This window comes from Phascolarctos cinereus, unplaced genomic scaffold, assembly GCF_003287225.1.
Source record: "Phascolarctos cinereus isolate Bilbo 61053 unplaced genomic scaffold, phaCin_HiC Scaffold_4;HRSCAF=312, whole genome shotgun sequence".
NCBI classification, from domain to species: domain Eukaryota; kingdom Metazoa; phylum Chordata; class Mammalia; order Diprotodontia; family Phascolarctidae; genus Phascolarctos; species Phascolarctos cinereus.
In genome coordinates, this window is record NW_027555847.1 from 682,540,331 (window position 1) to 682,608,084 (window position 67,754).

At 45.5% G+C, this 67,754-nt stretch overlaps 1 protein-coding gene across 3 annotated transcripts; it reads left to right on the plus strand.

Annotated features, from left to right (window-relative positions):
- The first annotated feature begins 6,899 nt into the window (after positions 1-6,899).
- Positions 6,900-57,275, plus strand: LOC110202101 (ceramide synthase 4-like). Of its 3 annotated transcripts, none has more exons than XM_020978121.2 (11): positions 6,900-6,951; positions 40,536-40,709; positions 43,933-44,050; positions 44,901-45,019; positions 45,240-45,297; positions 47,071-47,121; positions 48,383-48,475; positions 49,067-49,195; positions 55,288-55,394; positions 55,739-55,895; positions 56,441-57,275. In XM_020978121.2, the coding sequence occupies exons 2-11, from the start codon at positions 40,537-40,539 to the stop codon at positions 56,627-56,629; spliced, it is 1,194 nt and encodes a 397-aa protein (XP_020833780.1). In that variant the 5' UTR covers positions 6,900-6,951; position 40,536; the 3' UTR covers positions 56,630-57,275. The 3 variants fall into 3 exon arrangements, with proteins under 3 accessions (XP_020833780.1, XP_020833778.1, XP_020833779.1); XM_020978119.2 differs by lacking the exon at positions 6,900-6,951 and adding an exon at positions 7,350-8,124; XM_020978120.2 differs by lacking the exon at positions 6,900-6,951 and adding an exon at positions 38,362-38,467.
- Positions 57,276-67,754: the final 10,479 nt, after the last annotated feature.

Sequence of the window (67,754 nt, forward strand, 5' to 3'; positions counted from 1 at the left end):
ATAGTGACCCTCACTCTATGCTAATTCTAGCTCTGAGTCAGAGCTAGAACACAGTCCAAAGCATTTTCCATACTATCATACTTCTTCTTTCTAGAAGTATCCCAGACTTCCTGATTTAGGGGTGGAGTCCCCACTTTAAGTAGAAGAGTTGCCACAGAGAAATACAGCCCAGTCTTTCTTCAGAAACCCTTGATTCACTTGAAGATGTTGACCTCAGTCAATAACAATTTTGGATCCATCTATGACATCTCCTACAAATCAGAACCTCTACCATTTTGCCTCCCCAGGAAGGGAAAGCCTCTCAGTAATGGGACAGGTCTACCATTCTTATGATTCCCAAATCTCAAACTGAGAGAGAGAGAGAGAGAGAGAGAGAGAGAGAGAGAGAGAGAGAGAGAGAGAGAGAGAGACCATTTCAGAGGTGAAAACAAAGGTGCCCTGACCTGCTGTCACTGTGCTGGGTCTGGAACCCAAATCATAAACCAAGAAGAAAAGGACCCTGACCTGGGAGTCTGGATACCTAGATTCTTTCACTGGCATTGCCACTCAAAAGCTAACCTCAGGAAATCACTTGAACTTTCTGAACCTGTTCTTTCATCCATAAAATGGGGGATTATAATCCCTGCCCTTGTCTCAGAGGTTTGTTGAGAGAATCAAATGTGGGAATGGAATTGAAAATGTTGTTATAAGTGAAAGAAGGAGCATGAATGGCTCTATTACCATCATCATTATTTTATTATCAGTCTTGGGTTGAGAGACACTGAGAGTAGGAAGAAAAAACTCCTACAAAGAGGGCCTGGCTTTGATCTCAAGCGTAGCCTAGTCCATCTTGCGAAGCCTGATCCCTGCGATAGGAGATCAAGCCTTCCTCCACACACATATTCTCTGGCTCATTAGGTCCCAACCAGAGAGTTGGGGAAGGGGGGCAGAAAGCTGCGATATGACTACTCTCTAGGGTCTCCCCAAAAGGATTCTGACACATCATTCAACTGAAGCTGCCATTTCCAAAGTTACCAATTATCTCTTAATTGCCCAACCTAGTGGCCTCCTCCCAATTCTGATCCTCCTTGAACTCTGCTGCATTTGACACTACTCAATCACTTTCTCCTTCTAGATACTCCCTTCTCTAGGTTTTTGTGACCTGCCCTGGGGCTCTTCCTAGCTGTCTACCTGATCCTTCTCAGTCTCCTTTGCTGGGTCTTCATCTAAGTCAAATCTTTCATCATAGGTGAATCCCAAGACACTTACTATGCTGAGCCCTGTTTTCTTTTCACTCAGCTACTTTGTACAGTTTGGATCCACAGATGTAGAAAACTGCATATGTCAGGTTTGGTGTTTTTTTTTCCAATGTGTTGATTGGTTTTTCTAAATCATTTTCTCTTTTTCCTCTTTTTCTTTTTAAACCTTATTATGGCTCTCAAAGAGGGGGAAGGAAAGAATAAAAAGATAAATCTAAGTGATATAAGAACAAAATATATTCATCAAGACTTTTTCATAAAACAGGGTCCATTCTAGAAAAGTTTCTCAATCTTTCAAGGAGTAGTCAAGTATAGGACAGCTATTTACTTACTCCACTACAAAAGAAATGTGTAAGGCATAAAAGACTCATAAACAAGTATAAAAGGATGTTCTATACCATTCAACCTCAATTAACGAAACAAACAGGATGCTCTGGCCCTGATAATTTTATTAGGTAAGAGTACTTCTTTGTTTGAGTTCATCAATAGATCAGTCAAAAGCGTACTGGGATAAACAATTCCTAGGCCCACGTATTGAATCACTCAATTAATCCAAAGTGTAAACTAAGTACATACTGAACAAAAGCAGGTGATGCCATGTGATAAATGTTTCATGGTTGGTTGAAAAGCATCAGCTGTACCCTATGGAGCTACCCTCTACTTCTTAGAATCATATCACATCAGGTCTACAAAGGGATGTTGGAAAGCTAACTCCTTTATTTTATAGGTGCGGAAGTTGGGACTCAAACAGTTAGGAGGAAATCTGGGATTAGAGACCAGGTCAGCTGTCTTCCAGTCTTTCTCTTTTTGTCTCTCACTAAGCTCCCTTAGGGCAGGAAGAATGCCAGGCCTAGAGTCAGGAAGATGTCTTCCTGAGTTCAAATCTGACCTCAGACACTAGCTGTGTGACCCTGGGCAAGTCATTTAACCCTGTGTGCCTCAGTTTCCTCATCTGTAAAATGATCTGGAGAAGGAAATGGCAAACCCCTCTAGTAACTTTGCCAAGAAAACCCCAAATGGGGTCACAAAGAGTCAGACAGGACTGAACAACAACAAAGATCCTTTTGTGCACATGAGCAACCCCTGAGCTTCTTCACCAGTACCAGAAGGCTCTCTTCCAGCTTAAGGCTCAGACCTCAAACCTGGGACCAGGAACCTCTGGGACACTACAGCCATTCCCAACAGCCTCAAAATCCTCAGAGTCCGTCCTGTACTATAAGTCAGTTTTTCAGGCCTCCCCTCCCCTCCCCCCCAGTTCAATTCCACAATTCAACAAATATTTGTAGAAGGTTACCTTGTACAAGCCACAGTGCCAACTGGTCATGTGACCTTGAACAAGTCATTCTCCCTTTGCAGGCATCAGTCTCCCCAACTATTAAGTATGTGAGGCTAGATTTGAACTCATGTCTTCCTGACTCCAGGTCAAGCTGTCCATCCAATGCATCCCTTCGATGCCTTAAGTAGCTTACATGCTACTAGGGGATTACAAAGATAACATAGGTAACTATAATACAAAGTACAGAGAGGGACGAGGTAAAGGAGTGAGTCAATTTCACAAACATTTAAGTCCTCGCTACGTGCAAAGCTTGTTTGTCCTTCTTTTTTGAGTGATATCACAGGGTGTCTTGACTCAACACGAATTGGATCTAATTGAGGCAGAGTTGCCTCACTCTCTTTTCCAATCATCAAAGTCCAGTGGTAGGACAAAAGTCAAGACAACTGGCTATGACCCAAGATGCAGTGGATGACCTTGGCATCTTCAGTGTGTGACCAAACTCCACAATGCCTGCTTCAGCTGCCTTCATGGCCATTAGAACAAATTGTTCTCATCTGCTCATTCCACCAGAGGAAGTCTTCACATACTTGGGGCAGACATCCCCCTCACCAACAGGTTTGAGGCATGTCAGTTACCCTCAACCTGTTTTAGCCCTTCTGCCAAGGTTTTGCCAAGGTGTGGCCATTGTGCATGCTGTATGTTCTTGGAGCCAGAGGTCAGAGTTAAGTGAAGGTGGACACCAAAGGTAGAATGGCAGCCCTGAAAAATGTGCAAGGGAATTGGAGCTACAAGGATAAAAATAGCTAAGGGAGACCTCGGTTCAAATCTTATCTCAGACACTTACTAGCTGTGTGATGCTGGACAAGTCACTTAACCTCTGTTTGCCTTAATCCTTTGGAGAAGGAGATGGCAAATCACTCCAGTATCTTTGCCAAGAAAACCCCAAGGACAGTATAGTACACCAGGTCCCAAAGAGTGGGATACAGGGCAACTCGGTGAGACAGTGGATAGAGCACCAGCTCTGGAGTCAGGAGGACCGGAGTTCAAATCCGGCCTCAGACATTTGACACTTACTAGCTGTGTACCTCTGGGCAAGTCACTTAACCCCAATTCACACACACACACACACACACACACACACACACACACACACACACTGTAAGAGTTGGACAAGGTGAAACAACAAACAACTGCCCTCAGGGATCTTATATTCTAGGGGAACTGGAAGTGACATATGTCCAGAAATAGATACAATAAAAGGTACAGAGTGTTGGGGGCAGCTCTACCATAGAACTGCAAATCCACCTCTCCTCCCTGAACTGTTCAATAAGAAGATTAAACTGGATGATCTGCTGGATTCAGTTCTTGAATTGAGTTCAAATGAATTGTCTTAAAAAAACAACATGGTTGGGGCAGCTAGGTAAAGCAGTAGATAGAGCACCAGCACTGGAGTCAGGAGGACCTGAGTTCAAATCCAGCCTCAGACACACAACACTCACTAGCTGTGTGACCCTGAGCAAGTCACTTAACCCCTTTCAAAAAAAAAGAAAAAGAAAAAAAGAAAAACAAATGGTAGAGGTAGAAAGGGTACACTAGCTCTGGAGTGAGGAATGGGCTCAATATCCTTGCTCTGTTACTTACTTCCTATGTCACCCCCATCCCAGGCAGTAAAATCTATTTAGGAGCCTCAGTTTCCTCATCTGTAAATTGAGAATGTTGGACTCTTAAGGTACTTTCCAAGTTGAAATCTATGAACCTGTTGTCTCTGAAGTTCTCCTCAGCTCTGACATTCTATGTTCTATGGCTAATGCAGAAACGTTTTGTATCTCATCATATGTTTAATGGATATTGTTGTTTCCAGCCTTCAGGTGGGAGAGAGGCTGAAGGGAGGGAGAGAATTTAGAACTGAAAAGAAAAATTAACTTAAAAAAATCACATGTTCTAAGGGCCGTCTGGCTCTAACATTCTGTGTTCCAAGGTTTTTCCTAGCTCTGGCCTCCTATGTTTGGGAGGCCATCCTCATCCCATGTTGAGGTTTAGGGGTGCTGGGACCCCAAAATCCTGCCCAAAGAATTCAACCCAAGCCTTCTTTCAGTCAAAGACAAGGTTTATTAGAACATTTGTTTGTATCGCTAATGCAATCAGGCCAGATCTTAGAATCTGAGCACCTTAAGGGGACAAGATGGACCTTATATACAGAAAGACTGTGGGAGGGATCTAGGAGTGGCCTAGTCTTTGGGTCGAACAGAACTCCAGGGACATGGACCATGTGGCCAAGGGAGAATGGAGTCTAGATAGGATTAAGGGTGGGAAGCAGCCAGGGGCAATTGGGAGATAACAGAACAGAATTGGGAGATTGGGCCATAGGCCAGTTGATAGGATTATAGCCTCAGGCGATCACTAGAGATTTGGCCAGATGGGAAAATCCAGGGTTTTTCCTTTTGGGGTCTAAATCCCAGAGACATGATCTTTTCCTTTCAGGGGTTCAGATCCCATCCCCATCCCCAGCACTTAGCATAGTGCCTGGCACATAGTAGGTGCTTAATGTTTATTGATTGACTGTATTCTGAGAGCTCTCCTAGAGCTATTCTAAATCTGTTCTAAGAATTCTCCCAGTTCTGGCATTCTATGCTCTAAGGCAAGGATGTCAAACAAGCAATCCTCAATTCAGCCCACAACACTCCTAGGGGCTGCCTAGATCAGATTAAAATGTAATTGGGAAATATTTAACAAAAGAAATAAAAATATAATAAAATGTAGATATTACATTTTAAAACTAAGCTAATATGTGGTCCACAAGGATACTTATATACAGATTAGGGGACCTCATTTCTATTTGAGTTTGACATCACTGTTCTAAGGGCCCTCCTAGCTCTGACATTCTGGGTTCTAAGATCCCCCCCTAGCTCTGACATTCTGGGTTCTAAAGACCCTCACAGCTCTGACATTCCAAGCTCTACAAACACCATTTCAATCCTTATCATCCTTCTCCTGTCTTGCCAGTACTGAGGTAGAAATTTTAACTCTGAGAGGAAGTACCTTTCCCCCAGACCACACAGCCTCAGTGGCCAAGCCAAATTAGAACCTCCTGCCTCCTGGGTTAGGGGTCACTTTCTCTTCTGCTGCCACTATCTCTGACTGACCGAGTTAAATAAATAATCACAAGGTCAGGAACAGATTATTAAACCAGTGGCAATGCCCTCTCTGGTCTCTGGGGACAGCAGTGACTGACTGGTCAAAACAGTTACCTCCTCTCTCTGATCTCCAGCCTCTGGTCTTCATACGTACAGGGGACAGTCTAAAGTGCAAGACACTTCACCTATGCTTTAACAACACATAGAAACTTCCTGGTAAGGTGGGAGAGAAGAAAAAGAGGGGAGGCTGAGAAAAAAAAAAGAGGCTGAGATTCATGTCCACCATAGAAACACTGCTCTTCCCCCACTATCCTTCTACCAACTAACTCTAAGGATTATCAGGATTTAGAGCTGGAAAGGACCATAGGTATCAACTCATCCAACTCTTTGAGAAAGATTGAATTGATTGAGGGGGAAAACTAAGGATGGGAGAAGGAAGGTGACTTGGCCAAGGTCAAACAGCTAGTAAATGGCAGGACTTAAATTCTTCTGACTAACCGTGTTGTCATCTCCACTGAAGCCGGAGATGAATGGGAACCCAATAAGTAAGAGTTGAAACTCAAACCCAGATCTTATTTTAATTTAGATGCTCTTTCCACTATTAATTGCCTAGTGGCTGTCCACCCTCCTCTCCAAAACTGACCCCATGGCAAAAAGACCCAAGGAGATTGAAACCTCTAGAGGTTTTCCAGTCTGACCCCATTATCTATGTAATCTGTTCTCTCCCAGGTGTGTTGGGCACTCCTCCCTTCTCTGCAATCTGTATGGTCTGTGAGCACATCTCTGGACCCTGCCCAACTCGGATTTATTGAAAGTCAGGTGGCATAACTGAAAGACATCTGAGTCCAACCTTTCACAGTACCGAGGAAATTATCTTTTAATGATTCTTTTACCTCCACCTGTGGGCTCTCTTTTTTTTTTTTTTCAATGAAGGCCTACAAGTCAGGGACAGGTCTCCTTTGGCCCTATTGACACAGAGACCCGAAGTTGGGGCAGGCAGAAGCCAAATTTCAGAATCATGGCCCTGCCAGAAATGGGGGTGGGGAGAAGGATTTATACACCGACCAGGCAGCGTTTCTGTGTCTGTATGTCTGATTTGTAAACAACGGAGGCAGACAACGGTTTGCTGGCTTCAGATGCTCACTCCAAAGTTCAAAGAACGATAAGAAAGGAAAAGGTAGGAGAGATCGGGCCTGGGCCAAACAGATTGTCAATATAAGGGTGTGCGCGTGGACGCATCTAGCTGTAGCCGGGAAGATTATGAGAGGGGCCTCGAGCCTGTGTCTGGAACGGCTTTGCACAGGTGGGAGGGCGATGGAGCATATAGGGCTTTGTCTGTGGACCAGAGTTCAGGAGCCTGGGGCCCACCGGTGTCTCTTGTCTCTAAAAAGAGCCAAGGCCAAGGGAGGTTGGCAGTGTGTCCCCACGTTTCTTTTCATGTGTATAGGGATGGAGGAGAGGGGATCTGATGTAGAAGTGGGGGGACGGAGGTGGCTTCGGGGGGGCCAGGTTGGTGGAGGAGGGGTGAAGCAGGCTCCAGGCTCTCGGAAGCTTCAGGAGCAGCCCTGGAAGCCAGAGAGGGCGGGCAAAGAATGGGGGGCCTCGGGGCAGGGCTTTCCGCCAGCGGCCCGCCCAGCGATGTGAGTGGAGGCGGCCCCGAGGCCGGGCCAGACGGAAAGGGACTGGGCGGGACGGGGCGGGGCCAAGGTTTGTTCGCAGCGAAGCTCCAGCCCCAAGCTCCGGGAGGCTCCAGCGCCATCTCCTACGGACCCCCGAACAGGCTCCCCCTCCCCATTACCCCCTCCCCGCCTCCTTCCTCCTCCAGCACCTGCGCGGGCTGCCTCAGCTTCGCGTGCCTCTCCCACTCCCAGCCACCGCCCGAGCCCCCATTGCCCTTAGCTCCCCCCTATTCCAGGCTCTATCACACCCTGAACCCCATCTAGTTTCTTCCTTACCCCCCCATCGGCACCTCCAGACCCTCCACCCCAAAGCCCGCTCCCTGCGCCTCCGCCTTCCCAAACTGCCCCCTGCCAACTCCTTTGAGCCTCTTCCTCTGTCATCCAGGGCCCTGCTACCTCCAGAACCCCCTCTGGGTCCCCCTCAGCGCTCCCTGGGTCCAAGACTCGGTTGCTCTGAGCCCCCAGCCCCATCGCGGATTTTCCAGCCCTTCCCCCGCCTTCCAGTAACACCGCTTCTCGCCCCCCTCCCTTTCCTCCAAGCTCCCCCTCCACCTCCCCAGCCCAGGTCCCGCCCTAGCCCCTCCTTCTCTCTCTTGGAACCGAGTCCTGGCTGCCGGGGGTGGGAGGGGAAGGGAGACACGTGTCCGATGACCCGTCCGGTCGCTGCCTCGGCTAGGGAGCATCCAGGGCAGCCACGTCTGCCTGGGCGGCAGGGACTCGGAAACCACCTAAGTCCGGCTGCCCGCGGGGAACATCTGTCCTAACAGCTGTCTTGTCTGTCTGTGCCGCAGCTGCAGGTAAGCACGGTCTTCCCGGGTCCCTCTAACCCCTGCCCACTGGGATAACCAACCCCGATCCTTGAGGGGCTGTTGCGACTCACACCCACACAGTCGGCCCTTTCGCTCTCCAGACCCAGCGCCTAGTGCCTACGCTGCCGCTGCCCCTAGCCACAGAGGGTTTTAAGGGCCCTTAAAGGCCTCTCCTCACAATGGAAAACACACAAACACACACCCTTTTCGTTGTTCTATTCTTGTGGCTCCCAGATGACCCTTATTCCCATCATGTAACTCCTCATCTGTGCCTCATACACCCACCCTTCTGTCACATTCACCCTCGTGTAAATTGTACATACACTTCTCTCTCACCCTTGTGCATGCATGTCAGGTATCCCATAGAGCTCCAGTACCCTTAGATCACACACACACACACACACACACAAACACACACACACATATATACACATACACATACACATACACATACACCCTTCCTCCCTATATCACCCACCACTCTGCTTCTCAGGCACACAGGCTCCTAGGACCATTAACTGGCCTAGGTTTGTTCCCAGTTCACAAACCTAACCTGAATCTGGCAAAATTCCTGGAGAATTTCCCACTTGTGGAAGGAATAAGGGAGGTGCATGGGACTCAGCTCCCCACCTAGGTTGGGTTCTGAGGCAGGAGAGTGTTCATTTGGAGGGGAAATTGGGCACATTGATGCCAGCATATGCCAGGCAAGTGTGAGCTGCTGCCGCCTTGGGGGTGAGAGAGTTGAGGAAGCCTGGGAAAAGAGCCCAAGCTGGGCCAGCCCACTGCACCCTGTGTGAGCATTAAAGGGGGGGCCCTGCACATGGCATTGCTAAAGCCCTGTTTATGCTGAGCTCTCCCTGCACCAGGCCTAGGCTTCAGTTCCTGGCAGGAGAAATCTTACATCTCACTCAGGCCCATAGAAGAGAGTCCAGTCAGTAGTAGATGCCTTCATGTCCATCCAGAATCCCTCCTCCCACCTCAACCTATCTATCCCCAGTGACTCAGGGCAGGATTTCCCTGGGTCCTCCCATTTCTTCACATGATAATTATAATCAGAGTGATTTTTCTAAGGAATACAAAGCACTTTCCTCCCAACAACTCTAAGAGATAGATCATGCAAGTACTCCCATTTTATAGATGGTTACCAAGGCTCAGAAAGTTATTTTTCTTGGGTCATACAGCAATTAAGTGAATGTCAGAATCAAAATTTGAACACAGATCTCCTCTAGTTCCAAAGAGCTGTCCACTACCATACCTAACGGCTAAGATGAAACCAGGTACAACTGCAGGAGTCTGTCATGTTGAATACCTACCCTTCTTCCTTGACCTTGAATAGGACCCTCCTTCCCCAAATTTTCCTAAAATACTTTGTTCACATCTCTTCTTCATTCCCATCATGTTCTACCTTTGTAGAATCATAGATTTACCCCTGAAAGGAACTTTAGGTGTCATCTTCATTTTAATGTGAGCAAACTGAGGCCTAGAGAAGTCAATCAACCTGCCCAAAGTCACACAGGCAGCACAATTGTAGAACCAGGTTTTGAACCCGGGCTTTCTGGCTGTGAAGCCAATATTTTTCCTACTGCGTTGAAGTCACAAGATTCCAAACAGTATCCCTGAGAATGTTGTGGAGTCTAATGACTAGCGAAGGCTGACAAACCTAGAGATAGATAGATATACAACAAAGATTGGCCAAAAGCCCAATTAAGAAGAGCTATCACTTAGGGAAGAGTCAAAAATAGTATCCCCATTAAATTGCAAGAATAGATGTCCTGCAAAAAGGGTCTGAGAGCCTGTGGTCCACCAAAATGCAAAAAAAACAAAGACAGTCCAACCCTTCAAGAATAGCTCAGGTGTTCCCTGTTGGAGCTTTCTGGAATTCTTTTTCTAACTAGGCCCATAATCCATCCAGTTTGTCTTCAGGGGTGAGATTCACCCATCGCTGAAGTCCTAGTTTACCGTTATCGGGAAGAAGCTGCTGACAGAGGAAAAAACCCTACATGTTTGGTGGTAAGAATCAGAAAAACTGGCTAAGCGAGTGACCTGGAAACTGTCAGCTTCAATCCTTTTATCCAAATACAGCCCGAACCAGTGGAGATTAGTGATTAAGTGTGTGGCCATCAGTTTACCACACTTTGAAGGGCTTTGTTGTGAGACAAAGACCAAACTGAAACTATGCCATCCTTTGGGAGTTTCTGTTCTGCTAGAATGAACTTCACCCTAATTTAACTTCTGAATGATTTTGTTGCTCCTGGGCTACCTCTTCAGGTTACTTTCTTACCTTAGATTATTGCTGGAAGGATATTGAAGGCCAACCCTCTAATTTCACTGTTCTCCTTACTAAGCCTCACTGAGGGGCTTAGCCAGGATTGGACTATAAATTCAGAGCCACTGCAGAATCACAGCATCTCTGAAGTTGGAAAGGGTTCTCAGGTAGATGGGTACCCAGATAGGAATTACCTCTACAAACTACAGAGCATTGAGGCATCTGAGTAGGTAGCTAGAGGACTGGACTTGAATTCAGGAAGCTCTGAGTACCTCAGGCATGTACTAGCTGTGTGACCCTGAGTAAGTCATTTAATCTCTCTCAGGCCTCAGTTTCACCCTCTGTGAAAAGGGGATAATCATAGGCACCTATCTCACAGGGCTGTTGTGAGGATTATTTGAGGTAACAAGTAAAGTGCTTTGCAGACCTTAAAGCATTATATAAATGTGACCTTTTATTATTATATGTTGTTATTATATATTATTATTTGGGAGGGCACGTTGTGAGCCACTCCCTCCCAAGACTACCCATTTCCCTTTTGGACAGCTCCGCTGTTTGGCTGGGGCCAGGCAGAACAAGTCTGATCCAACTTCCATATGACAGCCTTTCAAACATTCCTTGCTGGTGGATATCATGCTCTTTCTAGACTATTGTCTAATGTCAGATGACTTCAGTTCTAGTCCAGATTCCATCATCATCTTCTCCTTTCTGAATTCTTTGAATTCTATTCATCTATGTATGAGTCATCCCCCTGGGTGTATATCATTCTCCCCCGCTCCCCCCTCCATGGAATATAAGCTCCTTGAAGGCAGAGATTGTTGGGTTTTTTAATTAGTTTTATATTCCTAGCTGGCACTTAATCAATAATTGAGTAATTAATGTTGAATGAATGGAGCCTGGGTAAAATAGGTAGGGAGTAATAATGACAGCTGCCATTTCTATTTCATTTTTACATTTCAAAAAACAATCCTGTGAGGTAAGGAGCGGTAGTGTGATTATGTCCAGCTTACAGAACAAGGGAACTAGGACCCAGAGAACAGACTCAAGAATAGTCATCCAGTTTAGCAGACCCAGAGCCAGAATTGGAACCCAGGGCTTTTTGCACTATACAGCTTTCCTTCTTGGGGAAGGAAACAATTCCCCATAGTTCATGTCCAGAGGGGAGGTGCCCTGCCCTCCTGACCTCTCCTCTCTCACCACTTGAGCCATGGAAGGTCCCCACAGTCCACTGGTAGGAGTTATTCTGGGTCAGTTCTCGGATTCCCTGTGGCTTCCCCAGGGAGGATGGAGTAAAAGATAAATCACTTCCTGGGAAGAGATAGAGGATAAAAGCAGGAAACTTCTGGGTTCTTGGGGCACTAAAAGAACTAGATGGTGTGGTCACCAAAGCACAGCCAGCTGGTATTTGAAAGAGGAGAATGAGAGCAGTGCCACCCACCAGGCTGGAAAAAGGCAAATGACCCAATTTTTTAAAAAAAAGAAGAGAGTCTGCAAATTATATGTCAGTGAGCTGGACTTCCATTCCTGCGAAAATTCTAGAATGGATCATTAAAGAGCTGGTTAGTAAGCATCTAAGAAAGGAAGCTGTGATTACAAAGGGTTGGTACATCTTTATCAAGAACAAGTCATGCTTGAAATAAAATTATCTATCCACTTAAATCCAGGAAGACCTGCTTTCAAATCTCACTTTTTTTTTTTAGGCAATTGGGGTTAAGTGACTTGCCCAGGGTGACACAGCTAGTAAGTGTCAAATGTTTGGTCCGAGGCCAAATTTGAACTCAGGTCCTCCTGACTTCCGGGCTGGTGCTCTATCCACTGGGCCACCTAGCTGCCCCCTCAGATCCCACTTCTGACATATGCTAGCTGTGTCACCCTGGACAAGTCACTTTCCCTCTCTCTCAGGGCCTGAATGTCCTCACCAGTAAAATGATGGGATTAGACTTAATGGCCTCAAAGTTCCTTCTACCTTTAAATTAGTAATCCTATCATCCTAATTCACTTAACCTCTAGGTGGCCAGACAACTCTCTAGATTATAAGTGTCAGGTATGACCTAGCATGGCGGGGAGGGGGCTGTGTAAGAGTGGAAAAGGATCTATACCAGGACTATTCCTGCACCAAAGATCTGTCCTGTTTACCATTTTTATTAATGACTTGGATAAAAGGAAAGATAGCATGCTTATCAAATCTTCAGATGGCACAAAACCAGGGAGGGATAGCTAACACACTGGATGGCAGCTTTAGGATTCATAAAGATCATGAGAAGTGAGATTATTGAGCTGTATAATTAATAAAATGACATTCAGAATAGATAATTGCAAAATCTTACTCATGATTTCAAAAAAGGAATTTCACAAGTACAAGATAAGGGAGGCATGGCTGGTTTCATGGGAAATATCTGGTAGTCTTGGTGAACTACAAGTTCAATATGAGGGAACTATGTGATGTGATAAGTAGAGCACTGGTCTTGGAGTCAGGAAGACCTGAGTTCAAATTTGGCCCCAGACAATTACTAGCAGTATAACCCAGGTCATGTTACTTAATCTCTGTCTGCTTCAGTTTCTTCTATTGTAAAATGGGGATAATAGTAGCACCTTCCCCCTAGAGCTGTGAGGATCAAATGAGATCATATTTGTAAAGCACTTAGAACAGTGCCTGGCACACAATAAGCACTATATGAATGTTAGCTGTTAGCTGTGATTATTACACGATGTCAGACTTCATTAAGATAGGCATAACTTCCAAGAATCAGGATGTTCTGCTCTTTCTTCTATTCAGATCAGAACTCAGGTGGAGCATTGTTTGGTTTTGGAGGCCACAGTTTAGGAAGGACTTTATGGTCTAGCTAACTTTGGAGGGGGGACAACCAGAATGGTAAAAGACCTTGAGTCCATGTCATATGTTAATGGGTTGAAGGGACTGGGAATATTTAGCCCAGAAAAGAGAAAGCTCAAAGACAGACATTTTGTCAAAGGTATTTAAAATGCTTTCATGTAGGAGACAGCTCCACTTTGTTCTGTTGGGACCTGGGGGCAGAACTAGGAATAATAACTAGTGAGATATTTGGGTGTATAGAGGTATATTTAGGTTTGATATCAGGAAAACTTGACTAATTATGAGATCATCTATAAGTGAATGGGTTCAGGCAGTAGGGGGTGTCACCCAATTTGGCACATCCCAGATGGTCATTTGTAGTGAGCATTGTACCACCTGACCTCTGAGGTTCCTTCCAGCTCTAAAATTCTGGGATTCCTTGAGATTAGTTAGAGGCATCCTGCAGCAGCAGAAAAGTTGGAGCCTCAGGGAAGGGAGGAGACCAGCCTCAGTCTGGTGACTAGATGGAACAGGGCCTAATGCTACCTTCTTGAGTTGATGCCTGGATCCCCACCCTGCCCACCTATAAGAATGAGAACAATAAGGAGCAGCCTAGTACAAACTTGGGCCATAAATAGTAGTAATTGTAACTGAGGCTTTTTTTTAAAGGTTTGTAAAATTGCTTTCCCCACCATTATCTCCTTTGATGTTTAAAACTACCCTGGGAAATAATTGCTGCAGTTACTCCCCATTTTATAGATAAGAAACTGTGGGTGATAGAGGGTATAAAGTACCTATTTAAAAGGCACTGTCTGAGTCCTTGGGGATGCAGACCAAAAAAACAGAACAATTCCGGCCCCCAAGGAGCCTATGTTCTATTGGGGGAGACAATGCATGCACCTATTCACACACATATATGCATGTGTGTATATATACATACATGCATACATGTATATGGGTTGTTCGTTCGTGTCTGTCCTTTGTTCTGGAAGAGGATCATTGGAAGGTGATGCCATGACTTGTGAGTGAGCTGGATGTAAGTGAGGGAGGACTGTGCAAAGTCATCAGTTTCACTTTCTCCTCTGGAACCATCTGGGCAAGATATAGATCAGGACAACTGGAGATGGCCCCCATGTGTACATGTATGTATGTATAGCTTTATACAAAATAGAAACATCCTCCCGCTGGGGGAATCAGGAAAGGCTCCATGTAGAAGGAGACATTTAAGCCAAACTTTTAAGGAAGCTGGGGAGTCTAAGATGTAGTCATGGAGGAAAGTATACATTCCAGGCATGGGGAACAGCCATGGCAGTCACAGAGAAGGGAGATAGAGCACCACCCTGTGTATGAGGAACAGTGTCTTGGACAGAATCTGAAACCAATCTTCCCGACACCAAGCCCAGTACTATATCCAGGCACAGGTGCAGAGTCTGACACAGATCATCAGAGAGGACTGTGGGAGGAAGAGAGGGGACAATAGATTGGCCAAGAAGGGGGATAGGTCGCAGGCCTTGGGATTTAAAGCTGGGAAGGATTTTAAGGTTCATCGAGTCCAATCTCTTCATTTTACAGAGGAGGAAGCTGAAACCCAAAGAGTGTATGCCACTAGGAAGGAACAGAATCTGGTCTCCTTGATTTAAACCTGGGTCCTCTGAATCCAGATCTGGCTCTCTTTCCACACTAACAAGGAGAAAACTGAAGGAGGTGTAGGAGGTTAGAGAATGCAAAATCTGAGTTGAAGCTAATTAGGCACTGGGAAGAATGGTTTCCAGTTGCTTCTGAGAAGCAGTATGATATAGTAAAAAACAGGACTGGAAATGAAATCTGGAGCCTTGAGTTTAATTTCTTCCTGACCATTTGCTAGCTTTGTGCTTGAGAAACTGTTGGAGTGGATAGAGTGCTGGGTCTGGAGTCGGGAACACTTGAGTTCAAATCTGGCCTCGGATACTTCCTACCTGTGTGTCCCTAGGCGAGTCACTTAATCTCAGTCTGCCTCAGTTTTCTCAACTGTAAGATGGAGATATTAATAGCACCTACCTCCCAGGATTGTGTTTGTGAGGATCAAGTGAGATATTTGTAACTTACTTTGCAAACCTTAAAGTGCTATGTGAATGCTAGCTATATAAAGTCATTTCCTTCCTCAGAACCTTATTTTTTTCACCCGTAAAAATGGAGAGAGAAATTGGGACAACCAGAGTTTAGGAGAAGGTGCACTAGATTTGGAGCTGTGGCTGAGACTCCATTTCTCTCATTTGTAAATGGAGAGGGGTTGAACTAGATGAATGCTAAAGTGCTTTCAGACTCTAAATCCCATACCTAATACTGGGATAATCCTTGCCCTAGCTCCTGTACCACCAGAAATGTGAGCTGTTGTTTTTGTTATGTTGTGCCTAACAAGAAAGACCCAGAAGTACTTTGAGATATACCCTGGGGCGGGGGAGCAGATAAGGGGTGGCCCTGGACTTCCCCTGTAGAGTGTGGACAGGCAGAAATGCTAAGCAGCCGCAAGCTTCCCTCTTTTTCGTATGTGGGCCCCACAGGCCTGCTTCCAAGCTCCAGCCTAATCTCCTGAGCTCAGATCAGGATATTCTAGTTTCTAAGCCCCCAAGCTAGGCCCAGACAGGGAGGTGGGAGGGGGTATTGAGGGGATGCTGTGAGAAATGATCTCCTGAATCCCAGGTCCTCCTCAGTTCCCTGGGGGATAACAGCAGAAGGGCCTTGATTTGCTTATGGCCCCTCTCTCCCTTACTCCTGCAAAATCAGGTTCCACCTCTCTTTCCTTGTCCTATCCCCCCCAGCAAGCACGTGCTAGGTGACCAGTGTTGGTAGGTCTGCTTGGGGAGACTGTATAGAAGACATCCACTCAGTCCAGTTCAACAATGAGACCATGCTAGGGACTGGGAAAAGCCAAAAGACATCTGGTCTTATTGTGTTATTGGGGTATACAGCACACAGACAGAAGTAATCAAGATAATTCGAGGAGGGACAGAGCCCAAATAGCCAGGGACCTCTGCCTTCCCATAGCTCCTGGTACCTGACTTGAGCGTTGGAGGATGGTCTTAGAGGCCAAACTAAAGGAAACAGGCTCTTGGTGTGCTGGAAAAGATAAGGAGACCTAGCTGAAGGCCCCCAAAGCAAGGTGGTGCTTGCGCTGAACACTGGAGTATGAGGAGGAGTTGGGAAGGGGAAGCTCAAGGCATTGAGACACCACACACACACACCACAGACACACACACACACACACACACACAAACACACACACACACACACACACACACAACACACACCTGGGAAACAAACAAGTGAGGGGCAGCCAGAAAAGAGTGGGCATGTACATGTCCAACTCAAGACTGACCAAGGAAGAAGAGCAGCAGATCTGACTTCCTCTGACCTAGAATAGTCCATCAGATATTTAAAGGCAGCATCATGTCCCTTCTGAGCCTTCTCTTCTCTAGGCTAAACACCCCAAGTTCTTCCAACTGATCTTTGTATGGCTCAGTCTCCAGGCCCCCTTTATCAACTGAGCTGCCCTCCTCTGGATACATTCCAGCTTATCACTGGCCTTCCTTAAATAAGCCCTTCTGATTCTGATTGCCTTGGTCTACATCAATTCGTTCAAGACTTCTGTGATATATATATATGTCTTCATCCAAGTTATTGATAAGGATATTGACTCATTCAGAGATAAGTCTAGATCTCTGGAACTCTCCACTTGAGACCTTCCTCCTGGCTGACATCAATTCATTCATTATCACTCTTTGGGGCTGGACATTCAGGCAGTTCCAAATCCACCTAATAGTATGGTTTTCTAACCCACATTCCTTTGTCTTGTCTACAAGATATGAAATTTATCAAATCCCTTTCAAGAAATCTAGGCATCCTATAAAGAGCTTTGGTTTATGATTTAAACAGTGTTATCGGGCAGGTAGGGTCAACATTATTATCCTTCATATGAAAAAATGGATTCTGAGAGAGGTCCATAGTATTGTCCTGATATCTACCAGAGTAGAAAACAAATAAACTTGTTTTTGAAAGAAAAAAAATAGTAGTTGAACATTTCCACTTTCACAGGATTTCAGAGTTTGGACTTGAAAACCCATCTAGTATTACATAGGTTTTCTTGAAATGGAAATTTATTGTCTTATATTGAATCTTCTCTTATGTTCTGCTGCATACGTGGAAATGTTCTCATTTTTTTTCCTTTTCTCAGTTTGCATTTAAGTTTATTTATATATATTTGGGGGGGGGGGTTAGGCAGTGGGGTTAAATGACTTGTCCAGGGTCACACAGCTAGTAAGTGTTATGAGTCTGAGGCCATATTTGAACTCAGGTCCTCCTGAATCCAGGGCTGGTGCTCTATCCACTGTGCCACCTAGCTGCCCTTTGTATTTAAATGTATTCATTTAAAATGAATAAAAAATTTACACATACACACACACACACACACACACACACACAAGAAAACCCATCTAGGCCAACCCATACACGAACAACAATCCTCTCTCTGAAATAACTCCTCCAGCCTTTGCTTGGATTGGAGGAACGCTCTATTTCCCCGGGCAACCCATTCCACTTTCCCATAGCTCTGATTATTCAGAGTTTTTTCTGATGTCCTGCCCAACTTTGCTTCTTGTTCTTATTCACCCATTATTCCTGGATCTTGGGACACCAGCAGTATCATCTAATCTCCCTTCAAATACCTGAAGACCTTTATTATCCCCACTCCACAGCCTCCAGGCAAAGCATCTACATTTTCTTCTGCTCCTCCTCTTAGGGCTTAAACTCTAGGCCCTCTATCTACTCTCCCAGTAGTCCTTTTGTCACTTTCCAGTTTATGAATGTGTTTCCTAAAATGTGGTGCCCAGAATGGAACACAATACTTCACTTGTTTCTCCCTGTAGTCAGAAATTTTCATGTCTGTTTTCCTTCTATCCTCCCAAACTGTGGGATAGGCCTGACTTTGCTCTTCTGACTCCCTACATAGCTTTAAAAAGAGACCTTTTTGTCCTCCTGAGCATTTGTTACAAGCCCTAACTCATTCCTGATACTATTCAATCTAGCTGACAAGCCTTTATTGAGTTCCCACTATGGGTGAGCGCTGTGTTAGCCTCTGGGGATAGAAAGACAAAGAAGGGGGAAATCATCTCAGGCTTCCATTATAATGTGAGAGATATATTGATTATACTGGGGTAGCTTGGATGTGGGTGGCTACAACCTCCCACTTTCCAATGGCTTTTTCTCTTCCTGATCTTGGGCAGATTTACTCATCCCACCGGCAAGTTTTATTATATTTAAAAATATAAAAATCATTCTTAGCTCATCAATAGATATAGCCCACAGGCCCTGGGATGCTGACCCCTACTTTAGGAAGGGACTTCCTCTGCTTAGCTATCATAAATCCCAGGAGGACATAGCCATCTCCCTCTAAGGTCCCCATCTCTTCTACTTTACTCTGCAGCCCATCCTTATTGGAGGAGCCACCTCAGTTTCCTCCCCCAGTCTTCATACATTTGTAGGTGCAGCAGCCAGAGATGGTGACTCCCTGGTGGAGCTACCTCCTCTAGGACCCTAGGCCTATGGGGATTGCTTTTGCAGGCTGCTTCCTGGAAACTTTGCACCTAAAAAGGTTACTTCTGTCTTTTTACCTGAGCCCTCAGAGGTCCAGAGTTGATTCCTCTCAATCCCACAACCCCTACCCCAGTCCAGATTTGATCACTTTTCCCTCTCCTAGATTATTTCCAGTCTCCAGTCTGGCTTCTCTGCCTCCTCTTCTCTCCTCCTGGCTATTTTACACAGTCTGCCAGTTCATCTTGCTAAAGTCCAAGTCTAATTATCTTTAGTGGTTCCTTGTGTCCTTTCAGCAAGGCCAAATTTAACCTGGTATTCAAGACTGACTCCCAACCCATTGCTCTTATCTCCTGCATGTGGCTCACTCTTTTGTTCCACTAAGACCCAGACTCTTGAAGTCAGTACCAGGATTCAAACCCAGGTCTTCTGGACTCATAATCTAACATATTTTCCACCAGGCCTCCCACATGGCACACATCAGACTTCATTCCTGCCTCACCACCTTTTTTCTTCTGTTCATCTGGTCTTCCTGCCTATCCAGAGTCTCCCGATCCTTTGGAGAGTATCTCCACCCCTACTTCCTCCATGAAGCTTTCTGTGACTGACTAGGTCCTTAGCCCACTTCCTGAAAGCTCCCCCAACATTCACAGCTGCCTATACTGTGGCCCTCCTTTGTATGCTGCCTTTTATTTTTGCAAGGTCTTGTCTCCCCCAGTTAGGACAGGGAAGTCCTTGCAAGCAGGGAGTGTTCTTCCTTCATCCCTGTCTCCCCTTCCTTAGCCTCCAGTTTGTCCAGCACAGACCTGAGCACACTGTAGGACACACTCTCATTGTACTCAGGATGAGCTCCCTATTTCATCCAAGTCATTTCCAGGTGTCTGTCCATAGGTGAGCCAGACAGACACTAGAAAGGTCTGTGTACGTGCGTCTGAGTGGGATGGAATGGGGCTGAAACATTCCAGGAGTTTTTCTTGGCAAAGGTACTGGAGTGGTTTAACATTTCCTTCTCCAGCTCAAAACAACTGAGGCAAACAGGGTCAAGCAGCTAGTAAGTTTTTGAGGCCAGATTTGGACTCAAGTCTTCCTGACTTCAGGCCTGGCTCTGTATCCACTGCACCACCCAGCTACCCAAAAAGTCCTATTCTATCAGAGCCTGCAATGCACCTGGAATGTTTCAGTTTAAAGAAAATGCTTACCCTCAGGCTCAATTTTTGGGTGTATTAATCTCAGCCCTTCCAACAAATCCAAATAAAATTTATTAGGTAACTGCTGTGTGTCAGGCACTTTGTTGAGCCCTGGGGATACAATTAATGAAAAGACAGCCTGTGCCATCAAAGAGCTTACGATCTAATGGGGAGAGACAAACACACAAAAGGAGGCAGGAGATCAGGTAGGGAACGAGGCACCAAGAGGTACCCTGCATGGAGGGCATCTTGTTCTAAGGAATTGAAACCAGGCAGAGCAACAGATGCAGAATGGAGAGAGCCAAAAAGTCTAGTTTCTGCCTTCTATAAAGGAAGACTTGGGAGTAGTTTGATACTTCACCATCCAGGCAGAGGAGGAGGAGCTGAAGGAAGTAGTGTCAGTCAAAGTCTGAACTGGAAATATGATGATGAGTTTTGGGGCAGCTAGATGGCTCATGAATAGAGTGCCTGGCCTGGAGTCAGGAAGACTCACCTTCTTGAGTTCAAATCTGGCCTCAGACACTTACTAGGAAGGTCTTACAGGGATGAATATCCCCATTCTACAGCTCAGGACACTGAGGCCCAGAGAAGTTGTGGCATGCCTGTGAACATATAAACAGTAAATGTATGACCCTGGGCAAGTCACTTAACCGTGTTTGCCTCAGTTTCCTCATCTGTAAAGTGAGAAGGAAATAGCAAAATACTTCAGGATCTTTGCCAAGAAAATCCGAAAGGGGGCTATGAATTGTTGAGCACAGCTGAAGCAACTGAACAACAATCTTAACATCTCATGATTTGTACAGGCAGCTAGGTGGTACAGTGGATAAAGTACTGGGCTCTGAGTCAGGAAGACTTGAGTTCAAATCCAGCCTCAAACACTTACTAGTTGTATGACCCTGGGCAAGTCACTTAACCTTGTTTGCCTCAGTTTCTGTAAAATGAACTGGAGAGAGGGGCAGCTAAGTGGTACAATGGGTTAGAGTACCAGCCCTGGAGTCAGGAGGACCTGAGTTCAAATTTGGCCTCAGATACTTAGTAGCTGTGTAACCCCAGGGCAAATCACTTAACCTCAACTGCCTCCTCTGAAAAAAAAAATTGGAGAAGGAAATGGCAAACCACTCCAGTGTCTTTGCCAAGAAAGCCCCAAATGAGGTCACAAAGGGTGGACATGCTAATTGACTAAACAACAACAATGATAGAGCTGGTGTGGACATGGATTGGATCAGGAATCTTGTTCCCTAGGCATAGCTGCAGATGCAGAGTGGAGTGAGCCAACCTTTCAAATCATGTGAGAGGATTATGTCCTGTCATAGATGGGGAAATTCTTTGTATAATGATCACACAACGTGATAGCTGAGTGAAACTTCATGAGGCACTTCTTCCAACCTACAGATTGTTTTGTTTTGTTCAGTTGTGTCCAAATCTTCATGACCTCATGGACCATACTGTCCATGGAGTTTTCTGGCAAAGATACCAGAGTGGTTTGCCATTTCCTCTCTAGTGGATTAAGGCAAACAGAGGTGAAGTGACTTGCCCAGGGTCACACAGCTAGTCAGGAAGTTCTAGTTCAGTGCTCTATCCACTCTGCCACCTAGATGCCTTCAAGGAGGAATTCTCTTGACGACATCTCTAATGAATGGTCATCCAGTCTCCACTTGAGGACTTCTGGTGACAAGGAGTCCACTGCCTACCAAGAAAGCTTATTCCAATGTGGGATGGTTCCATTTGTTAGAATATTTTCCCTTATTAAGAGCTGGTGAGCCCTCCCTATGATGAATGTCAGAGGAAAACAAACATGGCTCTTTGGGAACCGACCTATCTAACTGGAGAGCTGAATGGGGAGACAACTACAGGTTCCCTCCGCTCAGAAAGAATTCTGGCCCTGACAGAACACAGGCCTAACCCAGAAGGGTCCTGCTTCTGTCTAGAGCACATCCATAGAATCTGGGGAACTTTTAAGCTTTGTACTAACAACTTCAGAAACCCTCCAGGACCGAGAGATCTCTGTTTGATGTCATAAAAAACAGAGTAGCAATTGGAGCTGTCCAAAAGTGGAGGGCAATCTCCAAAGATTGAAGAGGAAACTGGTGTGATACAGACACCTTCAGTGGTTCCCTATGTCCTTTCAGCAGTAGATAAAATGAGATAATGTTTGTAATGTGCTTTGCTATGTAAATACTAATGATGTTGATAGCTTGGCACAGGCATGCTAGGTCTCTGCCTCTGTGGCCCAGGGCAGGTGTGACTCACCCCAAAATTGATATTGTAATCGAAGGCAAAAAAGTCCTGGATTTTGAGTCTGAGGCTCTAGATTCAAATCCTGACTTCGGTGCTCACAATGTAATGGAGGGCAAATCACTCTCCCTGTCCAAACCTCAGTTTTTCTATTGGTAAGGTTTGGGTTAATTAATGTTATAAGCATATATTTAGTACCTGCAATGGAATGAATAAGGTTCTAGGCTGGGTATTGGAAACACCAAGATGAATAGAAAAACATTTCCGTCAGGGAGCTAACAGTCTACTGGATGATGCAGAAAGGGAGTTAACAATAGGTCTACAGATTTAAAAAAAAAAGGTAATTTGAGGAAGGAGAGACAATTAATGACTGGAGAAAGCAGGAAAGGCTTTATGAGCATATATAACACCTGAGCCTTCAGGAAGAGAAGAATCCTGAGAGGAAGAGATAATGAGTGAGTGCATTCTGAGTGTGAGGTGCCAGTTGTACAGAGGTGGTCAATGGAATGCTGACTTTGGGGAATAGCAGCATTTCATAGTGCAGTTTGGCTGGAATTTAAAGTACAGGAAGAAGTATGATGTGATATACAAGTGGAAAGGCAAGCTGGAGTCAGATTATAGACAGACTTCAATGTCAGGCAGGGGCTTAGGCAATGTTTTCATCACCGCTGTCCATTGAAAGCAAAAGATTTGGAAATGAAATGCATGTTATGACTGGTGAAGAATATGGTTTCTAAGAATGGAGTCTGTCTCAGTTTTCTCATCTATAAAATGAAGAGGTTGGACTTAGTGACCTTAGGGACCTTTCAACTCAAAATCTATAATCCTGTGGCCGTGATTTAAAATATGAAACCAACAGGCTACTGACTAGGCATGAAATATACCTAACAAGGATTAGTAAAACTGTATTTGCCTGATGCTTTGCGAATCTACTCAAAGCGGTTTTAACTGAAAAGGGGAAGGAGGAAACTATTAAGTATGTCTACGTATCCCAGGCTAGATATCATGGAGCGTGGCTACTATAAAGGAAGACTAGCAGTTATGCACAGGAGGCAGACTCTTAAGAAAGTACACAAAGTATGAGTAGCAAGTAAGATGAACTAGAGAGTCTGATGCAAGGAAGCAAATTTGGTCTCATATAGATTTAGTGGGAAAAGAAAAACCCATGACTGAAATAGTGGCTCAGAAAGGTTGTGCTTTATTCAAAAAAAAACCCATTTTTTTTCTTACCCTAGGATGGGTGCTTCTCCACACACAACCTTTAATTTGCCTCCTTCAGGATTCTATGAGGAAGAGAGTTATTGGAAAATGATAGCAATGTTAGGAGGAGAGAAGAGAGCATATCAATAAAGCTTAATAAAATTAAAGGGATGTTGAATAGCCAGGTAACTTAACTTCCATGAGCCTCAGTTTCCCCAGCCATTTCAAAGTGGAATCTGGTGGAATGGCTGGGAGATGCATTCCATGTCCCCTGGTGCCACATAGAACAAGTCTGGTCAGGGGATCTTCATTCAAGTCCCAGTTCTACTCCTAGCCAGGCTGCTGGATTTCCAGGACAGACAGGTTACTTGGGAATTCCAGAGGATCAGGGTGGACTGGAATTAAAACAGCATTGCCAGGATCCTGGACAAGCCAGGAGAAGACTGGGGCTGGCCTTGACATGTTGGATGGGGGTGCAAAGCCCAGAGCCCTTTCTTCCTTTCTTCCCTGCCAGTTTGGGAGAGACAAGGCAGGGCAGGGGAGACAGTTCTGTTAGGTATAGGGGAGGAACCTGGGAAGCAAAAAACCCTGAAGGAAGCTATTGATTTCTAGACTAGGCTTTCAAGCTTCCTAGATTTTCTCTATCATTTGACTGCAAATGATCTGTAGATAGGAGAGTGAAGTGGTGGGCAGTGGGGAGTTGTGGAGGGATACAGGGAAGAAAAGGGGAATGATGGGACAAATAGAGAAGAGGGGTGAAGGTCTTACTAAACATGGCCTATCTTAAAAAGGACAGCGATAGCCCAGTGGGGACCAGCTGATAAACCCACAACCAGCTAGGCTTCCCTTACACTTTAGCTGGGCTAGACTTTAGGAGGCCAGATGGGAGCCCAGGAGCATCTGAGGAGTGAAGAAAGGCTGTGACAGCCTAACCCTTCATTTCTACCCTAAAATCATTCCAGATGAATAAAGGAACTTCTGATTAAGCACCTTGCCCCAAGATCACACAGATAGTCAAGAGCAGAGCCAGGATTTGAATCTAGGTCATAGGATAATGGATTTAGAATTGGAAAGGACCTTAGAGACAAGTAAGTCCACCCAGCTCATTTTACAGATGAGTTAAATAACTTGCCCGGTGTCATTAGATTTATTTGTGTAAAAACTTTTTTTTCTTTTTATCTAATAAAAATTATCTATTTTATTTTTCCTAATGTAAGTACCTATGATCTGCCGGGCACTGGGCTAAATTCTGAGGGCACAGAGAAAGGCAAGAGAGTCCTTACCCTCAGGGAGCTTACAGTCTAATGAAGGAAATGACTAGCAAGCATATATGTACAAACAAGCCATAGAAAGGATAAATAGGAAATAAGAAAGAGAAGCCTTCTTCTAGGAGGTGAGCTTTTACTTGGAAATTGAAAGAAGCCTAGGAAGAAGACGTGAGCATTCTAGATATGGGGACAGCCAATAAAAATGCCCAGGAGGCAAGAGGTCGAGTGTCTTGTGTGAGGAACAGCAAGGAGGCCAGTGTCACTGGTTTGAAGAGTATATGGGTGGGAGGAGGGGAATGAATGTGAGGTACAAGAAAACTGTTATAAAGGGCTTTGATCAATAAACAGTATTCTGTATTTGATCCTGGAGGCAATAATAGGGAGCCAATGCAGTTAATATTCAGTATGGGAGTGACATAATCAGATTAGTACTTTTTTTCTCGGACTACTACTTTAGAAAAATCATGGACAGCAGAGTGGGGAGGATGACTGGAATAGGGAGAGACTTGAGGCAGGCTGACCCACCAGCAGGCTGTTGCAGTAATCCAGGCATGAGGTGATAAGAGCCTATACCAGAGGGGTGATAGTATCAGACAGGAGAAGGGGGTCTTTGAAAGTCTTTAAAAGCCTGGAGAGCACTGTCAGGGCTTCAGGGTAGAGACAAATTTTGGAAGACTGCTGATTGGACATAAAGGAATTGCAGAGCATGAGTTGGCTATCTTACTACTCATCCATCATGCTTTTCAAACTGACTCAGAGAACACCGAAACTGGGAGAGTCTTGAGTTCATCAAGTCCCAGCTCTCTTATTTTATAGAAGAGTAAACCCAGAGTCAGTGAGGAAGGGACTTTTCAAAGGGCAAGAAGTCAGTTGTCAATTGAGTGAGGACTAGAACCCAGGTCTCCCTTGACCATACCATTCTCCCGTCTCTCTAATAGCTCTTTGTCTAGCCTATGTCTGTTTTTTCCTATTTCTCATTCCCTGTCCCCTACCCATTGATCCCATGATTTAAGTATTTTCTAGGGTTCTGTTGCTCTCAGCCTTCTCTGCCCTTCCCCCCCCCTTCATGTCCTTGTAGTAGGAGGAATACTGACTGGCTCTGGCATCTGAGGACCTAGGTTCAAATCCCACTGCTGGTGGTTATTACTTATGTTGCCTCACCACTCTGGGCCTCAATTTCCTCATCTATAAAATGAGGGGATCGGGGTAGCTAGGTGGCACAGTAGATAGAGCACCGGGCCTTGGAGTCAAGAGGACTTCAGTGCAAATCCAGCCTCAGACACTAGCTCTTAGACCCTAGGCAAGTCATTTAATCCTGATTGCCTCACAAAGAATAAAACAAAATGAAGGGATTGAGCCAGAGAGCCTCTGAGGTCCTTTCTAGCACTTACTCTATGACCTCAAAATCCATGGTGATCTCACCCCTTCCCATGGTTTCACTTCTTCCCTCTATAACAATGCCTCTTAAATCTGAAGGCCCATGGCACCCTTAAACTCAACATGTCTAAATCCAGACTCATCATTATCTACTGAAACCTGTCCTCCCCCTCAACAAAGCTTCCTGTTTCTGTTGTTGGCCCCTATTCATCATCCCCATCAGGTTCTAAGACTCCTAGTCATTCCTGACTCTTTCCCCTCCTACAATCAGTCACCAAATCCTAGCCAGGCTACCTTGGCCAGCTCCCTCCAACCTCCCCCTTTCCTCCACTCACAGACCCCACCCCAGGCTGGTTGAGGCCTCTCCACAGGATTGTTGCACCAACCTTAACATTGACCTGCATTCTCTCCCTTTCCCATCCCTCTGTTCCCCAACCCATAGCCCCAATCTGAGCCCTTTGCCCAGCTTCTTTATCTTTTTTAGAGTCCTTCTCCACTTATGTTCTTCTCTATCTTATTTGTCCTAGGTAAACTGTGTACCCCAAGAGGGCAAGGCCCCCATCTTGCACTCTGTCCCACACATCTCTGGTCTTCCTTTAGCTGTGGCAGGAAGGGAAGGAAATAAGCATTTATGAGTGCCTACTATGTGCCAGGCACTGTGCTAAAAGAAAAATTAATAAAGTATATAAAAAGCACTTTTTACAAATATTGTCTTATTTTATATTCACAACAACCCTTAGAGGTACGTGCTATTAGTATCCCCATTTCACAGTTGAAGAAGCAAGCAGACAGAGAAGTTAAGTGACTTGCCTAAGGTTACACAGCTAGTAAAGGTGTAATCCATTTGAACTCAGGTCTTCCTGGCATCAGGCCTAACACTCTTTATCCACCATACTACCTAGCTGCCACTAAGGAAGATGGTAGGAGGTATTTGCTACCTGAAGGAAGAAATAAATGAATCCTCTTCCCAGTCTAGAGTGCTGTCCTGATCTCTATCTGGCCACTGGCTGCAGATGGCTCTGGAGGAGAAAGTGAGGCTGGTGACTTTGCATAGCCCTCCTTACTGAAATCCAATTCACATGTAAGTCACGGCATCACTTCCCTGATGTCATGCTCCTGTTCGAGAACAAAGCACAAACAGCTACCTCTGTGAGTAGTAGTGGGAACTGCTCCACTGGGGACCCGACTGCAACTGGCCAGCTGGACAATACAGCTCACCCCTTCCTTCCTTTCCCTTCCTTCTGTCCACATGAGGTATCATACCCTTACCTTTGGGTGCTCCAACCTAAGGACTGTAAATTTTGATCACTGAAATCTTGCAAGATATCTTGGAGTCTATGGACTAGATATTTTTTTTCTTGAGGACTGTACCTTAATCCCAGATCACTCCGGCTGTCTTTGAGTGGCCAGCAATAGGTCCCAGGCCAAGCCCTACTTGGTCATTGTATGGGTCTGACTGGCTCAGTGTGGATGTAAATAGTAATTATTTCTGTTTGGGCCAGAAATCCCAAAGGGTCTCCCCCTCCCTGATTTTTTTTTCTTACCTAGCCTTAATCACTGAATGGGTGTTGTCTCAGTCAAACTGAGACCTGCAGAAAGACCTTAACTTAAAGAGGCTTACGTCTTCCAGTGCAACCAGGGCCATGTCCAGTCATCCTGATCTATATCTTGCCACTGGACCCAGATGGCTCCAGAGGAGAAATTGAGACTGGTAACTTTGCACAGCCCTCCCTCACTTAAATCCAGTCCACTTGAATGTCATGGCATCACCTCCCTGATGTCATGGTCCTCTTCAAGAATGATGGACAAAAAACACCAACAATCCGGGCTCTGACATCCTATATGCTAGTGTCGCTACCAGCTTTGGCATTCTATATTCTGAAGTCCTTTCCATCTTTGACATTTCCTGTTCTAAGTGTCCTCCCAGCTCTGACATTCCATGTCCTATGGTTAATAATAATCCAAAGCTTTATCCCTCCCCAAGGGACTTGGTACAACTCTAGGGGAAAAAACCCTGGTACTGTAGTCAAGTGTGATCTGGGGTTCAAATCCTGTCTCCGGCACCTTCTAGTTGTGCAACAATGGACAAACCATTTAATCCTTTGGAGCCTCAGTTTCCTCATCTATAAAATGGAGATTATAATAATACCTGTAGCCCTTGCCTTACATGGTTGTGTTGAGAATCCATTGAGATAATGATAAGGTCAGTTATTTGAAGGGAGGGTGAAGGGGTCAGAACCAGCTCTGTAACCATTGGCGTGGGGAACTCCCAGATAGAAAACTCTCTCTACCAATACAGCAGCCTGGCCCCAAGAGTCAAAGTCTTGCCTCAGCCACATACCAGCTGTGTGACCCTAAGTAAATCATTTGGCTTTTCAGTTCTCTGAGTTGCAGAATGAGTGTTGATCTGTGCATAATCATTTTTGGTATCCTAAAGAAGGCCAGTCACTTTGTTTTCTAATGGTGGCATTTGGGGCCTCACCTGGGTTGGGGGTGAGGTTCTCCTCTGGCCCATAAGATTTTTCTACTGGTAAACCACCCATTCCCCTTGCCTTATGAACTTGCCAAAAGATCTGGGCCTTCTCTTCCTCTGCTGCAAGGGAGATGGGTGTCATTCTGGAAGAGGTGACATCCAAAGCTATTACCCACCTTTCCAATGAGAGGAGCAAGATATGGGGCCCCTGTGCCCTGGAGGGTCCTTTTTGTTCTCCTTCCAGAGGACTGTGAGTGCCCTTGGCCTTGGGTCAATTCTTGTTCCAGGTAGCCCTGATCTCTCTGGATTTGACTGAGTGGGGAAAATAACCGTCTCCCTTCCCTCCATGGGCACTCACTCCTTCATTTCTGCCTTCCCCATGTGTCTCCTGACTTACTTCTCTTCTTCCTTGTTTCCTCTACCTCCCCCCACTCCTGCCTGCATTACATGCTGAGGCCAATCAGTCTTGGCAGTCACTACCCCACATAAGGAACAGGGCTATAGGCCAGGCTACCTATCAGCTAGCAATCAGTAGCAGGCTGTGATGGTACCCTGTTTTTGGTTCTACTGCCTGAGTAACTCATGGGTTTCTCCCAGCCTGACCCCTCCTTAGGCGTAGTCTCAATCTTGTATCTGGGGCAGAAGGTTTTTCCTATCTCTTCCTTCTTCCCTCCCATACTGGCCAGACTTTCCATAAGGGCTGTCCTAATGACCAACCAGAAGCTAACAGGGTGAATGGCCCCAAGGTCCTCTGGGCTGGGACACCAGTGAAGTGAGAGTATGAGTTCAATAGACTCTGTGATGAGGAGGTGATGACTCCCAGGGCTGTAGGGAAATGCCTGGTCTAAGGAGAGGAGAAGAGGGGGCCAAATGAAGAATGGAGCCAGCCAGCTCAACTCCAATCTTAATTCAATCCAACAAGCATTTATTGTGTACCCACTATGCATGCACCAGGCACTATGCCAGGTGCTGATGATAAAAGACTAATTCTTCCCCTCAAGGATCTTATACTCTGTATTGCAAAAACTTCCCAGGGATTCCCCAACTTCTGGGCCCTACACCATTTTCTTCCTGCCCCTCTCTCCCACTGACCCAGGAAACCTTCCAAAGATCCTTATCAACCTTATAGCAGAGCTGAATTCCACACCCACTGTGAGCTTTCATCTCTCCAGATATTTTAAGCCATAAAATCACTGAGTGCCAAAAGGTACCTTGAGGATTAAAAACTATTTAGTATAAACCATCTGTTTGCAGGTGGGAAAGTTGGATCCCGGAGATATGAGATAAGAAGTCCAAGGTCACAAAGATAGTAAGAAGCATTGCTGGAAATTGGGTCTTCAGAGTCCATATCTAATGTTCTTTCTATCCAGCTTTCTTCAGTGGCTACTTAGGGCAGCCTAGAACTATAAATAGGGTGTGATGATGATCAGTGCTTTACCTGGGGGCACCAACATTGAGTGCTTTTTGTTGGATAACGGGATTAAGTGACTTGTCCAGGGTCACACAGCTAATAAGTGTCAAGTGTCTGAGGCTGGATTTGAACTCAGGTCCTTCTGACTCCAGAGCAGGTACTCTATCCACTATGCCACCTAGCTGTACCCAGAATCTACTGTTTTTGACAAATAACTCTGCCAGCAAATGGAAACAATCGAATTTGGCACCTGGTGAGCCCAAATGGTGTGAGTCTCCTCCACTGATGAGTTCTTCCTTCACCTGGCTTCTTACAGCCCTCCCCTGGTGGTAACACTGTCAGGTTGTATGATCCTCATCATAGCACTTTAAGGTCTAAGGTATCTCTCTTTCTTCTTCTCCTCCCAAGTGAATTTGTCTTAAAATTGAATTGAGGGTAACTTTTCTTCTGCTTGCCCTAGATTGGTGCATTGGGCACCACTAGTTATATCTTCAATCCAGCCATTTTATTTGGGAGAATCCAAGTGGCAATACCTAGGGGTTACCTATACAAAGGAGCCCTAGCCCAAGGGGTGGTGCCAGCTTTTCTAAAAAAGGAGCTAAGCTCTCCATGGCAGCTCCATGAGAGCCAGGGTCTCATAGTTGGCATTAGTTTTATCAGGCACAGCTTGCTAAGCAGATGGGGAAAAGTAGGTAGCAGAAAACTGATACTTGAATCTGTTGGACCTGGGTGGGGAAGGAAGTGAATATTAAAGTTGTTCTGGCCAATGAGGGGCTTGTAATTGCCTCTGAAGAAGACAGAACTTAGCAAGAAGCCTTCCTGGGATGGAGAGGCTGCATTGGAGGAGCTAAAGAGCTTCGGAGTCAAAGGATTTGGGTTCAACCCCTGCCTCTTCCACTTAGTGTTTTTGTAATCTTGAGTGAGATGCTTAACCTCTGTGGGCCCCCATTTCCTTTTCTCTGAAATGGGATAGAGGCCCTACATGGCTTCTAAGGCCTCTTAACCAATGATCCTCCCAATCTCAGTTTCAGTTAGAAAGAGCATTGGATTTAACATCAGAGAACCTGGGTTTGAGTCCTAACTCTTCTTAATTAGTAATTGTGTACATTGGTAATAGCCAAATGCTTTGGCTAAGTCAGTTAACTCCCTGGGCCTTGGTTTCCTCATCTGTCAAATGATGAGACTTCTAAGCTCTCTTCCAATTCTAAATCCTATGAGTTCTCATGGGGTAGGCCATCCCTGGGACAGCCCGAAGTAACCAGTGATCCTTATCCAGGGAATTCACATGGGATCCTCCTGGTAGAATGGGTTTTTCTTCTCCTCCCACTCTCCCCTCCTTCCCCTGAGAATCACAGGCAGTACGGTGTAGTAGATAGAGAGCTTCCCTTGGAGCTAGGAAGACCTGGGTTTAAATCCTGCCTCTGACATACTAGCTGTGTGACCCTAGGCAAGTCACCTACCCTCAGAGTGTGAAAGCCCCTTAGAGACCATTTTGATACAACCTGGAGCTGACCAGGAGCCCCTTCTCAACATACCCTATAAGTCATCATCAAGCCTGTGCTCAAAGACCTGCAGTGAAATCCTTTTCCCCTCTGGGCTTGGGCTGGCTCTCATTAAGACATTCATCCTTAGTCAAGCCTAAATCTATCACTCTGTGATGTTCACCCCTTGCTTCTTCTTCCCTCTTCTCTTCCATATGACACTTCACTGACTTGAAGAGAGGAAGCCTGTCCCCCTCCCCTCACCCCCAAGTCTTTTCTTCTCCTGGCTAAACATCCCCATTTCTCTCAATGGAGTTTCAGATGGTATGGACTCCAGTCATCTGTCCAGCCATGTTGTTCCCAAAATGTAGCCCCCTGGGAACAAACATAATACTCTAGGTATGATTTGACTGGATCCAAAGAGTATGGAGACTACCACTTCCTTCCTGTAAGCTTCTCTTAATGTATCTTTTTTTTTTTTGGCTAGGCGATGGGGTTAAGTGACTTGCCCAGAGTCACACAGCTAGTAAGTGTTATTATGTGTCTGAAGCCTCATTTGAACTTGTGTCCTCCTGAATCTAGGGCCGGTGCTCTATCCACTGCACCACCTAGCTGCCCCTCTCTTAATGTATCTTAAGATTCCAATCTAGAGCTGGAAGGAGACCCCAGAGACCATCCAGTCCAGCCCCCTATTTGACAGATGAGAAAACTGAGGCTGAGAGAGGGTTAATGACTAGTCCTAGGACTAGTTAGAGCTGGAAAGAGGTCTCAGGGGCCATCTAGTCCAACCTCTTCATTGATGCTTGAGATGCATGGAGGTAAAGCGACTTGGCCAAAGATTTTTGGGGCCACAGTCTCCCCCACCTTGTACTTGATTTTTAAAAAATCTGAGGGTAAGACTTTACATCTCAGGATAGGGCCTGGACCTGTGACTTCCTTGATGTCGGGGGATTCCTCTACTAATTCACCTTCTATTCAACTCAAATTTGGAGAGTTGTCTTAAGCCTAGAAAGGGTAGGTGACTTGCCTAGGGTCACACAGCTAGTACATGTCAGAGGCAGGATTTAAACCCAGGTCTTCCTAACTCCAAGGGAAGCTCTCTATCCACTACACCGTACTGCCTGCCATTTACTTTATACTTGACATTTGTCCCTAAAGCATCCTGTCTGATTTATCCAGCCTGGGGAGCCACAGCAATCTCTAGGCTGTGGATCAGCATTCTCTGAGCCCTGTCCCCCCAGCACTAGTTCTGTTTATCAGTGGTTATCAAAGGCAAAGGACTTGAATGTAAAAGGAAGGCTGCACCGTTTCTGTACTTCCTCTTGGTGGTTGGCAGCAGACAGGACCAAGGGTAGAGGAAGTGAAGCTACCATGGAGATGGGGGGAGGGGCTGTGTGTTTTACTTGGTAAGCCTTACTCTAGTTTATCAACTCAGACCACAGAAGTCAGAAGGGCCCTTAAAGACTGTCAAGTCCTGATCTTCTCAATTTACAGATGGGGAAACTGAGGCCTAGATTGGTGAAGGGACTTATCCGAAATAACATAGCACAAAGCCAGGACCAAGTTCTCTCTTCCCCACCAAACCCTCTGCCCAGGCCAGCTCTTTAGCCCTAGTCTTCATGCTAGAGTTACTGTAAGAAAAATACTGTGTCATCACCATCCCCTTGTCTCAAGATCCCCTCTCCCTTCTTAACAGTCCTACTCCTTTTTTTTTTAAGGCAATTGGGGTTAAGTGACTTGCTCAGGGTCACACAGCTAATAAGTGACAAGTATTTGGTCTGAGGCCAGATTTGAGCTCAGGTCCTCCTGACTTCAGGGCCAGTGCTGTATTCACTGTACCACCCAGCTGCCCCTGTCCTACTCCTTTGTGCCAGTATTTCTCACCCTCATCTTCTACCTTGTGCCCCTCATTGATCCAATCAAGCATTTATTAAGCACCAACCACATGCCAGGTGCTTGGGTTGGTAACAACAAAAATAAAATAGTTTCTGGCCTGAAGCTATGGGGGGGGAGGGTTGGGGGAGCTTGTTCCCTGTGACACTTATTACTTATGTGACATCAAGCCAGTTACTTTGCCTCGGTTTCCTTACTCATAAAATGAGATTAGACCAGGTCGCCTCCAATTCCCCCTTCCAGTTCTGTAGCTATGATCTTAAGTACATATATAAGTGTATTAAAATACACAATCAATATTTTTTGAAAGTGTAAGAAAAATTTTGGAAGAGGGCACCAGGAGGGCCACTTTGTTACTACCTTGTTAAAATTACAGTTTCTTATACAATCCTTGTCAATTCTTTGTATCTTGAAATGTTTGTGCGTGAGAGATGACTTGAGTTTACAATAACAAAGAAAAAATGTAAATAAAAACAAAACAAATACAAAGTAATCTAAGGGAGAGACATTAGTATCAGGGAGGAATCCAGAAAGGCTTCAACTAGGTAATGACTCTTGAGCTTAGCTTTGGAAGAAACAAAAGAATTCTGAGGGGCACTGGTGAGCTGGGAGTGCAATTTAGGCAGAGGAATAGCGAGGACAAAGGCTGGAGATAGAGAAATGAGAGAATGGTGGTACAGTGGATAGGGTGCTGGGCCTGGAGTCAGGAAGACCTGAGTTCAGATCTTACTATGTGATTCGGGGCAAGTCGCTTAACCCTGTTTGCCTCAATTTCATCACCCGTAAGATGAGCTGTAGAAGAAAGTGGCAAACCACTCCAGTATCTTTGCCAAGAAAACCCCAAATGGGGTCATGAAGCATTGGGCATGACTGGAAAATTACAAAACAACAACAAAAGGAGAAATATGCAATAAGGTTGGAAAGGTAGGTAGGTTGGAGTCAGTTTGGGAAGGGCTTTCAAAAGGACCACTGAGTGCCGCTGGAGTTTCTTAAGTAGAGGAGTGAAAGGGTTTCACTGTGGCAATCTCTGGAGCTTGGATTGAAGAGCAGAGAGTTGAGGCAGGAAGATTAGGAAAGGAGTTGTTGCAACAGTCATCCAACCTTTACTATACACGCAGTATCTTACTATATACGCAGGAGCAGAGGATAAAGAAGACTTTGTGATGGCAGTATGAAGGAAGGAAACAAGCATTTATTCAACACCTACTCTATACAAAGCGCTGTGCTAAGGGCTTTGCAAATACTTTCTCTTTTGATCTTCACAACAAACCTGGGTGGTAGGTGCTAGATTATCATCCCCATTTTACACTTGAGGAAACAGGCAAAGAATGGTAAAGTGACTTGCCCAAGGTCATACAGCTAGTGCCTGAGGCGGAATTTGAAGCCAGGTCCTTCTGCTTGAAAATCCAATGCCTTATCCACCCCTGTTTAGAGCCAGGAAATCAATCAATCAACAAGCATTTATTGAGGGACAGCTAGGTGTCGAAGTAGAGCACCAGCCCTGGAGTCAGGAGGACCTAAGTTTAAACTCTGACCTCAGACACTTGACATTTACTAGCTGTGTGACCCTGGGCAAGTCACTTAACCCCATCACCTCGCCAAAAAAAATAGAAAACCCAATCATTTATTAAGCACTTACTTGGTGCCATATGCTATGCTAATATTCTCCAGCACAGTGCCAGGGTTACAAAAAAAAAAGGTAATAGGTTTCCCTGTGCTCATATTCTAGTGGGAGAGACAAAGTATAAATAACTATGTGCCTTCAAGATATACACACAGTGCAAGTGGAAGAGGTAAGGCATTAACAGTGGAGGGAACTGGGAAAGTCTTCCTCCAGAAAGCAGGATTTAATCTGAGTCTTGAAGGCAGCCAGGAAAGCATTCCAGGCCTGGGTGATAGCCAGTGCCAGGATGGAGTCAGGAGATGAAATGTCTTGTGTGAAGACTACCCAAGTAAGCCAGTGTGGCTGGATGAGAGCATGCAGGGAAGGGAGTCAAGGGTCATGGACAGAGGGGCAGTAAAAAGGCAGAAAACAGAGGAAGACCTGGGCTTTGGGGGTATAGTTGGCTAATGTGTCCAAATGGGTGTGGCCAGATTAGAAGTGACCCAAGTTTATTCTTTACCATTTGAAATTCTTACAAGATGGACTGAGTGCTCTAGTAAAATAGTACTTGTCTATTTGTTCCATATAATCTTCTCTGACTGAACCCAACCAAAACAAGGCATCAGCTTAGGCTACATGGGTTTGTATAGTTATCCCTTCCCCATGGAGACTTTCCCCATCTCAATTTCAATATATATCAGGCTGGCATAAGAAATTAAATGGGAATTTTTTGGGAGTTTTGTGGAATTCATGTGAAGGCCAGCAGACCACACATAAAAAGTTTAGAAACTCAAAAGTGCATAAAATATATGTATAGTATTGCATATTATCAACATATTTTATCTTTTAATATAAACACTCCATTAAAGAAAAAATTCAGACTTGTCTGGACAAAGGGAGGGCCAAAAAATTTTACAGGGATTTTCCAGAACAAAGGGGGTGCTTAATCCCTCAATGTGGAAGGGATAACTGTACTGTGGACTAAGAAGGCTGGAAAGGTGGGAAAGGGCTAGCTTATAACCCGCCAGAGGGGTTTTATTTGATCCTAGAGGTAATAGGGAGTCACTGGGTGGGAGTGGGGCAGAACTTCACTTTTAAAAACTCACTGACAGCTGTGTTCCAGATGGAGAGGAGGGGAATCAGAAGTGAGGCAGAGAGCCAGTCAGAAGGTTCTTGGTCCCGGCAAGAGGTGAAGAGGGCTTGTTCTGGGGTGGTGACTGTGTGAATGAAAGAGCTAGAATTACAAGCAAATCACGTACTCAGCAAAGCTGGGTATAATCCTTCAGGGGGGAAAATGGGTATCCAATGAAATAGAGGCCTTTCAAGCATTCCTGATGAAAAGACCATAGCTGAATAGAAATTCTGACTTTTCAAATACGAGACTCAAGAGAAGCCTAAAGAGGTAAACAGGAAAGGGGAATCATAAGGGGTTTAATAAGTTTAAACTGTTTACATTCCTACATGGGAAGATGATGTTTGTAACTCCTAAGAACTTTCTCATTAGGGCAGTTAGAAGGAGTATACACAGACAGAGGGCACTGTCGTGAGTTGAATATGATGGGGTGATCTTTTTTAAAAGGGAAGGGTTAGAGGAATGCCCTGGGAGAAGGGGGAGGGGAGAGGTCGAGTGGGGTAAAATATCCCACATTAAAGAAGGTTGAAAGGGAGCTTTGACACAGGGGAGAAGAAGATGGGGGAGGAGCATTGAATCTTACTCATCAAAAATTGACTCAGAGAGGAAATAACTATAACACACTCTTATCCTAAGTAGGAGGGGAAAGAGATAGGAGAAGGAGGGTGGATTGAGGGAGGTGATGGTCAAGAACAAAACAAACACTTTTGAGGATGGACTGGGTGGAAGGAAAGACAGAGTAGATTGAACAGGGGGAAATGGGGTAGAGGGAAATAAACAGAAACCATAACTGATAAAAGTCTCATTTTTCAAATATGTAGAGTCAAATTGATAAGAATACAAGTCATTCCCCAATTGATAAATGGTCGAAGGATGCGAACAGGCAGTTTTCGATGAAGTAATCAAAGCTATCATCATGAAAAAATGCTCTAAATCACTATTGATCAGAGAAATGCAAATTAAAACAACTCTCAGGAACCACCCCACATCTATGATTGTCTAATATGACAGAAAAGGGAAATACAAATGTTGGAGGGCATGTGGGAAAATTAAAACATTAATGCACCGCTGGTAAAGTTGTATACTGATTCAACCATTCTAGAGAACAATTTGGAACTATGCCCAAAGGGCTATAAAAGCATGCATACCCTTTGGCCCAGCAATATCACTACTGGGTCAGTATTCCAAAGAGATAAAAAAAAAAAACAAAAGGAAAAGGACCTCTATGTACAAAAATGTTTATAGCGACTCTTTTTGTGGGGCCAAAGAATTGGAAGTTGAAGGGATGGCCCATCAGTTGAGGAATGGCTGATTGGTATATGTGGTATATGATTATGATTGAATACTATTGTGCTGTGAGAAATGATGAGCAGGATGCTCTCAGAAAAACCTGGAAAGGCTTAGAAAATGAACTGATGCAAAGTTAAGTGAGCAGAACCAGGAGAACCTTGTAAGCGATAACAACAATATTGTTTAATGATCAACTGTGAATGATTCAGTGATTCTCTGTAATATAGTGATTCAAGATAATTCCAAAGGACTCCTGATGAAAAATGCTATTCATCTCCAGAAAAAGAACCGATAAAAGTGAATGCAGATTGAGGCATGCTATTTTTTAACTTTGTTTTTCTTGGGTGTTTTTTTTTTGGCTTGTGTTTTCTTTCACCACATGACTAAAATGAAAATACGTTTTGCATGACTGCACATGTGTAACCAAATTGCTTCTCAAGGAGGGAGAGAGAATTTGGAACACAATTTTGAGGGGAAAAAAAGAATGTTAAAATTTGTTTTTGCATGTAATTGGGGAAAAATAAAATATTCAATGTCTCAAGAAGTTTGGAGAAAGCAGTTTTAGTTGAAAGATGAGATCTGAGGCCAGACTACCGAGAGATTTGGAGGCACTTAGTGTTCACGGCTTTGTCAAGTAGCTTCACTCATTTTCTTGCCGGGCCCCATCTCATTGTCTCCCACTGGAAGGGAGTGGAGGTGGGTGGGTGGAGCCTAAGAAAATCGGAGGGTGTGAACGGACCACAAAGCGCCTCCCAATTTAATGGTCCGTGAACGGATCCTGCAGACAAGACTTAAGAGCCCCACGCCCGCCTCCACTTCTCTCGGGAGAAAACTGAATTATCACCGAGCTTCCAGGTGGCCCAAAGACCTTAAGCTGGGGCCTGGGGACTTGACTTTTCTGAATTCCGGTAGCATCAGCCGATGGAGGAGGGTTAGGGCAGGGCCAGGGGCTGGCTGGGCGGGGCAAGGGGTGGGGCCAGGGAGGCCTGATAGGGGAGGGATGGAGTGGCTGTTCTGAAGCTTAGCCCTCCCTCCTCTGAGCCTCATTAGAGGAAGGATCGCCCGGGTGAGTCTGGCTGACCTGGTCTTTTGGAACGGGGAGGGCGCCTACTGTCTCCTACATCTCAACTGGAACCAGGTGATCCTTCCATTCCATTCTCTTAGGTAGATACTTATGTGTGAGGAACGGCAGCATTAGCATTCACACTACTCCGTGATAAGAGCGTTAGAGAGGATTCTGTGGCCCGGGAGAATTCAGGAAGACTTCCTAGAAGAGGTAGCACCTGAGCTGGGCTTTGATGGGAGGGTATGGAGGAATTGGGGAGGAAGGGCATTCCAGAAGCCTTCGTGTGAGGATCCTCTATAAGGAAGGGAGACCTGGTTGGGCTGAGGCATGAGGGAGAACCAAGGAGCATTCAGGCTGGGCAAATAAGTTAGGGCCAGTGGAAGGTCTTGAACGCCAGGCTTAGAAAATTGGACTGCCCTTTTAAGGGCCCCAGAAGAAATATGGAGAGTAGCTTAACCAAGCAAGGGCTTGTCTGAGCTGGGCTTTAACAAAAGGACTGATATCCTGTGTAAGAACAGTTGAAAGCAGAGGGGTAAGCTAGGGGGCTGTAGTAAGACTAGGTTAGGCCAGGGTAGAGGATTGATTGGGATACAACAGACAGGACTTGGTTCCTGACCAAATGTGGAGGAAAGGAAGGCTGAGGACAGAACCCTGGACTTGGGCCTCTGGCTTGCTGTGTGCCCCTCCCTTCTCTGGGCCTCTGTTTATTTAGAAACAGGGTCACTGATTTAGAGGTAGAAAGGAACTCAGAGGTCATCTAGTCCAACACATTCATCTTACAGATGAGGAAACCGAGGCACAGAGAGGTTAAATGATTTGTCCAAAATCACACAAGTAGTAAGAGTTGGAATTTAAACCCAGGTCCTCCAGCTCTAAAGCCTGGCCCCAGTTGGGTTTGATAGACCTTAAAACTCCTTTCAAGTCTAACAGACTGAGTCCAGGAAGGCCCAGTGTGCTTAGGACAGGTCAAGGAAAGCTCTCTGAGCTGTAGAGGAGAGAAGGTAGTGAAAGCAAGGGGGACACTTGGCTGTGGGTGGACTTCACATTGTATTCTTCATCTCTGTCTCTGGTTGATTTTATCAACACAACCCCATCCTCAGCACTTCCTCTGGTTCACTCAAGGGAAGGCCAGGAAACATTCCCCCCCCTCACTGGGCAGAGCCTGGTGTATCTGAGGCTATTGCACCATCCCAGCACCTCTCCCTCCTTGATCCAAGGACCTTTACCCACTCTTGGCCTGGGCTGGGGAGCATCACTGAAGCCCTAAGCCCCTTCTCCTAGACAGCTGAGCTAACTTTAGCTTCTAGGCCACCAAGAAGATTATCCCCCATCTGGAAAACTTGGAGGGATCGGCCTGTTCTGAGGGCCACCTTTTGTTTTTCCAAAGGACCCTCTTCCTAACAGAAATTGGGCCTCCTACTCAGGTTTGTAAGGGAGAAAACCAGTGGTGGCACTGACCCCCTGGACCAACCAGTCCCAGGAGCCAACCTGAAGCTATGGCTGTAAATGAACGTAATTGTACTCTGCAACCAGTGTATGAGATTGCGCACTGTCAGACCAAAGTCCCATCTACCTTCTAATTCCTTCCCAGCTCTAACATTCTAGACTGTGATATGCTTTTTGACATTCTATCTTCTAAGGGCTCTCCTATGTCTACTGTTTTAGAGTCTCTTTCTCTTTCAGGGAGCTGCCTTCCCCAACCCCTATGATCTCCCCAATCAGTGATAGAATCACAACTGGGCCAAGCTAGGAGCTGGTAAATGCTGGACAAAGTCTGGAACAGCAGGGTCTCTTGTGCCAAGGGAGAGTAGGCATCAGCTGATGTATTAGATGATGCCCACCACTCTGGTGGCCTTGAGATAGCTAGTGACATCTGTCAGGAGTCAGATTTGGATACCAGACTCACTGTGTGACCATGGACAAGTTCTTTCCTCTCCTAGGGCCTCAGTTTTGCCCTTTGTAAAATAAGGGGGTCAGAGTTCCCTCAAAGTCCCTGTTATCTATGACATTCTCCCTTTCCAAAATCAATGATCCATGTGCCTTGATTTTTTGATTAACTGACACATGCTCTTCCTTGCCAGTGTTGTGTCCCCTCCCTCTTGGGATGTTTCCAGTAAAATTCTTGGCCTTTTGCCTCCAGGATGCTGACCGGACTGTATGAGTGGTTTTGGAAGGATGAGTACTGGTTCCCTCCTGGGTACTCATGGGCTGACACAGAGGATTCAGATGGGGTCATCTACCCTCACCCCAGGGACCTGCTGGCATCCATTCCCATAGCATTGGTCTTAATGGTCGTCAGATTTGGCTTTGAGAGGTAAGTCAATTGTGGGCTTCCTTCCCTGTTGGTACTGGGACATGGGCACCTATGGGCAAAAAAAAAATATTCATGTTTTCGTATCTGTCAGTAATCATCATGGCATAACAACCAACCAGAGCCAACCTAGTTTCATAAATCATGTCTCTTCTTGGGCTGGTTACTTAGCCTTTGGAGGCTCAGTTTCTCATCTGTCAAATGCGAATATTCTTTTTTTAAAAATTTATTTATTTTTAGTTTTCAACATTCACTTCTATTAGCTTTTGAGTTTTAAATTTTCTCCTCCTCCCTCCCCAAGATGGTGCACAATCTGATATAGGCTCTACATATATATTCCTATTAAACATCTTTTCACATTAGTGGTGTTGTAAAGAATGAAAACCAATAGGAGGACAAATGGAAATGTTCTTACGTGCTCTGCTGACCTTACTGGGCTGTTATAGAGCAAGCAGTACCAGAGAGGGGAGGATTGCCCTCCTTTTTGTCCTGGTGGTTCGTGCCCTCATCACAGCCTCTGACCCATCGCAAAGAAGGTGTTTTTAATAGAACCAAGATGATCGTCTTTGAGCACCAAAGAGGGACAATTTGTCAGTTTTCCCGGCTCAATAAACCCTTCACATGAGCTAACAGCTCCATACATCTCACCTCTTCAGGACCACCAGCCACCTGGTATAGCCCTGATACCCACAGCAGAGGAATCAATGCATTCCAGGATGGGGACTGCAAAGTAAGCTTTTTTAAACCAGATCCTATTTTCCCATGGACTTCCATTATAAAAATGGAGACGAGTTTGCCACATAAACAAAGAGGCCCATGAATTTACAACTGATATAAGGAAAGAATGACACTTTCCAAGAAAATGTTAATAATTGTCCACAAGGGACTCTGTGTCACATGGAGCCCTTCTCTGGTGATTTAATGTAGCTTGGTAGTGGCCCTTAGTTTTTATAGGCTGCGTCAGTATAGGGCAAGCTCTGGATTGCCCCCTGAGCTAGAAGGGCCTTTGGGCAACAGGCTGAGATACTGTCTAAAAACCAGACCAAGAGAACGTCAGAGGGGTTCATCACCAAAGAGTTGCCCTCAGGGGATGGATTTGTCTGTCAGGTCTTGGCAACCTATTCAAAACAAACCTGATCCTTACACAAGGATTGTGTCCATTGTTGTCTGTCATCACTGGGATGCACCTTCCCTAGTCCAGTCAAACATTTATTACAGAAAACTTAAGTGGTAGGGGGATTTTGAAGGCATCTTTGGGCAGTTGTTGGGTGCCTCATTGGATAGGGCAGGATTTGGAGTCAGGAAGACTGTTCATCCCTCAGATAGTTACCAATCGTGTGACTCTAAACAAGTCACTTAAACTCTGTGCCTCAGTGTCCCCTTCTATAAAATGAGAATGATAATTTCACCTACCTCACAGGGTGGTTGTGAAAAATCAAGTGGATTAATATGTCAATCACGTTATAAATTTTAAAGCCCCATATAAATGCTAGCTATCATCATTACTGTTATTGGCATTATTGTTGCTCTTATTATTGATATTTATTTGGGAGAATGGGATGGACTAAGATGACCTCTGAGATCTTTTCCAACCTACAAGAATTCGAGTCCCCATACCGAAGCAGTTTTAGATAGAAGCCAATTAAGATAATTAGTGCCTACTTCTGTGGCTCTGGCTCACTGAATTAGGGCTGGAAGGAGCCGTAAAAAGCCATCTGGCCTGGCCACCTCCTTTTACACAGGATCGCAGCTCTGGGGCTGCAAGAGACCTCAGAGGCCATCAAGTTCAACCCCCTTAATTTACAAATGGAGAAACTGAGGCCCGGTAGATGAAGAGATTTGCCCGAGGTAACACAGGTAACAAGAAGCTGCAAGCGATTTGATCCTTGGGTCTGACTCAACACTTTTTTCTGCTAGACTTGAGGAGCCCCCTTGGTAGTCTAGGGGAGCCTGTGACTCCCTTCCCAGAAGAATCTTTTTAAATGCATAAAATAAAATGATCAGATTGCAAAGGAAACCAGTTGTTTTTTTTCTGTTTAAGATAATCGGGTTTAAGTGATTTGCCCAGGGTCATACAACTAGTAAGTATCTGAGGTCAGATTTGAACTCATGTTCTGACTTCAAGGCCAGTGTTTGGAAACCAGTTATATTGAAATAAAGATGTATTTCATCCAAGTTCTCAGACTTGAAATCTCTTCTTGAGGGTCTGTGGACTCTAGGTTAAGGACCCTAGAACTAGACCATGCTTGTCCAACCCCAATCATTTTACAGATGAGGAAACTAAGTCCTAGAAAGATGAAATTACTTCCCCCAAAGTCACTCAATCAACAACTAGCCAAGCTAAGATTCCAACCTAATCCCCTCTGGCTCTCAGCCACATAGGCTGTTTCCCACGTACCATACCTTTTGACAGAAGAGCTCACATAGCGTTTCTTCTCCTAGCAATTCCATGAGATAGCAGTATATAAATCGCGTGGAATATTGTTGGACCACAAAAACTAAGTGGGGAGGATCTTACTGCCTTACTCTCTTCCATGCACATGAGGTTTCAGTTAAACTGGACAACACCTTCGCACACTCCCACATCTACCCACAACTTGGAATATCCTCCTCCCTTTATTCGCCTGTTAAATTCATCTCCAACCCTTGCAGACCAACTCCAATGCCTCCTCTTCCTCCTCCAGGAAGCCTTCCCCAACTTGGTAATGATCTTCCCTCTTAGAAGGTTCCTTTTCACTGCTTTGATGTACTATGTGATATTGCATATTATATGTAGCTGTGTTGGTACCTCATCCCTCTCTGGACCGTGGGCTCTGAAGTACATATCTCTGCACTGAGCATAAGGCTTCACACACAATGGTCACTTAATAAATGCTTGCTGAAATTGAAAGGAGGAGAATGTTTGCTCTTTGGCTATGGCCTCGCATCTCAAGAGGCTCTTCTGATCAGGAACCCGTTTGCAGGGATGCCCCTTTCCCCTTCCCAACATCCCAGAGTTCTGCTTAGATTTATCACCCTATAATTGCCCCTGCTGAGAACCCGCTGCCTCTTCCTCCCCTACTCACAGAGCCCCCTCACATTTGCCCATGTTCCACTTCCTGCAGGCTGTATGAGTTAGCTGGGGCAGGCCAGTTGGGGGGCAGGATTTGGCAAAAAGAGCTCCCAGAAGACCAGAGATGGGGAGAGGGGTTCTTGGGTACTCACGTCCTTCTGTCTCTTCTCTTAGAGCCATTGCAATGCCCCTGAGTAAGGCTTTAGGTGTGCGCGATCGACTCAGGGTCAAGGCTGCCCCCAACCCTATCCTGGAGTCCTTTTTCCGGACGCATAATAAGGATCCAAAAGAGGTGAGCAGGTCCCAGGATTGGATGCTGTTAAGGAGCCTTGGGTGCCTAAACTCTTCCCTGTGGGAAATCCCTGCTGTTCCTCAGTTCATTAGAGGGGTTAAGCAAGTACTTGCCCAGTGTAGACTCAGCCTCATGTTGATCTAAGTACCAAGATCTACCAATCTCTAACATCAGAGAGGACTAGGAGTCTAGGAAACTTGAGTTGTAGTCTCATTTCTTTTCTTTTTTTTTTGGCTAGGCAATGGGGTTAAGTGACTTGCCCAGGGTCATGCAGCTAGTAAGTGTTATATGTCTAAGGCTGGATTTGAACTCAGGGCCAGTGCTCTGTAATCCCATTTATTCCACTAATTGCCTGGATGACTTTGAACTCAATTCAACTCTCAGAGCCTCTCAGTGTTCTCATCTGTAAAACTAGGGAGTAGAAAAGGGTTAGACCTGAAAATTTCTGAGGATCCTCCCAGCTCTGAAAGCCCCTGTTCTAAATTTCTTCTCAAGGGGGTTTCTTTTAGGGAGATTTCCCCAGCATATGGCTCTGCCCCAACTTCCACGTCCTTTCTTCCTGGGTGTGACTTGGGAAATGCTTTATTTTGGGGACTTGCCCTCCCTGACAAGGGAGGAAACAGATCCATTAACCCTGACCCCAGACACCAGCCCCTGTCCCTTAAGCTCTATGCTGTAGTCCTCACCTGGATCTGTGAGGTTCCAGGTTCCTGGAGGCAGAGTGGCAACTTAATGAGGAGGGCAGTGGCCTGCGTGAGCTTGAGGGAGGGGACATCTCCCCCACTATCACTAGGAGCTTAGGTCTTCCCTTTTTTCCTCCTATCCCCTTTCCCTGTCCTTCTGTCCCCAGGCTCAGCTGAGTCACCTGGCCAGCCAGTGCGGCCTCTCTGTGAGGCAGGCCCAACGCTGGTTTCGGCGCCGGAGAAACCAGGAGCGACCGTTACTGAGCAAGAAATTCTGTGAATCCTGGTGAGCTCAGGAGGGCCTAGGGGGAGTGCTGCCCATAAAAGGGAACTAGGCCATGGTGTGGGGGGGGGGCATGCTTAATTAGGAAATCGGGGGTCCTACTTTTTAAGTCTGTCTGACCTTTCCCTTGAAGTAGCCCTTTCTATCCATCCCCTCCTTCATCTCTCCTATCCCTGGACTGGGGCTCCCCAAACTTAGTCCATATTCTGTTCTGTATTTTCAGTTGGAGATTTTTATTTTACTTCTCTTCTTTCTTTGGAGGCTTCCTCGTGCTCTACAATGTGAGTATGTCCTCTCCCATCCTCACCACAGATTCCTCTGTCCCCCTCTTTTTCTCATCCCTTCTTCCACCTCCGTTCTCCTTCCTTTCACCTTCTGGACCTTTTCTGTGCCATCATCCTCTCCATCTCCATCCTTTTTATCCCTCCCCCTCACACTATTATGTCCTCTTCCATCCCTCTCCCATCTTCTCCATCCATCCCTTCTTTCTTTGTTCCCGCCTGTTGGCATATTCGTCATCCCCATTCTTTCTGTTCCACCATCCTCTACATCTGCATATTCATTTCCCTTTATTTTTCTTTCCATTCCCTCCGTCTCTCTTATCCCTTCCTTTCCCATCCCATCTCTCCCTGACTTCTCAACCCCTTTATGACCCCATACTCTTCATCCCTCTCCTTCCATCCTCTTGTACTTTCTTATCAACTCAATCCTCACCTTCATCCTTCTTCCTGATCCTCTACTCCATTCCATTCTATCCCTCTCTGCTCTTTTTCTCCATCTCCCTCTGTCTCCATCACCTCAATCATGTTCTCCTCTCACCTTAGCAGTTACCTTGTTGCCCCTTCCCATCTCCTTGTTCATGGTTCTCCCACCCTATACCCTTCCTCCAAGTCTCTGAGAGACAGGGGGATTGCCATCCTGGCCACAGCCTCTCTAGGAGGCCTGTAGCTTAACTGGCCAGCATGATAAAAAAGGATTGGAAGCTCTAAGTCAGATAGGGACACAAGATTGAGCCAAGTATGATGGTGAACAAGGGTTACTGGGAATAGAAAGAGGTAGAGAGACAGGCAGAATGGTCAGGTGGTCAATTTGTGTGCCAGTCACTGTGCTGAGAACTGGGCAATACAAATATAAGCTCTTGCCCTCAAGAGGCTTATATTGTAATGGGAGAAGACATACAAAAAGGAAACTAAAAATCAGGCTGGGGAATGAAGGTTGGGAGTGGGAAGGGAGGGAGTTGTTGAGGTCCAGAGAGTCAGAAACATAGCCAGGAGGTGAATAAAGGTTGCCCAGCCACCGTCTGTTGCCAGAGCCATCAGATGGCCCAAAGTCAGTCACCAAGCAGTCATTGTGCTAGCACACTGTACTAAGAGCTGAGACACAAAAAAAGGCAAAACTAGTTCTGCCCTCAAGGAGCTCCCATTCTAATGGAGACTACATGCAAGTAATTATATGTAAACAAGACATATACAGGGTAAGTTGAAGGTATCTGGGGTGTTAGCTGAGATTTGAAGGAAATCAGGAGGCAGAGATGAAGAGGGAGGGGATTCCAGACATGGGAGAGCCAGTGAAGATGCACTGAGTTGGAAGATGGAGTGTCTTGTTCAAAGAACAGCAAGGAAGCCAGTATCACTGGATCATGGAGTATTTGGAGGGAAGCAAAGGTAGAGAAAATGTAGGACTCGAAAGATAGGAAGGGGCCAGGTTTTGAAAGGCTTTCCAGAGATTTTATACTTGATCCTGGAGGTAATAGGATGCTTGGAATTTTGACATGGTAAGACCTTCCCTTTAGGCGGGAGGGGGAAATGATAGCAGGAGGCAGGCATCTAACCTCCTCTCAGATCAGGTTTTGCTCAGGTTTAATTCTGACCTTCTTACAGCGTGGGATAATGAAGACGGGGGAGGCCAAGATAATTGGCAAAACATGCTGTTAAGTGGGGATGAGATCATTTCTGTTGATTGCAGCCCCAAAATTACAGGTCAAAGCTATTACCTGTGGAAGCTGGCGATGCTGAGGGCAGTTTCCTGAAACTCATCCTTTATTTATCTTCCAGGAAACATGGTTGTGGGAGCCCAAGACATGCTGGGATAGATACCCCTTCCAGGTAAGCAGCCCAAGAGCAAGGATGGATGACTGAGATGCACAGTAAAACAGGCCTTGGAACTAAACAGATTTCCACAAAGAATCTTAGAATCTCAAAGTTGGAAGGGATCTCAAAGGCCATTTAATCCAATCCATACACGAACCCTCCCATTTCACTTTGGGATATCTCTGATTGTTACGAAGTCTTTCCCAACAACAAGCCAAAATCTGCCCTAAATCCTACAGCTTCAACCCATTGTTTTTTCAACTTCTTCCCTCTGGGGGGCAAGGGGACCAAGTCTAATGCCTTCTGCACATGAAAGCCCTTCAAAAACCTAACTACACTTTTCATAGTATCCAAATACATCCCACTGACCCCTCTTCCCTTTCATCTCTTCTCCTTACTGAGCATCTTCAGTCCCTTCAACAGATCTTGTATGACATGATTTCAAGGCCCTCTGCCATTTTGGTTACCTTCCTGGACTCCTTTATCACCTCACTAGTCCCAAAAATTAAGCCACTCTACACACCTAATATAACAGCATCTTTCTTGGCTATCAACTCATCTTGGGCTTCCAGTCCAGTAAAGACCCTAGATCTCTTTCAGGCAATTTGCTATGTAGCCATCCCATCCCCTACCTACTTGCGAAGCTGATTTTTTGAACCTATGTTAGACTTTATATTATCTCCATTAAATTTGGCCAAACATTCTAACCTGGCAGAAACTTTTTGAATCCTGACTGTCATTCGGTGTATTAACTAACCCTTCCTTTTTGCCATCTTCATGTTTATAAAGCAAGTTTATGAGCGTGCAATCTGTGGCTTTATCAAAATTAGTGATTATTTTTAAATGAAATTTCAATGGCTTAGGGCAAAGCATAGATCTTTTGGGTATCCCATTGGAGACCTCTTTACAAGTTGAACTAGTCTTTGAGCCCAACTATTCAACCAATCATGAATCTTCCTAGCTGTATTGTTATCTAGTCTACATTTTGTCTTTTTCCACAAGAAGTAAATAAGGGATTTATTGATAAGTGCTTGGCTAGAATCTGGGTACACCCTATCTGTGGCATTCCCCAATTTTCCAGTCTTGTAACCCTTTCATTAAAGGAAATGAAGTTAGTGTGTCATGATTTGACGTAGGTGGGGACAAGTCTTTGGTGACCTGTGCCTTCTGCAGAGAAGGTGCAAGGTAGCATCCCTACCCCCATGAAACAGTTCTGACTTTTCTAGCTCTGTATCCAGTCCACACCATCTAACAACATTATTTCTTTGACCCTCAGCCACTGCAGCCTGCCATGTACTGGTGGTACCTCATTGAACTTGGCTTCTACCTCTCTTTGCTGCTGACTCTCCCCTTTGATGTTAAGAGAAAGGTGAGTCTAAGCAGGCCTGCACAACATATGGCCCGCCAAAGGATTTTGGGTGGCCTGTGAAAGATGTAGAGGATATAAAACAAGCCAAGGGGGAGCCCAGGTAGAGTGGAAAGGCCCCATTCCTTTAGTCTGATGGAGATGCCAGCTTTTCATACCTGCCTTCCTTGGGAAAGTATCAAGTTTGGCTTTGGCTCTAAAGGCCCTTCCCTGAGGCCAGGCCTTGGCCTGTGGAAGCAGGTCCGTTCAGCCAAAGCTCAGCATGCTCTGCCAGAGACTGGGCAAGGAATTCCTGGAACTTAGGTGCCAATTTTAGTGCCTTCCCCCTGGAGTTCAGGGAAGCCTAGCCTGCCAATCTCTCACCAAATCTTGCCTCCAACTTTCTCCCAATTCCCACCATGTTGTCTCCTCTCCTTCTCTTGATTTCCTCTTCCAACCTGTCCTTTATGGGCCTCATCTGGAGTGTATCTGATGACCCTTGGCAGACCTGGGCTTCTTCACTGTGGCACCTGAATAGGAGGGTCTGACCCTAGGTATATAGACTTGGCTAATCTCAGTGTGGTCCTGGTGTGATGGCTGTCTTCCTCTTCCCAGGACTTAAAGGAGCAGGTCATTCACCACTTTGTCACAATCATCTTGATTGGATTCTCTTATTCTGCCAATCTCCTGCGCATTGGTACCTTGGTGTTACTGCTGCACGACATAGCTGACATTTTCATGGAGGTGAGTGAATAAGACGTCAGTTTCTTGTCTGATCTTCCAGGCCCTACGCCAAACATCTATATTAACAGATGAGAGCGCATGACTTAAAGAAAGAGCTACAGGCAGGGGTGTATTAGAGCCAGTTCAAACCAGCACATAAGAGCTAATTATTAACTTTTCGGGGTGAGCATTGATATCTCAGAAATTGGCAAACACGACAGGTCGGCACTTGATTTATCATTCCATTGATTGTCTAGACCTAAGAAAGTGATGGAAAAAATTTTAATAATGTAGATTAAACTTAAGTATGTTGTATGTATTTTTCCCCCCACCAGAGAACTGATTACTAAACATTTACCAGCACACCCCTAGCTGCAGGGAAATAAGGTCTCTCTCTTTCTCTCCCCCCCTGGAACTCATCAACCCAGGTAGTGTCAGAGCCTCTAGTCTAAGAAGCAGCAGGAACATTCAGGGAGCACTGGCCTCAGAGATCTTGCCTCTACCATTTTACCAGCTGTGTGATCTTAGGCAACTCACCCAACTCCCTTCATTCTCTGCTTTTTTTTTTTAAGTGAGGCTGACTTGCCCATGATCACACAGCTAGTAGTATCAAGTGTCTGAGGTCAGATTTGAACTCAGGTCCTGCTGACTGCAAGTCTGGAGCTCTATCCACTGTGCCACCTAGCTGCTCCTTCATTTTCTGTTTCTTCATTGGGAATTCTAGTACCAGGAAGGTATTAGTTCCACTGTACTCTGCCCTGGTCAAAACACACCTGGTCATTGGTAAATCAGATCATCTATTGTCAGGATGATAAAGGGATGCTAGATCATGCCCTTTTGAATATTGACTGAAGAAACTGGGAGTCTTTAATTCAAGTGTCTGAAAGACCATTGTGTAGAAGAAAGATTGGACTTGGGGACAGATTTGAGGTCAAGAAAACCTTCCTAACAATAAGAACTAACAGTGGAATGGAGGGGATGCCTTGGAAAGTGAAGGGTTTCTCCTTCATTGAAGGTCTTCAAGCCTTCTTGACATCTCCCAGTTGGGGATGTCAAAGGGATTCTTGGTCAGATCTAGGTGAGACTCGATGGCCACTATCATCCCTTCAAATTCTAAGACTCCATGATTCTATCAAATACTAGGACACGGTAGAAAGAGTACAGCACATGGAGCCGGAAAACCTGGGCTCCAATCCCAAGACATGGAAGAGAAGGTGAAGATCAAATGAGCTAATGGATATAAAACACTTGGCAAACCTTTAAAGTACTGTATAATTGTGGAGATAAATAGGAATGGATTAATGGAGGAGTGTGGAGGTCCCAGCAGAGTGCTCCCAAGGTCAGCCTGGGTCCAAGGAAGCTGCGTGTTTGGGGAAGCAGAATTAGAGCCCCAAAGAAGGCCACAGAATTGTCCCCAAATCTCCCACCTTGATGGCAATCCAATAATTAGGCTTCCCTGCTTGGCCTTCCTGTGGTCGTGGCTTACCTTTCTATTTTTCTTTTTTGAATTTATCGATACAAAAAATTTTTGTGTTGATATCTTTTGTTGTCATGTCCCATTCAGTGGTGAATATATCCTTCCTCTTCCCCTATCCAGAGAGGCACCGCTTGTAACAAAGAATTATTTAAAAGCAGTTCAGCAGAATTAACTAAATCAATAACAATACAGTACATGTAGTGTTCAATCCTCCCAGTCCCCCACCACCACCCAGAAGGAAGGGAGGTCCATTTTCTCATCTCTTCTTTTAGCTATTTATTACACAGTGTTCAGTTTTGGCTTTCTGTTCTTTCCATTAATATTGTTGTAGTCTTGGTGTGTATGTTTTTCCCCCCTGGCTCTGTGTATCAGTTTATGTAAGCATTTCTATATTTCTCTGGATTTTTCATATTCATCATTTATTATAGGACAGTAATGGGCCTTCACAGTGAGGTACTGCAATTTATTTAGCCATTCCCCAATCAGTGAGAAGATATTTTGTTTGTACTTCTTTGCTCCCACAAAAAAAAAATCTTATTATAAATATTTTGGTATAGATGAGACTTTTCTTTCTATCCTTTCTGTCTATGACATAGTTGCCTAGCAGTGAGATCATAGATTTCAAGCTGAAAAGAACCTTAGGGGTCACTTAGTCAAACCCCCTTATTTTACAGATGGGGAAACTAAGGTGCACAGAGGTAATTTGCCCAAAGTCATATAGGTAGTAGAGAGAAAGAACAAGATGGCAGAGTAAAGATTTGAACCCAGGTCATCTGGCCCCAAAGCCATTGCTTTTTCCACCATTCCATACTGGTTGTCTGGGTCAACAAGTAGATATTTTACTCATTTGGGTGGGGGGAGGGAGGTGCGGCAATTGGGATTAAGTGACTTGCCCAGGGTCACACAGCTAGTGAGTGTTATGTGTCTGAGGCCAGATTTGAACTCTGGTCCACTCTATCCACTGTGCCACCTAGCTGCCCCCTTCATTTTTTTCTTTTTTTAGAATAACACTAAATTGCTTTCTGAAATAGTTGAACCAGTTCATAGTTCACTAAAAGTGTGCCTGTTTTCCTGAAGCTGTTCCAATACTTACTGTTTACTGTCTTTTGTCATCTTTGACGCTTTGATGGGTGTTAAGGTTAAACCTTTAAAGTTGTTTTGATTTGAATTTTTCTTCTTCTTTTTTATGGAGGAAGAGGCTTATCCAGTTTATTTTATATACACATATATATACATACACAGTAGCAGCGATCCCCTTTCTGCTTGGGTTCACTAAAATTTATGTTGCACAACCTCAACTAGGTCTTCACTGCTGCAAGGCAATTCTACCATACCTCCCTTATCAACTCACTATGCCACGCACTGCAGTGGCTATTGAATTTTTCTTCTTAGTGATTTGGGATAATCTTGTATATAGTTGTTAATAGTTTACATTTCTTCTGAGAACAGTTTGTTCACAGTCATTTACCACTTATTCATTAAGGAATAGCTTTTTATCTTCAGCATTTGTATGCATTCCCAATACATCTTAGATATTAGAGATACCTGATGCAAAGATTTTTTTTCCAATCAAGAACTTCCCGTCTTACCCTACTTGCATTGATTTTTGTTAGTGTAAAAGCTTTATACAACTCTATTTTTATGTTGTATGATTACTTCTGTCCCTTGTTTGCTTAAGAATCTCCGAACCATAGCTATGAAGGGGACTCAATCTGGTTCTCTTCTCATTTTTTATAGTGTGACCTTTACTCAATTTATATAGCCATGTTGAGTATATTGGGTAAATGGTGTGAGATGTTGGCCCATATCTAATTCCTGCCATACTGCTTTCCATTTTTCTGAGCAGTTATTGTCAATTAGAGTTCTTCCATAAGTAATTTGGGTTTATCCAGCCACTGGGTAATTGTGTTTAGTCATTTCTGATTCCCAGCTAATCTGTTTCACTGATCTTTTTTCTGTTTTTTTTTTAAACCAGTATTAAGTAGCTTTCATGATTACTCTTTATAGTATAATTTGAGGTCTAGAAATGTTTTGCTTCCTTCGTTCCCACTTTTCCCTATTATTTCCCTTGAGACTCTAGACTTTTTGTCTTTCTAAAATAAATCTGTTTTTATTGTGGCTGGTTCCACAAAGTAGCAGATTAATATAGTACTAAATCTGTAAATTTAGCTTATTACCAAATGAGATATTTGTAAAATGCTAAGCATAGTGCTTGGTACACAGTAGACACTTAATAAATGCGTGTTCCCTCGGTCTTCCTCTGTTGTCAATTTTATTACATTGGTGCAGCTGGTTTTGATGTTTTTAAGAGCCTGTCTAGTTCTAATATTCTGGGATTCTTCAGTATGTAACGAAGCTTTGTCACGTAGTAGGGGGAGGAGCAAGGCGGATGAATCTGTACCCTTGGGCCTTTGCTCCTGTCTCTCTCTGGCCTGCTACCTCCGGACCAGAGCAGGTGCCCTGTGTACTGCCACTTCCCCTCACACACAAGGGATCAGCTGCTCCACAATCTCTCCTCACCCTCTCACTCCACCACCCCCACCATATGCAGCCAATTGCCAGGTCATATTGATGGTCTTCTAGCTGTTTCCAAAGCAATTAAGTAACGTAGTAGATGGCACACTGGACCTGGAGTCAAAGAGACCTGAGTTCAAATCCAGCCTCAGATACTTACTGGCTGTGTGACCCTGAACAAGTCACTTTACCTCTACCCGCCTCAGATTTCTCATCGGTAAAAGAGATAATAAACAGCACCTATCTCCCAGGGTGGTAGTTAGGCTCAAATAAGATAATATTTGTAAAGTGCTGAGTGCCGTGCCTGGCACGTAGTAGGTGCTTAATAAATGTTCCTTCCCTCTTCCCACTCACATAGCTACCACTCTGATTCAGGACTCATTGCTTCTAGCCTGGACTAAGGATTCTCACAGTAGCCTCTTGATTGGTCATTGTGGTAGTGGTGATGGTTGTTCAGTCGTTTCAGTCATAGCCATCTCTTCGTGACCCCATTTGGGGTTTTCTTGGCAGAGATACTGGAGCGGTTCACCATTTCCTTCTCCAGCTCATTTTACAGATGAGGAAACTGAGGCAAACAAGGTTAGGTGACTTGCCCAGGGTCTCACAGCTAGTAAGTGTCTGAGGCCAGGTTTGAACTCAGAAAGATAGTTCAAGGCCTGGCCCTGTCTCCACTGCACCACCTAGCTGCCCTGCTTGGTCTCCCTGCCTTCAAACCTCCCCCCACTCTAAGCCATTCTCCACCTTCTGTGATATTCCTGAAAGAGTCTGACCATTTCACTTACCTACTCCAAAAGCTTCAATGGCTTCCCGCCGCTCTTCGTTACGGCTCCTCTGTTCAGGCCTGGCTCGGGCCTACCTCTCCAGGTTGATCCCATGCCTCCCCCCTTTCATGTATTCTCCAGTCCCCCCAAACAGGTCTTTTCACTGCTCCTCGCACAAGGTGATCTGTCTCATCTTCTTGCTTTTACACAGGCCATCTCCCGTGCTTAGAACACTTTCCCTCTTATTTCCACCTCTTAGAATATTGAGTTTCCTTGAATGTTTAACTCAAGGCTGCCTCCCAACTGCTACTTAAATATAATTTTTATGTACCTATATGTGTACCTGTTATCTCTCCTAGAGCAGATAAGCTCTGAGAGAAAGTGTTACTTTTTTTTTGTTATTTGTATTTGTATTCCCCAGAACAGTATTTGACATATAGCAGGCACATAATAAAAGCTTATTGAATAATTGAACAGAGGGTAAGTCTGAAAGAAGGGAAAACAGGGCAGGTATTAATTCAGGAAAACCTTCAGAGGCTCCATAAAAATAGCAGAGGTAGCTTAGCAAATCTGCAGAAGACAAATTGTGGGGTGCAGTTTCAGCAGACTAGATGACAGTAGGGGTCCCTCAAGATCTTAACCACCATGCCGTTATTCTGTCAAGTTTCCAAGTACAAGATGGGGAGGGGTGGCTAGGCTCCGAAAATCCCCAGGGGCTTTTGATGGATGGCAAGCTCAGTATGAATCAGCAGTGGGGTGTGGGGGCCCCAGCAGTGGGCCCCGGAGAGGGCAATGTGATGTTGGGCTGCATTGGGAAGAGCCCAGCATCCAGAACGAGAGAGGTAACAGCCTCTCTGGGCTGTGCCTTGGTCAGACCACATCTCGAACGTGGTGTTCGGTGATGAGAAGAGACACTCGTAGAAAGGAGAGTGACAGGACTGAGGCGTCTTAGGAACAAAAGAATTGGAGTGGAGTACCAGGATGCCAAATGGAACGTGGCAAACGTGCATCGAATGAAGGAATTAGAAGACTTGATTAAAAAGTGGTCACTTGTTCAGGACTGCCGAAGAAACCAGACCTTGGAACGATGAGGGAAAGTTTCAGAGAGGCAGGTGGAGGCTGAGTATGAAGAAAAACTTCTAAGGATGAGAGTTATCTGAAAGTAGAATGAATGAGCTGTCCCCAGTAGTAAGTTTTCATGATCTGAGGGCTTCAAGCAGATTCTAGATGACCACTTGTCAAGTTCTAAAGGGGATTCCTGGTCCAGGATGGGTTGGACTAGATGCCATCTGAGGCCTCTCCCAAATCTTGATATTAGGTGGTTCTAAAATTCTTCCTCTCTCTCTTCCCTCCCATCCCAGGCCTGTAAAATGTTTAATTATGCGCAGCGGAGGCTTATCTGTGACACGCTCTTCATCATCTTTGCCCTGGTGTTCATCGTGAGCCGGCTCATTCTCTTCCCAACCAAGTGAGCCTGGTCTCAAGAGATGGGTTGGGGTGGGCATAGGGGGACTTGGTATATGATCCATGGGAGAGACCTGGGGTCCCACACCCTCCTCATTTAGGACTTTCTGCTGCCCAGAGCTGTCCCTCCAAAGAGAAGTGTGGCTCCTGCCTGATAATGGTACGAGCAGGGCCCTGGCCAGACTGGAAGGGTCTAAGAGTCTTTCAGGATGCTGTTCCCCTGAATCTTGGGGTTTCTATTCCATCCCCTCCCATTTCTGGGAAAACCAAGACTTGTCTAGAGACCAAGCCCTTACCATGTGTTGGAGCTTGGCCCCACAGTGACCCAAGGTCCTCTCTCTCCTGCAGAATCCTCTACACTACCTACTACGATTCCATGATCAAATTCCAGCCCTTCTTTGGATACTATTTCTTCAATGCCCTCCTCATGGTCCTTCAGGTTCTGCATGTCTTCTGGTCCGGCCTCATCCTCCGTATGATCTACAAGTTTGTTTTAGCTGGCAGGGTATGTACAGATCTGGAGCTGGGCTGTATCCCTGGCCTTGGCCCCTGATGCTCTAGTACCTAGAGAGCCTCCTGTCCCAGGCCCATTTCAGACACAGCAAGGGCAAGTGAACAGGAAGCCTGGGAACTGAACTCAGGGGAGTCTGGGTTGTGGAAAAGGTAGAGACTCGGGCCTGGCATCCTAGTGCCAGTAGGCACCCAGGTGGTCCAGGCAAGGAGTCTCATCCCGAGCCCTTGACAATCTCCCCTTTTTGTCTCTCCCTACATCTCTCTTCTCATTTCTTCCCCTGCATATTTTCCTCCCGTTTCTCTGCTTGTCTCTCTCCCGGTTCTTTTCTCTTCACTCTTCCCTTCTTTCTTGATCTGTCCTCCTCTCCCCATCTCTGTCTCTTTTCATTCCTCTTCCTCCCTTTCCTCTCTCCCTCCCTCTTTCTCTCTCTTTCCCTCTCTCTCTCTCTCCCTCCTTCCCTCCCTCCCCCTCCCCTCCCCCTTCCCCTCCCTGTCTCTCATCCCTCTCCATGCTTCCTCTCGGCCTCTGGTTTTCAGATACAGAATGACATAAGGAGTGACTTGGAAGAACAGAACACAAGTGATGAGCAGTCCGAGGCACCCCGACAGAAGAATGGGAGACTCCAGTTCAGTGACAAAACAGACACTTATAGCCTTCCCCGGGCTAGGAGTGCTCAGGGGGCTGGGCCCAGCAAGCTGGCCAATGGGCACATCCCAGCAACATAGCTTGGTCTGGCTCAGGGATGAAACCTGGATGACTGGTCTGCAGCCTGCCTGAGGATTCAGTTGTCATGGGAAATCTCCCAGAATCTGATGGAGCATGGACTCATAAGCCTGGACTAGGACCCTTTACTTGTTTATCCCTCTCATCTCTGTCCCCACCTCTGCTGGACCTGAGGGAGGAGGAAGAAAGATAGAATCTCTGCAGAAGATTTGGGGGTGGGCTTAATGATCTTTCTCCTAAACAGCCTTTACCCTGAGCCAGTGACCCTTGGACTGGCTGCAAAGGCCTTAGAAAGCCAGGGTGATGGGGGATGCTAGGGAAAGGCTCTGTTTCTGCTGTGCAGGTACCCCTGAGGAGAGAGCTGAGGGACCCCTCACAGCCCCCCTTCCCAGAGCTGCCCTACATCCCCATGGAGGCTAAGAAGGAGCAGGCTTCTTTCTGAGTCAGTGAGAGGGGCCTGGGCTTTTAGGCCTGAGTCTGGATTGGGCTGACCAGCCTCAGACCTCTCTCCCCATCCCAGCCTGAAGCCTTACCTCTGCAAACCCTAGGGAACAGGGAAGCCTGTTCAGGATAGGGTTCGGGGTATGCATTCTGGGTTTCCCCAGACCCAGAGAGGGAACAATAAAACTTGGAGTAGTTTTCACTGTCTCTGAGATACCAGCCTCTTTCATTCACTGCTCACTCTTCCAGAGCCTTCTTCTATGATGGTACTAATCATAGAGTCCTAAAACGTCAGAACTGGAAGGGACTTCAGAGAGCCCCTATTTGAAGCCCTACTTCAGCAGCTACATCTTGATCAGCACGTGATCATTCAGTTTTTGCTTGGATACCTGCCACAATGAGGAGCTCACTGCCCATTCTTTTTGTAGAGCAGCTCTTATTGCTAAGAATTTAAAAGATCTTTACTCTATCAAGCCCAAATCTCTCTCACCCCTCTGAGTCCTCCTACCAAGGCTGCCCACTCCCAATCTCACCCCCCAACCATGGGATAGCATTGGAGTCAGGGAGAGAAACTGTTTGGTGGACTTCAGTTTGGGACCATTTGACCACAAAGCAAAGCAGACAATGGTGTCTAGGTATACCAGAGGCTCCCCCCCACATACACACTCTCCTTTACCTCCCCAATGCAGACCGCTTAAACATCCAAAATTGAAAATTGGGTATACAGAGGGAAAACATGGCAAAATCTCCCCCACATTAGTGATTCCCTTACCTCTTAGCTCAGTGGCCTGAAGTAGGACCACTGTTAAGTAGGAAGTAAGTCTCTGACATGGTATTGGGAATGAGAGTGGGAAATGAACTCCAGGTTGGGGTAAGGAGCTGGAGAGATATCCCTGGGTGGTCTAAACCCCACAAGCTCATAGGGCCATAAGCATTCGGCTCAGAAAAGGGACCTTAGATTTCATGTAATCCAACCCTTTCGTTTTACAGGTGGGGAAAATGAGGCAGGGAGAGAAGAGACTCATCCCATGTCACACACTGATGAAACAACCAAGCCAGTTTTCAAACTCAGGTCTTCTAACACCTGATGCAGCATGCTTTATAACATACCACACTCCCCGTCGCTTCCCCCTCATCTCCTTTCTTCTGTCTCCATGACTGGAGCTACTGGCTGCCCCCACTTATTTCCTGTCCTACCTGGTCTCTGCTAAACAGGAAGGAAGGGCTTCCCAGGTGGTCTCTACTCAAAGAAAACAGAAGGAAGGAGTTTGGCTCCCAATCCTCACATCTTTTGCTCAAGAGACTGATGTGGGTGTGTTAACGGTGCATGTTTGTGCAAAGGAATGAATCCAGATCCAGCCATGTTTCAGATCAAACAGCCTGGCCTTGGGCACTTGTGGGTGGTCACAGCCAGAGTGGGGTGGGAGGGTCTCCCGATGGAGGAAGCAGAGGGCATATAATGGAGCATGGGGACCCAGAAAGGAACAAGTGACCTACCTAACTGTACATGTAAAGCCTCATCTCCTGCCCCTGAAAGAGGAGTCAGAAACCCCGGATTTGAATGTTGGCTGTGAGAGTGAGGTGCCAGCTTAGCCAGCTAGAATCCCCAACCTAGGCCTCCCAGGGTTAGGGAAGCCTGGGGAGCCCTTCTTCCAGGGCTGTCCCTCAAACAAACAGGCCAGAGTAACAGCATAAAGCTGAGAGTGTCGGAGAGGGTCTGGGGACAATCCTAGCCTCCACATCTGATCTTAAAATGGTCCTTCCTCCAGCCACACTTGCCTCCCTCTAATTCCCTCTACCTCTTTAGACAGCCTGCCTCCCACAAGCTGCCCTTTCCTCCCCTGCCTGGACTGACAGCTCCCTTCATTCCTATATAACACCATTAGGGACTAAAGCTTCCATTGTGAATCCCATGGAAATGGCCAGTCCAGAGTGGCAGCTTGATAAAGCTTGAAATTCAAAAGAAGTGTTTGAACCCTTTTTCCTTAAAATGATGGCTACCTCAGATTCAACCCTCCACAAGCCTTGGGCAAGATAAGAAACTGGGATGGAGGAAGGGATGATGTTCAGGGACTAGCTGGAGGGGCATCCCTGAGAGAGAGAGGATGCGTTCCCACAAAGCTGCACACGTGTGGAGCGCTGAACTGTTTGTCCTGCTTTCTCCACCATCAGCCCAATTTACCCCAGACACATCTTTCCCCCCCCCCAAGACAATTGGGGTTAAGTGACTTGCCCAGGGTCACACAGCTAGTTAAGTGTCAAGTGTTTGGTCTGAGGTTGGATTTGAACTCAGGTCCTCCTGACTTCAGGACCGGTGCTCTATCCACTGTGCCATCTAGCTGCGCCTCCCGGACACATCTTGGGTGATTGCTCTATCGGCTCCATCCCAGAGATGGAAGCAGTCTCAAAAATTAAGCAGTGGGCTGGTGACTCCAGTTGGCCGTGAGATATGCTCTTCTACCCCCAGTTTCCCTTCCATCCACTCTTATGTTGTCCATTCGTATTTACATACATATGTTGTCTCCCAGGTAAAATGTGAGCTCCTTGAGAGCAGGGACCATCTTGCTTTTCTTTTTATCGAAAGCTGTAGTATAGTGCCTGGCACACAGTATTCACTTAATAAATGTTTGTGGATTGATGGAACATCAGAGAGCTGCCTAGAAAGGAGTCCCTACACATGTGACCCCTACCTCAAAGCTAGAGCCAGAAGAGACAAGCTACTGCTGCAGAGGCTTGCTGGTTGGTCTCCCTACCTCACATCCATCACACACCCAATGCAGTTCATCTTCTACTCAGCTGTCAGTCATCTTCCTGAAGAGCTGGCCATGTCACTGCCCTATTCAACTCCAGTAGCTCCCTATTACCTCCAGGATCAAATATAAAAGCCTCTGTTTGGCTTCTTACTCTTCTTCCATCTGACTTCTCCATAACATTGGCCTTCTTTGCTCTCATACAAGGTGCTCCATCTCCGTTTCGCCAGCTTTCTCCTATTCCTAGAATCCTGTGCCTCTTGGCTTCCCTAGCCTTTTCTCTCTGAGATGGCCTCCCATTTTTCTTGTATATGCCTCGTATTACATAGTTGTTTGCATGTTATCTCTCCCATTAGAATATGACCTCTCAGAGGGTAAGGATATTTTTTTCTTTGTACTCCCAGTGCTTAGCACAGTGCCTAGCACACAGTAAGCACTTAATAAATGTGTGATGGCAATGGTGATAATGGTGGTGGTGGTGGTGGTGGTGATGGTGATGGTATAGGAGTTTCCCAGCTTGGGTTCCGTGGGAACCCAGGGAAAAATCTCACCCACCATATAGTTAATAATCTTTAAGATAGAGGATACCTCCTTCAAGACAGAACTAGTCTGCTTTTCTTGTTGCCAGTAAAATGAAGAATAAGATATAGTCTAAGGGTCTCGTTGATACAACCCCATCCTCTGTTTCTATGTCCCTGGAGCTTTCTTTATCACAGAACTCATGTTCATTCTTCTTCTTCACAATTATGATGGTAATGATGACCTCGGGGCCAGAGCCTCCCACAGGAGATTTCACAAAGTGGGGAAAGCACAGGATTTGGAGTCAAATGACCCAGGTTTGAATCCAGGCCCTGCTTACTATTATTAGATAATTATTAGAGTGACATTAGCCTCTCTGGTCCTATTTCCTTATCTACAAAATGAGCGTCTCCAGGGTCCTCCCCAGCTGTAAATCCCATGACTCTATGAAGTTGAAGGCATTCTTGTTCAGGAGGGTGTTGTCCTAAATGAACTCTGAGGTTCCTTCCAGCTTTGAGGTTCTATGATCCTAGGAAGGTTGCTCATCAAAGGTCTTTACAACCTTCTGCCCCCAAAGTAGTGTGTTCTAGGAGCCCACATGGGAGCAACCCTCCCTTATTCAAGGGTTGCTCCCTGGGAGTTCTCAGAAAGCAGCTGGTGTCAAGCTGAGGAAGTGAATGACCAGTGTGCTCTAGGGACATGAGCCTTCTGTACACTCAAAGGGACTGCGGAGTCCAGTCACCTCATTTAAACAGAAACAGGTCCATGCCCATGCAGCTAATCTAGTGAAGCCGAGGACAGAAGAGAGACTAGGATTCCTTACTTCCATTCCAGAGTTCTGTCAGGCCCAGGTGCTGGTTGGCTCTCACCTGATCTTTGCCATGGAAAGGAACCCACAGCCCAGTTGTGGCTCTTGAGGGCAGCCCTGGCTCCTCCATCTCTCCCTGTCCCAAAGTCAGTTCCAGGACCTTAAGGACCTTCTCAGGGCTTGCCCGCCTAGTGAGTACAGGGACCCAATGGGGGCAACCCAGAGCCCTAACCCTAGGTTGGGGACAGGGTCCAAGCAAGTCTGATTCCCACCCCCAGCATCATCTCAGGGTCTATGGGCAACCACTGTAGTCCTGACTCCATCTAGATCCTTTGTTTTTTCCCTGACATTCTCATACTCCGGCCTGATCTTTGTTCCTGGAGAGACCACGATCAGATCCACCCCAGGAACCCTGGTTTGACAAATACATCATAATCCTCTAGCACCTGAAGATTTATCACGTGTTTTGCTTCCAGCTGCCCCATGAGGGCAGTGGTGCACCGATGCTTATCCCTGTCTGATTCCGCCCTCCTTGCCCCTCAAGTAGTCCATGTTCCAGGAAGGCTGAGCCATTTAACTGTCTCCCGAACTTCACGTTCCATCCCCTTCCTCCACGGTCTGGCACAAACTGTTCCCCTGCCTAGAATGCACCACTCCCTCCGCCTCTCAGAAGCCTTCTGAGTACTTAGTACTTCAAGGCTCTAGCCAGGCTCACCCCCTCCTTCCTAGGTGAAGTTTTCCCAACCCCCAGTTGACCACCACCACCATTGTTGGTGCACTTTCTCCTCCAGTGACCTTATTTTATATTTACCCGTGTTCCAGTTTTATTTCATCTCTTAGAGGCAACTACCAGCAAAATGGTTAGAGCTCTGGGCCTGGAGTCAGGAAAACGAGTTCAAATCTAGCCTCAGACATTTACTAGTTGTGCCCGCACTAGCTGTACATATTCCATATGCCTCAGTTTCTTCAGTTGTAAAATAAGGATAATGATGGCACCTACCTTGCAAGGTTGTCGTGAAAATCAAATGAAACATAAAGGTGGTTAGCACGGTGCTTGGCACATAATATGCATTATATAAATATGCCTCTGCCTCCTACCTCCTGATCTCCCATCAAACACCACCAAAGGAAGTTCCTTGAGGGCCAATGCCTTTGTTTTTGTAAGCCTAGCGTACAGTAATCTTTGTTGAATTGAGGGTTTGTTGTTTGTTTTGGGAGGCAATCAGGGTTAAGTGACTTGCCCAGAGTCACACAGCTAGTATGTGTCTGAGGTCAGATTTGTACTCAGGTCCTCCTGACTCCAGGGCCAGTGTTCTATCCACTGTGCCACCTAGCTGCCCCTGCTGAACTGAGTTTTACAGATGAGGAAACTCATCCAGATTCCCCTAGCTAAGCAGCAGGAGAGAGATCAGTTATCTCCTCCAGAAAAGGCTGAATTAAGGAAGAAAATATTTCAAGCAAGGCACAGTACCCACCCTTTTTTCCTAATAGGTCAACTAGAATCAAGAAAGCCTGTCACCCACCAGCACAGGACCTTGGGTCTCCTCTGATCCACACCCTGGCCAGGATATCAAGTCAGTCAATAAAGGTTTATCATCGGCTACTGCGTGCCAGGCACTGTGCTGTGCTGGGGATATAAAAAGAGGCCAAAGACAGTCCCTGCCCTCAAGAAGCTCACAATCTAACGAAATGAACAAAACCTCTCACTTCCTTAAATGCTAGTGCCTTCTCTCTGTTGATCCTATCCAATTTATTCTGCATGCAGCTTGTTTGCACACAGTTGTTTGCATGTGACATTAGACTGTGAACCCCTTGAGAGCAGAGATTTATCCCTACTTTATATCCGCAGCACAGGGCCTGGCACATAGTAGGCTCCTAAAAAATGCCTGAATGACAACCAAGACAGAGCCCCTCTAATCTAGGCTGAGTATGTCTAAGGTCCAGCAGTTACGGGAGTAAGAGAAAGAAACCTTCACATTCTCAAGGGACAAATTAACATAATGCCACGTGTCACAGACAAAGGTGGGGGTAGGGGAAGCCATTTCCTCTTGTCTCCCTCTCAGTTCTTACTCAAAGGAACAATTGTCCTTTTTTAAAAAACAAAACTCTTTTCTGGGGGCAGCTTGGTGGTGAGGTGGATAAAGCACCAGCACTGAAATCAGGAGGATATGAGTTCAAATTCAGCCTCAGATACTTACTAACTGTGTGACCCTTGGCAAGTCACTTAACCCTGATCGCCTTAAAAAAAAACACCACCACCACCACCACCAAAACCTGTCAGAGCTATCATCATTTAGAGCTGGGAAAACTCTTAGAAATTACCTAAATTCCCTCATTTTAGGATGAGAAAATTCAGGGTCAAAGAAGAAGGAAAAGGTCAAACAGCAAGTGTTAAAGCTAGGGTTCAAGGCCAGGTCATCAGACTCCAAATCCAGTGTTCTTTGCACTGTAGGTACCTTAGGGATGAATGAAAAAGCACTCACTGTGTGCCAGGAAGTCAGTCAACCCGCATTTATTAAAGGCATACTATGTTCCAAGTACGGGATTAGGCACTTGAGAAATAAAGACAAAACCACTATCCTTTGTATTCATGTTGGAATGAGAGAGACAACATGGAACTAACTAGATATATAAAAGCATCTCAGGAACGAGGGCATTGGTGTTGAGGACCAGGAGCAGCCTGCCACAGTAAGTGGGGTTTGAGCTGAGTCTTGAAGAAAGCAAGGGAAAGTAAGGATCAGAGGTGAGGAAGGAGAGTTCCAGGCATGAGAAAGAGAGGGAAAGAGATAGAGAGGAGAGACAGAGAGAGACAGAGACATACACACAGAGACACAGAGAGAGACAGACTGAGAAATGGAGACAGAGATGGAGACACAGACAGAAGTAGCTTCAGAAGGCATCTAGTTCAACCTGCTCCTAAACTAGAAGTCTATCTCCCACCATCCCAACCAATGGTCACCCATCCTCTGCTTGAAGACCTAACCTCCTTGAAAGGAAACAGGGGGGACTAAGAGAGGAGAGGAAACAGGGGGAGACTAAGAGAGAGAGGAGAAGAGATGGGAGAGGGAGGAGGAGACAGAGAGAGGAGAGGGGAGCGGAGAGGAGAGAAAGAGAAGAGGAGAGGAGGGAGAAGAAAAGAGAAGAGAGGAAAGGGGGAGAGACAGAGACAGAAAGAATGAGAGAGAGAGAGGAGATGGGAAAGGGAAGAGGAGAGAGAGGGAAGACATAAGAATATCTTGTGTGAAGAACACAAGGAGGCCAATGTGGCTGGATCACAGAATGCTTGGAGAAGAGTAAAGTATAAGAACACTGGAAAGATAGCTAGGAAAGGGCTAGCTAGGTTATTAAGGGTCTTAATTGCCAACCAGAGGACTTTACATTTGACCTTGGAAATAATAGAGAGTCACTGAAACTTACTGAGTAGGGCTATGACAAGGTCACACCTGCACTTAGCTGAGAGCAGGATGGATTGAAGTGGGGTAGAGACTTGAGGCAATGGTCCAGGTGAGAGGTGATGAGGGCCTATACTAACCAGAGTGGTGGTTCTGTGAGCAGAGAAATGTAAAGATGAGAGAATAAGATTTGACAACAGATTAGATAAATGGAGTGAATCTGAATAAGGAGGCCCCCTCACTGAAGTTTGCAAGCCTGGATGACTCAGGAGGGTGGAGATACCCTCAACAGCAATAAGAAAAGTTGGGAAGCTGGAAGAGTTTGGGGGAAAAAGATGAGTTCTTTCGGACGTGTTGAGTTTGAGGTACCTATGAGACATCTAGGTTGAGATGTCCAAGAGACAATTGATACAATAGCACTGGGGAGCAGGAGAAAGACAAGGGCTGGATACGTAAATCTGGCAATCCTCTGCCTAAAGATAATAATTGAAATTATGGGAGCTGATGAGATCACCAAGCAAGATACTATAGAGGAAGAAGAGAAGATAGTCCAGCACAGAGCCTTGAGGGATATCTGTGGCTAAAAGGTATGACATGGATGAAGATCCAATAAAGGAGACAGAAAAGGAGCAGTCAAATATAAGAGAAACCAAGAGAGAACAGTATTATGAAAACCAGGGAGGAGGGAGCATCCAGGAGTTTGGCAAATACAAAAAGCAAGACAGACCCTATTTAGAGGGGAGTGGTGGCCAGGAAAGTATAACTTGATTAGGGAAGTGATAGGGACCATGACAGATCCTCTCATCCAGTCTTCTTATTGCATGGTTCTGACTGGGTCATTCCATTACTCCAAATTTTCAATAATTCTCCATTGACTTCCAAAAAGAAGCCAAATTCTGGCCTGGTATCCAAGGTCCTCCCCAGTCCTTTTTACCTTTCCAGTCTGATTTCCTACTCTTCATAAACCCTGATCTCCAACTAGTTGCTCTACTGCTCATTCTTCAAATATATCTTGTACTTTCCTGAGCTGTTCTGTTTAGCTAACAACTTTCCTCTGCTGGAAATACCCAACAACCTCTAGCCCCCAACACCATTATCTCTACCTTTTAATATTCTCGCCATCTTACAAGGCACAGATTAAATCTTGCCTCCTTTGTGAAGTTTTTCTGGATTGTACCCATTGAAAGTAATCCCTCCTTCTAAACTCCTTTGGTATTTAATGTCTGTATTAGTCATTTAACACTTGGTATATAAAATCGCAGAATGTCATAGCTAAAAGGGACCTTAAAGAACATTTCGTTCAACACCACCACCCCCATTTCCCATCACCTGTTTCTGGAAAATTCCTCTCCCTGTCTTCTCCCCGCCCAAAATACTGAATAAGCCTCATATACCTCTACACTCTGGATCAGTCCCCAAACCCTCTCTCTCTCCTTCCTCCAGGATAGATGGAAACACTAGGCCACTCACTCCTGGAGAGGGACTGTGGCTGGAATGAGGCATTCTGGAGTGGGGAAAAATGGGAAAACAGCCAAGAGAAAAATTTTTTAAAAGATTTTTTGTTAACAAGATTAGGACTGAGAATCTTAGCTGGAAAAGGACCGACCTCCTTCTGGAAACTGGAAAAAGAAAAATCAAGAAGTGGGGAAGGAGGAGAAATAAGCCTAGCAACAACAAAATCTGAAATCTATTTCTGGGCGGTGGTGATAGTCCCACTGTTCTCTGCCCTGGTCAGACCACACCCAAAATACTTAGTTCTGTTCCTTCTAGGTCCCCAGGGAAGGAGGCCAGGGTAATCAGAGGTCTCAAAATTATGTCATATGAGGTTTGGTTGAAGAAACTGGGAGTGGTTAGCTTGGAGAAAATTAGATAATAATAAAATAATAATAATAGCTAGCACTTAAATGATACTTTAAGGTTTGCAAAGTGCTTTATAATTATCATTTCATTTTTGCCTCATAATAATCCTGGGAGATAGATGCTATCATTATTATTGTTATTATTATTATTCCCCATTTTACAGGTGAGGAAACTGAGGCAGAGAGAGGGAAAGTGACTTGCACAGGATCACACAGCTAAGTGCTTAACGCCAAATTTGAATTCAGGTCTTCCTGACTTCAGGTCCAATGATATATCTACTTCTTAAGCAGGAGATGATTTTCATTCTAGTTTTCAACTCTTGGTGGAGTAGGGAGGAGATGAGAAGCATCTATCTTGGAACTGAGAGCACCCCAAGGGCAAAAGTAAGCTCAATTGTTGGTAAAAGTCACAAGGAGGGTCGATTTCAGCTTGATCTAAGTTCCTAACAACTGGACCCATCTGAAAATGGTTATTAACCCAAGAGGACTGAGTCCAATGAGAGGAATCTGATCCTTTTACTATTTCATTCACTGTACTTGTGTCCCTAACACACAGCCTAACAGGTGCTATATTAATTATATTAATATTTATTTATCGAGTGAATTGGAAGGCCTGCAAAACACCATGTTATCTCATTATCCCCATAACAACCCAATGGAGGAGGTATAACAGGTTATCATGATTTCCGTTTTTCAGATGAGGAAGCTGCGAATAAGACAAGAGAAGTGATTTGGCCATGGTCATCCACTGGGGGACTGGCCCTCTTGTTTGGATTTGACTGTAAATATCTCCTACCTCTAAGTCAGGTATTTTGGACACCATACCATCTTGCATCAACAGCCTGGGTTTTGAGGACCCCCAGTGTCCAGAGAGGACATGGCAGGTTCATAACTTTCTGCTCATCTGGCCCTTGTGGCAATGGGTTTTTCCTCCTGGATTCTCTTACATGTACCAGAAGTAACTCCCATTATGTTGAGACTGTCAACTTCCCTGTTGCTTCAGTAGGGTAGAAATTGAGTAGATGCATAGGTGGTCACCAAGACAAGGGTAGTAAGTCATGAGAGAGAGAGAGACTGTCAGAGCTGGAAGGGTGTCTAGAGGTCATCTAGACCAGGGGTTCTTAACCCGAAGTCATGGATCCCTCTAGCAATCTGGTGAAGCCTAAGGAACCCTTCTCAGAACAATGGTTTTGAATGTGTACAATATGTAAGATGACAAAGGAAATCCATTACATTGAAATACAGCTAGCAAAATACAAGAACCCTTGAGTTAGACTAATCTGTTCATTTTACAGCAGAAGAAACAAGTCAAATAAACCTTGCCACCCTGCCTCTGTAAAACAATGGATTTTGAAGGC

Excerpts from the sequence above, each read along its gene's own strand:
- LOC110202101 (XM_020978121.2), top strand. The coding sequence starts at position 40,537 with ATGCTGACCGGACTGTATGAGTGGTTTTGGAAGGATGAGTACTGGTTC. Across the intron at positions 45,020-45,239 it reads AAGAAATTCTGTGAATCCTG|TTGGAGATTTTTATTTTACT; the intron begins GTGAGCTCAGGA and ends CTGTATTTTCAG. Across the intron at positions 49,196-55,287 it reads TAGCTGACATTTTCATGGAG|GCCTGTAAAATGTTTAATTA; the intron begins GTGAGTGAATAA and ends CTCCCATCCCAG.